Source organism: Accipiter gentilis, chromosome 3 (genome assembly GCF_929443795.1).
Source record: "Accipiter gentilis chromosome 3, bAccGen1.1, whole genome shotgun sequence".
Taxonomy (NCBI): Eukaryota; Metazoa; Chordata; class Aves; order Accipitriformes; family Accipitridae; genus Astur; species Astur gentilis.
In genome coordinates, this window is record NC_064882.1 from 39,585,163 (window position 1) to 39,657,044 (window position 71,882).

Sequence of the window (71,882 nt, forward strand, 5' to 3'; positions counted from 1 at the left end):
CCCTATAAGCCAAAATTTAATTTCCTCCAATTGCTGACTTAGACATTGCACACTATACCAGTACAGTGGGGTGTGAATAATTGGCCGAGATACATGTTTGTGCAGTTCTCTTCTTTAAAACAAATAAAAAAGTGTAAGATTTGTAAATTTAAGAGCTACTGGCCCATTAATTTGTTTGCTTTTCTCACAGAGAGCCTGCTGAAAGTGTCATTCCAGCTAGGAAAAAATGTGATTACTTCAGGAGCTCAAAAGTGGGGCTGAATATTGCACTTCCATGTCTGAAAGGTCCCCAGAGTGAAAGAAATAAACAGCTCATCATAAAGTCTGAATTGTGGCTCAGCGCATTTATAATTGTATCAAGTGTGCTAATGGCCCTGAAGCAGAGACTAAGTGCATGAGAAAGCACCCATGCCTTCTGCAGAAAAACATAAACAGATACTAAAAGCAAAGGAGATAATAGGTTTAAAAATAATGCCCTGCAAATCTCCACCAGCTGAGTGATTATTTATATAAAGATGCTTACCAGATCCAAAAGCACCCAGAGGAGTACTTACTGTCACCTCCTCCTATCCACCAGTTTGGTCTTGCTGGCTCTCTGAGGCTGAGCACAGAGGCAATCCAAAGCACCTGGCTTCTCAAAAGTCCACAGAGGTCACTGTTGACCAAAGGGATCCACTTTTTGCTCTTCCCACCCCCTTGTTCTGCCTTGAGAGGCTGAGCCTGATTGTTGGCTACCCCTGCCTCAGAGGAACTGACATACTGAGATCTGAACTGAGCCCTGCAGTTGTGCCTTATGGGTCTGTAAGGCCCCATATTTTTGGATTCTGTTGTCATAAAAGTAGTTCAATACTCAGACAGCAACAGATGGAGCAATTCTTAACTGATGTGCATTTTCTGCAATGGTAATAAACAGTAGGGAAGCATTATAACAACCCAGCCTACTAGCATGTAAGATGCTGTCCCTCCCCACCATCAACAGGGACAACTCCCTCTCCTAAAACTGTAGAAGCTGGTCCCTTCTCTTTCTCAGGTTGCTGCAAAGCAACAGCTCAGGGGTAGAGATGCTCTGGATTGCTGAGCTCCTCCTTTTCCTTTCTTCTGCTTTTGTAGGGATGGTGTTGGCCATGGAGGGGGCAGGATGGAGAGTCCAGAGTAGCACTGGCTGGCTGCTGTACACTGGTGGCAGCCCCATGGCTCCTGGAGTGGCCCTCTGTCTCCTCGACCTCCCAGTGCTGGGACCACTGGCAGCATGGGGACAGTGCACCGGTGATCTCTGTATCCTTTCTTTTCCACGCCCCTGCCCCTGGATTTTTATGTGTTCCAGGCTGGCACTGCCCCCCATGTGGTGAGTAACCTAGTTCAGCTGAAGCGTCTAAGATACCACAGTTACCTATGCAAACCATGTGGCTGATAAATCATGCCTGCTTAATGTCTTGAAGGACTAGACTTCACTAGCCCCATTGCTACTGTTGTGTTCCCCAGCAATAGCACATGTTCTTAGAAATTTCTAGCACTTTCACTGCCTCCGGGTATTTTGTCCCCTGAATGCTGGGTTGTCCCCATCTGTCCCAGGAACAGGTTGGCACTTGGGTTACCTGGATGCAATTGCTTGCAGCACATTCCTCCGCTGACATTTCTATTCCCCCTCAACTACATTGGATCATTAATGAGTCTGTTACTTGGATCATTAACTATTATTTATGCAAAAACTCAATAGAACATTGTCAACTTGAAAAATTACGTTCCTAGATGAAAACATAAATTGTTGCTAAAGCCGAAAACATTGACCAAGTTTTCTTTTTCAAGTTCTTGATGCACCTGCCAATAAGCTGAGCAGACCCATGCCGCTGCCTCGCTGCACTTCCATTTGTGCTCTCCAACTCAGTCCTTACCACCACTGTTAGACTCTTCTTAGGAAGAAATGTCAAAACCTGATAAAAGCTAATTATTACAATTGTGGAAAAGATTATTTAAGATAAGCTTCCCTTTCTAATGACTTAAACCTTCATTATCACATAGAGCTGTGCTTTCCTCAGGCATTTTCTAGCAGTGACTATCAGCCACAAAAGAATAAAGCTCCAAAGCACTGTGACTGAAAGTGTGCCAAGCTTTATTGACAAGGAAGCACCAAGGCTTTGGAGAACTATGAAACAGAAGCCTATGGAGAAAGAGATACATTATGTATAAGAACATATTCTAGAAAATAGCCAAAGGGAAAAACTAGCTAGCCTTGAACAACTGTGACAGAGGCTTCCAGCCTCAGTGCTTACATTTCTGTTGAAATCTGATGAGGACAAGTGATCAAGAAGCTGAAATCAATGAAAGACAACAATTCACAGGTTTCACACAGCAATGAGCCTCTGTAAATCAGTTACATGGATGGGAAAAGGAAAGACAGGTGAAAAATTTGGTTGCTTATTTTCTCCTAGACATTAGTAAGAATTAGGTTTTCAAACTCCCTAAGAGAGTGGCGAATTCTAACTTTATTGTTGGAAAAACTCAGAGGGAAATGTGGAACTGCATAAAGTTAACAGATGTATGGAAACAAAATAATTGTCAGCAAATGCGAAATTTCAGCCTGGTTGTCTACACATATGTGATAGGCAAAGAGCCAGCAGGTACTGGAAAGACTTGGAGGTCCAACTGTACTCAAGGCATTGACAAAACAAATCATTGCAAAACAAAAATAAACCAGTCTATGACTGACCATAATTTATACATTCACAGCCCCAAGACCTTCTCACATAGTTTAAATTCTTGAGTGACCTCACATGTGCTTTAGTTTGGAGCAATCACATATATCTATGCTTTGGCTAGAAGCTTCTAATGTTTCAGGTACCTAGTTCCACTAAGGAACTTACTCCCTTACAATTATCTTAAAAGCAAGGTGAGGGTATTGATTCACAGTACACTTTAATCCATCCCAGAAGACCACTCCCAGCATCCTAAAACAGTGCCTAAAATGGTGATAGCCTAGTCATGGTTTTCCAGACAATAAAGAAAATAAATGGTTTAAATTCTAGCAAAGCTACCTTTTAACTTGCAATAATATAAAAAGCACTTGTTTTCCAAGAAAATGGAACTCCACTGTGATCTGCTTGGACCCTTTTTTCCTCATCCACGATCTTTTCAGTGCCCTAGAAGCAGACTCTTTTAAGGACACCCTAAGGAGTGCCCCTTCCACCTATGAAATCTGCAGGCTCAGACAGCTGTTGGCTTGTTCAACTCCTCACCACAACTTTCCCAGCCTCAGTTTCCAGTACTGCATGCCAAGTCTGACGGGAGTCAGCCTGAAGCCTGCCCCTTCACACTTCCTCAGACAGTCCTGGTGGATAAATCTGGGCTGCTGAGTATAGTAGCATCTGCTTATCTCTTCACTTATTAAAATTCATCTTCAAATGCTTCAGCCCCAAATATCTCCAAGTTAAAGCTCCAACCCTGCTTTTCTAAATATTTTTTTTGAAAGAATTGTCCCCAAGGAATGGACTGGAGCCTTTCTGTTTCCTCTGAACTTTCCTAGCCAAAGCATTACCTTTTTCAGCAGGGCCCCAAAGATAGCTACAGGAGCCTATCAATACAAATCCCTCCGACTTACAAGCGGGGTTTCCTAAAACAGGCCTGCTGGGGTTCCAGCTCACTGCACAGAAGGGCTGAGCTACCATTTATGTTCTTCTGTCTCTTGTCCTGTGGGACACCCCATGAAAGAGGACTTACTGGAGCTGTTCTCTGGCTTTAGGTGTCCTAACTCTGCAGCCTCGTGACAGTGTAAAATGAAGTGTCCCATGACATTGTCTTTAAGTGGGAAAAAGCTGCTAGAAGCCACATTCAAATCACCTTTCCTGTTCTTGTTAGTGCCCATATTGTGAAGTCCCTGTTCTTGAAATGCTATTTGCAAAAATTGCATTTGGATAGTTTGCACACTACATTTCCATCTGGAGCAGATCTTTTTTTCAGCAGTTCCAAACACATGGATACATAATGGAAAAAACTGTCATGGCTTGAATAATGGCACCATCGAACAGAGAGCAAAACTCACTAAGCAATGAATCCCAAAGAGTACTGAGCCCTCGAGGTCCAATTTTGCAAAGCTGTTAAGCACGAATGTACGTTGTTTTAAGCAAGCCGCTATTGTAGTAGCACCTTGCAAGATTTATTGTTCGTACTCCGAAGGCACATATCGATTCCTGGGATGTGCAGAACTGAAACAGTTGTTATAGAAAGTGTATCTAGAGTATTAGATCTGGAGCACTGTATCTTGACTCACTGTTCCATCCAGTACATCTATCCAATCTCTCTACCTTTGTTCACCAGTATCCCGTTCACAGCTATCCTGTCCTGCTTTTCAAGTAAAACTTCTTAAAGCATCTCAAAATTGAATTGATTCTAATGTCACACCTAGGTCACTTGAGCCTCACAATCACTTTCTCAGGAAACATTTGAGAAACCATCTGTGTGTGCAAACCCAGTACCTGCTTTTGCTTTATGAGGCACAACAAAAGGCATCCAAGTCTACATCAAAATGTAATGAAAGACGTGATGTGGAACCAACCTGTGCCTGATTCACCAGACTAAATTCATCAGTAGCTGAACTCTAAGAAAGCTGATGGAGTTCTTTGACTACAGGCTACAAGGGTCTTTGCAGTAGCATAGGACTGTTCATGCTCTATCATCTACTATAACAACCAAAGGCAACACATTAAAAATCTCAACTCTCTGGAGTTTTCAGCTTTTCAGGTTTAATACAATTTCTGCACTATTTCCTGCTGCAATTTCCAGCCAACATGATTTAAAGTTTGAAAACTGGCACAAAATTAAGACAACCAAAATGGATGTATTAATTTCATCTTGTGCTTTTTATAGAAGTCCCATGATTTCTCCTGCGGTTCTTGAGATTCTGGACTCCTGGATTTGGCAGTGCAAATAAATAACCTGGCAGATTCTGTGACTGACAGTGAGGTTGTAATATGGTGGTTGCCATGTAATTTAATCACCATCATGCTATTGAGATAATATAGTAGAAAGCTGCATTTTAGGTCTGCTCCTTCCTTGCAAACAAACAACACACCAGTATTATGCTGGAATCATCCCAAATTCTGCACTATGGCTGTCTCAAGATGAAGGGGCAGCTTTGAGTTTTGACTGTCAGGTACTACAAGGCTGGGGTTTTATCAAAGGCTGCTGGAAGCCAGCTCAGGCCAGGAGAATGCCCTTCCTGAGGGGCCAAACCCACGTGCCTCAGGCAAAAAGCAGCTGAGGTCTCCATTCCCACAGAATATGGAGCCTGCGTATGCCTTCCTTCCATTAACACAGTGGTGTTGGCTCACAGAGCCAACAGACATAGGCAGGGTTGTTGGTTTCTTTCTGTATCTTAAGGTATGTATGAGACTCTGCCCTCCTGCTCAGTCTTTGCGTTTGCTTTGTGAAGGATGGGCCATAGACCCATTCTAGTCCCCAGGCAGAGACTGCTGAACACTTGAGGAGGCGAAATGTCCAGAAAAATGCCTGGCAACAAACATCCGCCATTTTGCCCCCTTGCTCCCAGATGTCCTTGATGGGTCAGTGCTCCCCCCGATGTCCCTCATGGGTCAGTGCTCCCAAGTGAGTGTTTTGATGCCCAGAGGAAGAAATATAGGCTCTCACCGGTGCCAGCAACCTCATTCTCTGAGGTAGGAGGCCAGGTCCTTGGTGTAGTGACAGCAGGGCTGTCCTCTGCCCTGAGACTCTGCTCACTGGCGGCCATTTTGTCCAGCCCTCTCACAGGTGCCATTCTAAGGGCGTACAGAATGGTGCTTGATCTAGGGAACACAAAATGGCACCATAAGTTCTGGACATTCAAATACAGCACCTTGGAAGGCTGGTTCTCTTCACTGGGTATCCCTTTTCATCTTGTGCTTTAGGAAACTTCTTGCCTTTGTGTGCAAGACCACTTTGTTAGTGGGGTTGTTTTCCACAGAGCCAGTCATTCAGGTGGAAGTGGCTGGATGCTTTCTCCAGGTTGACAGTGACTGGGAGGAGCATATGGGCGTCCAGACGGCCAACTGTTTGCCAGTCTCAGCCAGAAAAGCTCACACTTTGCTAATTCCAGACTATGAATTTGATGATAAAGTTCCTGGCCTGATGTACATGAGGTATCTAGTGGCCTTCCATTGAATAAAGTGCAGGTCTAAATGGCAACTCATCTTGAGGAGGCAGTACAAAAAACTTGCTCACGTCATGTACAATGAAAATTTTGAATGGACATGGTATAAATCAGACCTCACGTCAAATGGAAAGTGGCTAAATGCGTTTTTCCCAAGTTTACCATATTTGTCATCCCAGCCTTTAGCTACTAGTTTGATTTTTTTTCTCCAGTGCTGCATGTTTGCACTTGTTCTTAGAGAGCTGGCCAAGGTCCAATACTCATTAAATCCATTGAGGGCCTTCATGTACTTCCAGGTCCAGATCCTCTCAACAAATGTTTAAATGAGACTAACTTAAACTTCATCACAATAAAATTGTTTCTGTTATATAACTGAATGTATGGGAAACAGCTAATTATTTGCAATGAAGAAGGTTTTAAATTTTGCAACTTCTCCTTGTGGTTGTTTGGGGGGGGGGGGGGGTGGCTTGCACAATAATAAAGCATTCTGGAGTCCCTACAATCCATTCTTTAGAATATTTCACAAATTCAAAATCACAATTATTCAATGCATTATTGGGCATGGAGTACTTTTCTGTTGCAGGCAATGTACAGCAGTCTATTTAGATAGACTAAGGTCTATCAGAAGGTCATGTTAGGATGGATATTGCAAGTCACATATTAAATCTAGTCTTTGAACAGAAATTTATAACCTTCTCCTTAGTCCTACTTTGTGAATGTTCATAGAACAATCTTGGTATTTCCTTGCTGTTGCCCATCTTGGTATTGAAACTTACTCATGTGGTTGTTTGGGGAAAGGAAATATGAGAAGCATAGTTCAGGAAGATACATTAGAAATGTGGACCAGAATATGAAGTAGTTTTTTCATTCGTTTCCAAATAGTAAAATCAGTGATTCTATAAAATTACTTAAATGTGTAATGCTCACCTCTATTTCCTGTATAAATTATGCAAATGTTAGCTAAACAGGCAATAGTTAGACAGACACTAATTATTTGTATCTTTGACACTAGAAGCCATACAGAGCTATGATGTCTACAGATTTCACCTTAAAACAATTGTAACTGAAGGATTTTGCTATTTTCATATATAAATGCCATGTTTGCTTTTAATACATCCACAAGTGAGATACAGTGGTCTGCATTCTTCTTATGAAAAGAGTATTCCTCCATTGATTAATTTGGAGACCAGAGATGGCAAAGGAAACATGGCCTGTACCCCAAAGCACCTGAGTGGCAAAGCTGTATCCAGCTCAAGAATTCCTGCTTTCCAAATCCTTCAGGCTTATACTATACTTAACTGTTACTGATGAGCTTTACATGCTTTACTGTCTGCTATACATTCAGCTCCCACACACACCTGAGTTGTGAGATGCAGGCACAGTTTCTTAACCAATTAAAAAGAAAAGGAATTAAACATCAGAGAAAATAGACTTGTTATATATAATATCATTATTGTGTCTTTGCAAAAAAAAAAAAAAAAATTATAGATCCATAGTTTTAGCTCACCTTTTTCATTTATTTATATGGAATGAAATCTGATGTAAAGAGAATCATCCTCTTGAGAAGTGGCATTCTGTCCCCATCTATAATGTACAGACCAGTAAATGCAGCTTGGTGTATCAGCAGTTAGGAAAAACCAGATCTATCGGTAATCGGTGCTGCAGACACCATCTATCTTTAGTACCTTAATGCTTTTAGGATTATGAAATACCTTCTGTACCACTACAAAAAGGCTAGGCTTCTGTTTGTTATTTCATATGGGCAGTACTTAAACTACTGAAAACATTTAATTTTGAAGCCAACTCGTGATCAGCTTGAGAAACACAATTTATAGGATCAAATTTCTTTAGCCCTCAGTCCCCTGTTCTGTATTTCTAGGGATAGGGGCTTTGCTCTCACCAGGAAAACCTTTTGCAATACAGTAAGGGAACTGTAGGAAACCCAAAAGGCAGTTATTTTGGACACACACAGAGTAAACAGTAAATGAAGCTCTGTGTTAGTGCGAAGCAGGCCTGAGTCACCTCTTGTGGTTTCCAGTAAGTTCATGAAGGATCCCATGTGGGTATATAAGGGTAGAATTTGGGCCACAGTGTTGAGAAAACAGCTCTGGTCATGATTTCAGCATGAACGGAAACATATGGAGTTCAAAGAATGCATTCAAACAAGCCAGGCTGAACAAAAGGTCCATCATTTACTGGAGACTTTTCTTCAAAGAACTATTGCATGGAAAACGTAATGGTGGATGTAGTGAACTGAAGCTTTAATAACGGACATTAATGAACATCCTCAAGAATGATGAGAATGATGAAGTGGTTTTCTAACAGCCTCCTTGTGTTTCTCATTCTTCCCCTCTGGAGTTCAGGGAAGGAAGTTAATAACTTCAACATCTTTTCAACATAACATAAGCACATGACCTTGTCCACACTGGGTTAGACAAAAGGCCCTTCTAGTGTGGAATCCTTCTCCAGCAGTCAACAAATTATCATGAGCGTGTGGGGGGAAAATTCTTTCCTTCTTTTGCCCGTGTGGAGATGTGGAGATGCAAAGGCACTGAGTGCATGTTCTGAACAGAGCCCCAAGGCCTGTTCGAGGCAGGGCCAGAGTCAGAAACTGGAAAATCATGGTGTCTTTTCAGAAGTTTACCAGACAGACCCATCCTGCTTCATCCATCACTATCAGAAATTATTTATTCAAAATGATTACTAGAGCAAAAATGAGGCTAAATATTTTATACATATTATACACACATATATATATTTGCAATTGATGTTAGTTTTCCACTTCTCTTGAACTTCTGCTGCCAAGAACACCCTAAGTGAGTGCTGCCTTTCTCCTTGGCTGGTAAAAGCACCTGCAAATTAGTTTCCTCTTAATTTTCAAATCGCCAAGTACCAGTTTGCAAAAGATGCTTCAGCTCTTCCCTATTTTCTTTGGGAACAAGCACAGCACAAAGCATCCCTGAGACTTTCCATGTTCTGCACAGCTCCAGCTGAGGAGCACAGGGGTTATTCACAACCACCTCTTCCACCTGCATTGCATTGCATGGCTCTCAAAGCAGGTTCTGGAAAGCTTGGAAAATTCACATGTCATTCTTGATGAGAGTGGGGAAAATAATCCCTTCTTTTGCATCAGTGAGCACATCTCTGTGCTCCCTATTTCAAATCCTGTTCCTGATACCACTGTGCTGGCTTTGTCTGTAGCACTGCCCTCATTCAAAATAATTGCAGCTCCTGCTTACCATGCACAGCATATAAATCCCTAGGAGGCTGCAGCTCTGGTTTCTCAGTCAGGAGCACTGATTTGCCAGGAACTCAGCCAGGCTGCAGAAGGCAGGTATCTTTTCCCCTCCACACTTGCTCCCCTTTTCTCTCACTCCCTGAGTCCTGGCCAGGGAAGGACTAAGCAGTTCATTGTTTTGGGCAAGGGGGTCTCTTTCCTGTCTGCCAAGAGAGGCAAGGGCAAACTTTCTGCCGTGTGCCAGTTCCAAAGAAAAAACATCCTCTATGCTTCTCTGCCTTGGGAAAGGCACCACAAACAGCCTCAGAGCCTTTCTTCTTTCAAATTACCTTTGAACCAAACTGGAATTCCTGTTAGCCTCCTTCAGCACAGCAAGTGCTTTCTCTCAGCAGGATGAGATCTGTGTTCTGGTAGCAACAAATGGCCAGCATCAGCTCCCTCCACAAGTCCCACTGCTACGGGAGGAGGTCTTGTCTCCGGGTACCAACCAGCCTGGGACAGGTGAAGGAGGGGGCACAGAAACCACATGGCTACACTTAAGGGAACTGCCTACACACTTTATAACCGCTGCTTAGAAAATGGGCAATGTATACTGGATGCTCAGGTCACCCAGGAGTTACCTACAGCCTAGTTCTGGGTACAAAGAAATAACTGATTTCTAAATATGAGATGTCCATCTGGAGAGAGTATTCCATGGGGCTTTCAGAGTATTCCACACAAAAATGTGGGCAAGGAACACCAGCCTATACACTAGCCATATTCAGCTAGCAATAATACTACTTAGCTTTGATGCTACCTAGCAGGAATCTTCATTACAAGCAAGATAAATTCCCATTTTTCAGAGTGAAATCCAGAGACATGTCTTCAGAGAGTTGTCCTGAGACTCAGCTCAAAATTACTGACTTAGAATACACTCTGAATTACACCCAAAGGAGGCATTAGCTCAGGTATGAGAAGCTCTGGAGATGTGGAGCTCATTACCAGGATTTATCCATCACCTTGCCTACCCAGCAACAGCACCATGCTAACATGATTATACCATTTCTCTTATAGGAAGAATTTGGCTGTGCATCTTTACAGCCTACCACTTGTACTCCACCTTGTGTACAAATGCCATGTGCCCAGGGTTACCTGCAGCAGCACTGCACCAAAAGAAAAGGAGACACAGCTTGGTTTCAAAAGGTCATGAGAACTGCCTTGGCTCCGCAGCAAAACAGTGCTGGAAGTGTTGTGTGGGAAAACAGACTTTCTGCTTTAAGGCCTCCTGCAATTAAATTATTTTGTAAAATACACAGTTTCTTCTAGTAAGTGGAGACTCAAGGGGGTTCTGAATTTAAATTAACTTCCTGAGCAGTAATAAATTAAAACTATGTAGATGAATTTTCTTTCTTCATGCCATCCAGCAGTCATAAGGAGCTTTATCACAACAACTAAGTACAGAGTACAGGGTCCTTAAAAAAGCTCACAAAAATCATTGCAGTAGTTTTAATTTCAAAAAAGAGTGAGTTCAATTTTATACTTCAGCAGATAGGAATACATTCATAAACTTAGCCCAAATACAAGATTTCTTTATTTTTTTATTCAAAATAGCATTTTTTCTCTGTGGATTTTCCACCTAATTAAAGACCAGATATTTATTAATACATAAGGACTATCATTTTTCAAATCAGTAACAAAGCACACCGAATACTATAATACATCTTGCCCTTTTATTGTATTGTATTGTAGATAAAGAGGAATACATACAGAATAATCACTGCCCTCACAACCATAAAGATGCAGTGTCACTCTGATCCCTTTGGGAGTCACAGAACATCCACTTGTCATTCATTCCACCTTTTTATTGTAACAAGCTGCATATATCAAAACTCAGCTGTGAGCAACCATTTTTCTAAATAAAACCAAACACAGCCCAAAAAACAGTGCTTGCTGACAGGACTTTGCAAGATTCTTAAAGTACCAGCAGAATAAGCATGCACAATAGCAATTCAAAACCATAGACATGCCGCCCCTGAAAAGGTGAGCTGTGCTGGAAAATTCATATGTTCAGTGCTGGAACTCCATCTCCTGCAAAAAGCTAACTCAAAGTCTGTGCATTACTTTGGTTCAAATCTAAGTGGGAGTAAAGTAACCTAAGCTTGGCATTTTGCAAAGGGGTTGTGTTAAACCTATTGTTTTATCTGTAAAATAAAATATAGTCTATGATAAGAATCTCTATTGCTTCCCATCAGTCAGTTACCAGTGCTACAGTGGAGTGTAATGCTACTAGAAGCAATGTGTTGCTGTGTCATGCTGCTTCTCTTTTATACAAACTAGGTCCTAATGACCTATAAAGGGTTTTTCTAGAATACTACAAAGGACAAAGCAAACTTCCTACTTGAAATGCAGGTGCAAGGAAGCTTTTCCTTTCTGAGAACCACATGCCTTTCAAACAATTTTGGCAGAGCATATGGTAATACACTCCTTTGTGTTATTGAGTATGACTGCACACAAAATAGTAAGTTGGCAGTGGGTCACAGTTCCCTATTTCCCTGTGCCGAATGTGGTAGATAAAATGGGAGAGAAGCAGTTTAGAAACATACAGATAGCTACCATCATAACTTACTGAGCAGTCTGACAGCAAAATATGAGCCACTTATGGGAAGACAGACATATTAATAAGAATTGGTAAAATTAGTTTGAAAACCACTGCCGTTGGTACTGCTCCCATACTCTTGTTTGTATAAAAGTTTCTAGACTGTACATAGATGCCCTAGCTGATACACAAATCTATTAATTATACTTAGGGGATGATATTTTAAGCCCTATGAAAAATCTATTGTTATCTACGAGAACTTTCCACTGGGGATATTTTCTGCTCTCCTCCCCAAAACAAAGGAAAAAATGAAAACTATGAGAAAGGATTTGCTATTCTTTTTCAAAGAGTAACAAGGCGCAATCTTGTCTACTACTACTACTACTACTACACTGCCTAAATTGTTTTGTTCTCTCTTGCCTCACACTGACTGCAGCAGGAATATTAATAGTATCAGCACTGTAACCCACCGCTACGGAGTGTAAAGTCCATGCAAGAGCTATGGCCCGTTATGGAAGAACTTAAATATTTCTCAAAATACAGTTTGCAGGAGACTCCTGGGCATGTAGGCGTTTTGTAGGCTCTCTGCCAAAACTCTCTGTAGAGGCCAGTTTGAGTGGTTCAATCCAGTATGTGATTTGCTTAATGAAAGACACTTCTCCAGAAGATTTTGGCAGACGCAATCAGTTCAATTGCCAGACAGTATTCATGTGATTACAAATGATACTGATCACATTAGGTACTTAATAAATCTTTCCAAAAAGATCACAGCTACTGTGTGGCTCTGAAGAAATTTAAATTGTGATACAGATTACTGTGTTTGCTGTGTACTGGACTATTGATACAATTGGGAATAAATACCTTCCTTGGACTGCCAAGCAGTCAGTGACAACTACTAATTTCTACATAAAGCCATGACTGCTTGTTTGTAAATGTTTAGCTATGCATCATTGCAAAGCAGCTTCCTTTTCATGTTAGGGATACATCCTACCATAAATATATTAAAGAATTCAACTCCACTGACTTTCACAGATCTATGCCAATTCACATGTGCTGAGGGCTTGGCCTGAGAGTCCAAGGACAATTTTTGGCTTGAAATAGAAGAAAAGTGAGATGCTGTCCTTGCATAAAACCCATGAGCTAGACTTTGGCACTGTTTCTTCTGTTGACATTTCAGCAGATGCAATATCACATACAGTAATGATAAAACACATCAAAGCAAAAATGATCTGAGCTGTACCTGTTCAGAAAAAAATTCTTTTCCTTGCATCATGACACAACTTGCACTCCATATCTTCCTGTAATTTATTGAACAGCATTTTAAAAATGAATAAATGTCCATTGGCCGAATCCCAGTGCTCATTTCAGTGTATCGCATGAAAGCAATCACACAGGCCTCTCTTTTCTGCTCTCAGGAGGAGTGTTTCTGTCTGCAAAAAACCATGAAATCAAAGAACTGAATATATCAGTTTAAAAAAGTATATAATTGATTAGACCTAATCCCTCCACACAGCTGTAGCCAAGGTGCTTTGCTGAGTGAAAAATCATAGTTATTAGTGCTGGTTTTCATCCAGAAAAAGTGATGAAATAAGTATATTCAGAACAAAGATGCATGGAGAGTATTTTTATAGTTAAAATGTTTCATTTTCACAGTTAACTTCTAGGGAGTAGGCTGTCAAAATTATTAAAGTGTCCTTTATAAATGCTGAGAAAAATTCCACTTTCAACAGCACTGCTCTTAATTCCTTTGCAGTGATTGATGGCTTCCTGTTGACGATGTCTTCAGTACTGTATAATTTAATTGCACCAGATAGCATGTGCTGAGGAGCCAGTTGTGCTCTCAGTTACACTGCTGTTTCTCTAGAATAACTCTGTGTTTAATCCAGCTGTCAGTCTAACCTTGTTGTCTGAAACACATAATCTTTCACGGCAGACCTAGACCTGAGTTTGTGGCTCCTATTTTAACCTGAGTTGATTTACTGACAGTTGCCTTATTATCAACTCCTTTTGGAGCCATGCCCCCAGAACTCCAGCAAAAGCTTAAAAACCATCCTCTGTATACATCATTTAAAATTACTTGCTCTTGGTTTTTCGGAGTGCCTTAGTGGAAAAGCATTTCCAAGCTTTTTTTTTCTCTGTATCCAGGGGAAAAAAAAATTAACTTCAGATCCTCAAAGATATTTAAGTATCATCTATTTAGTTATGATCAAATCACTTAATTTGTGGGTCCTGGTCTCACTTTTTGAGAAACAAAGGCTGACTTTCTCAAATGGCACCATCATTTCAGAAGCGGAGACTCTTGCAAGATGCAAAATAAAACTGTTAGTGCAAGCAACTCACATTAGCAAGTACAACTGTGACTGAAGAAAAAATTCTTCCTGAGCATATCTTGTGGTTTTCACCCTGTGGTCTGTGGTCCCTTACAGAGTTTGTAGACTGACTGAAGAGTTTCTTGAGGGGAAATAAAAGTTACCAAGCTTAAATTCACCATGAATGGGTTTCCTGTCTGCACTGGAAAAAATCCATTAAAGGTTGAAACCCACTTGTTAACAAATTGTCTTAAAGCTCTGTGAAACAACAAGGTCTTCAGCCTGCTGGTGTTCCTCTGACATGATACCTCCCGACAAATTAGAAACAGCAGAGGGCTAATTAACAAAGACTCACAGTTTCCAAAGGAGTAGCTGGGCACTTCTACCTGGGGACCTGCTCTGGCTTGCTTGGCCAGCAGCACCTCTGTCCCCCAGCAGTTCCCACTCTCTACTACTCATTTCTTGTTCTCAGACTGCAAGATTTTGCAGGGAGAGGCTGTTTCAGAACTGCTTTTCCCTCCCTTCCACAGCACTCTATCCTTTTCACCTCAGACAAAGAATCCACCTTTGCATTAAAGAGGACTTGTTCACTTCCCTTCTCTGCTTTCACTTATCGGCTTAGTGCAATGGCAGGCATTATTAAACACTGCTCCTCGCTTGTACAATGAAATCTTGGATGAGTGAATGCTCTCATTGTTGAGAGCCCAGTAGAAATCATAGAATCATCTTAACATCAAACAGCCTTACTGGATTTCACTGTAATGCCAACAAGCTGTCTCTGTACCAAAAACCCTGCCTAGGCGTCACTCATGACTATTTACAGGCAGGAAGAGTAGCTCTGGAAGCATTCGACTGTAAACTGAAAGACTATGAAAGAGAAGCATCAATTACAAAAATTAATTGCGGCCCTGTTGGCACTGGCTTAGAAAGTCCCTGATAGGAACAGTCTAGCATGGGGCTTGCCCTTGTAACAACAACTTTCAAGACTCGGGAGTTGTTGAACGAAGTTACCTGTGTATAAAATTTGAGAAACTATAGTTAGCATGAGCCAAGCACCAGCGGTTGAGTAGGGATACAGAGGCTGTACCTTTCAGAGAACAGAAGGCCACAGTGTGTCATTTGTAGGGCCCTGGCCACTGCATTTCACTTTAGTATCTCTGCATCATTCAATAATTTGTATTTAACTAAAGCATCTCTTCCAGAAAGGCCTTTGGAGTCTCAATCCAATGGCTGGAAAAGATGGACAGTAACATACCCTTTCTTTACCAGTAGTACTAAACTCTAAGAGTTGTCAAAGGGTGAGCGATGTTCCAGATAACTGGTTACGTTTGTTTTGGTGATGCGCTGTTCCTATACCGCTTGTTCTGTAATACCGAGAGCTGTCTGAATCGCTGCCTTGGCATCACAGGCCTGTCCAGGTCCTCACTTAAACAGGAGCCTATCTTGCAGCGCTCTGGGACCGGCTTCTCCCTTTATATTCTGCCTCACCTCTTACAAGACAGCATTGCTCTCTGATGGGTTGTATTCTCACTCCACTCTCCAAATAGAATAGCCAACACAGATACATCTGAATATCTCTGTAAGTGGGATTAAGGAATTGTACTGCCTCTATTGCATTAAAAAAAAATCTTCCCAGTGCAGCTTAGCCAGAAATTTAGGACCTCCTTTAACTTCCCATGTAAAGTCTGGTGACGGTATAAGAACCAACACAGCTGCAATTGCGCATGGTCTTCCAGTGTCATGTGTAGGTACAAAACACTTCAGCTGAACCTAATCCAAACAGGTGAAACCCCACTATGCACCAGAACAGCCCAGCACAGCTGCTGGAGGTAAAGCCCATCTATTCACAGTCTGACAATTAACAGTCATTTAGTATTGCGCTAATGCATGGGAAACTTTTGCAATGTAACCCTTTTGCAATGCACTGCACTCAGAGCTCTGCCCTAATCAGTTCGCTATTGATAGCTCAAGAAAGCTAAAGTCACTCCAGCCTTATTGTGTGGGGTCCTACATGATTGCCCAAGGTCACAAGAAACCAAAGGCAAAGCAATGTAATTGCCCTTCTGTCTTATAGTTTGAGACACATAATTGATTTACATCTCTCTGGCTGACTCTACTGTGAATGACAATTTGAGCAGAGCGTGACTTTAGAGGAACAAGGAGCCCTTCTCACCTGCCAACAGAGACAGCACTGGCCACAGGCACTGAGCGGGCACCTAAAGGAACTGGGTGATGTGGCTGTGAACTGGTTGCACTCACCACAAGTTGCTTTTCTGTCATGTTTCCAGTGAGAATGGAGCTGTTAGGGAAGGAGAGGTAGGACAAGACATACATGGGGGGACCTTTATTAGAGGTGAGAGACCTCCTGCCCCTTGCAAACTTCAGGCAGCATGGGAACTGCTGTGGTAAGTCCTACCCCAGTTAGTGCTTGTGCGTATTTAGGAACCTACATACGTATGCATTGTTAAAATCAGGGCATTTAACACACCCTCATTTTTTGTTCATTAGCACCTCTGCAGCACAAGACCAGCATGTGAAGTTGCAAAATGCCCTGTTTGCTGTGATAACTACTGGAGAAATTTCCTTCCCCCTTTTTCATGGAGTATCTATCTGGGAGCAAGGAATATATGTGCTTCCCCTTCCCCTGCCTGCCACCTTCTTGCTCTCCAGTTCACTTTCTGCTCCTGCTCACTGAACAGTCAGCCCATAGCTCAGAAGCAGTGTTGTGAGATAAAGAGTAAATAATTTTTCTTGTTCTTCTCTCCCTTCATACATCTTCTTTCCTTCTCTATTTGATGCAGGGACTGTCTGGGGTAATTCTTCAGCCTGTTATGCAAGAAGTCTGACTAGATGATCTTTAATGAACCTCTCCAGCCTGTGAAAAATAATCTGTACTTGGTAAAATCCTATTTGCTGAAATGGAATTGAGTCAGCAGAGATGTCATGTCTGCTGTACACAGACAGGCAGACCTGGCCACTTGGAGATAAAGGCTAAGTAAAAGCATTTCTATAGAAACACATACCCGCGTGTCTAGATTATACGCTGTCTTCTTTAAATCCTGCAACGCCCTCTGCATGAACTCAAAAGCATGGCAGTCAACACAGGGACGACCTGGAAAAAGGTACAGAAGAAGACATCACTGTCACAGCATGAAATTTGGAGTGTGGCAGTACAGAGAGGGACCTTGCAACGCCAGGGAAAAAAAAACCCGAAACATCTTACCAGGCACGCACACTTGCATATGTACAAAGTTAGGGCTGCCTGTGGACGGGGCTGTATCTATCCTTGTGCAAACATGTAAGGACCAGCAAAAACAAGAGCATTTTGCTGTGTATGCTCTTCTGAACATAGCCCAGGCTTGATTCTGCCTGGTGCTGTGTGCCTTCAGCCCCCAGCCCCTCCCCTTAAAATGGAAAACCTGAAAACTTCTCAGACGTGGGTTAATTCTCAAATGATACACTGAAAATAGCAGTTTGCAGTGGTTCAGGAATCAGACAGGCAGGTCTGTTTTTACAGGAGCTCTTACAGAGCAGCTTGGCAAGGGACAGTGCCAGATCTGTATTTGCTTCCTTTCACCTGCTGCTGTATTTTTTCTCTGCCAGGAATGCAAAGCATCCCACTGGCTCTGCAGCTGGTGCCAGTGTGTGCACAGAGAGGGGCAGGGCAAGGAAAAGGCAGAGAAGAGGAGGAGGAAGGGACTTGATAACTAAAATGGCTCACTTGTGGACCTGGGCATTTCTGCTCTGCCAGGATTCACCTTGCACTAATCTCAGGCCCTTTCGTTCTGTTACAGAGTCAACGAAGTGTGGATTTTCAGAAGAAATTGCAGATACTGGAGGAGATGCAGGGGGAACGGGGAGAGAGGGCGTTTTACATTGATCACAGAGCCCCCGTGTTGCGGGGGGTGCTGAAGTCCTTGTCCACAGGCAGCCACTTGTGCTGCTCTGACAAAGCAAAGAGGGTGCAAAGCTGCTGCTGAGATAGATAGCTGGGGAGATGCCTGGAGCCAGGGACCTGCTGTGCGGCACTGCAGCACCCTGTGCTTGGCACCCTGCTGCCAACGTGGACTTTTGAGTTGGGCCTGATGGAAGGGAGCAGCCAGAGTGCTTCTCGGTCCCCAGCAAGCCTCTTCGGGACTTTGACCTGTTCAGGGGGTGTTTCTCTCTGACCCATCCTCCTCCATCTCCTCTCCATGCAGCTGACTTCTCAGGGAAACCCCGGGATCAAGCCAGGGAATTAATTCCAGGGATGTGGGGAGATGCAAAGTCCCCACCTCTATAAGAACAGCATAACTCATGAAGACTCTCTCTCCAGGCCTGAGAGGAGTAGCGTCAGGATGGTTTTGAGCACATCTTAAAGATACTCAACCCCCTCCTGTTTTCAGTATTTCAGTAATTTGTTTCCACTTCAGATCATGGAGCAGAGCCCTTAGAAAGAAGCTGCACCCTCAGCCTGCTGTCAGCAAATCCATCATCCACTTGGTGCTGTGTCCCGCTCCCTCTCCTTGCTGTGGTCTTCTCGGAAAGCACCTGCCCTGGTTCCACCTCAGTGAAGTGCTGCATACCCTGAAGTACTTGCCACTAAAGTGTTCTCAAAATCAGAACTGGATAGAGAGAAAACAAACTTCAGGTTATAAATGAATGTGCTCTGGCATAAATGAATCTCCTGCTCTGGCAGTGTGGAGAAAGCGTCTTTGAGGACAGCCATGAATTCCATAGTCAGTCACTGTCTGCCACCCAGGAAGCCTTCCCAGGCCTTCATGAAGGCCATGGCTGTGTGGGATCATTCACTGGTATTTATGGCAGCCAAGGCCTCCTATGTGGACGGGAAGGTACTAGGGCTACGGCACAACTGTGCCAAGTGGTTATTTCACTTCTGCCACCTCCATGAAAGCAGGTGCCCTGGCATCAAAGCAGCTTCTGCAGGGAAGTGGCGGTGGCACTGAGGACACCTGCCTGTGCAGCTCCGCGTTGTCCTGGATCAGCACGTGCGAAGCTCCTAACTTCTCTGGCACAGAGCTGGCAATACTCTTCAAAGCCACAGTGCAGAAGCAGCCAGTTTCGCCACATAATGGGGTATTCACTCTCTAATCTAGTTTCCTGGGCTGTCCTCCTTGGTGGAGGGTCCTTCTCCAGGCACAGCTGTCTCTGGGTCACGTTTAGCACCCCTGCCTGCCCTGCAGCACGGGCAGTGGGAGAGCTCGTGGGATTCCTCCAACCAGCTATATCCCAGGATAGGATGCATCATTTTGACTTACAGTGGCACAGAGAGGACTCACTGAAGCAGCACCACTGGCAGATGAGAGGACAGCTGTATCTGGGAGGAGGTGACAAATGGCTGGGGAGGTGACCGGCTATAAACTTTTCCACCCATGCAGCCCTGCAGAGCACACATCTGTTCAGCGCTTTGGGGACTGAACTAGAGCAGTGCTGATCTCTCCGTCAAGCATCTTGCACTAGCACAGAGCAACTTGAATGCAAATAAAATAGGGGCAATACCCCACTACCTGGAAAGCCTATAGCCACAGCTGGACTTTTACCAGCAGAGCTGCCCAAGTCCTGACTTTAACCGGGTTTTTAAACTATTATACCAGCCACACTCTCACAGTAGCCAAGAGCAGGTACTTAAGGAAGATACAAGAATAAGCCTCTAGCAATGTTCTTCTAGCCTGCCAAGAGGCGGGAGCATAGCCTGAGTCTGGCTGGTGTCTCTACATCTGATAAGCCCTCCATGAATTTTTCTCACGTTAAATTGCCCTGTTGCTTCCTGAATCCATGTAACCTTTTGGCATCTAGAGCAACCTGTGGCAATGAGTTCCACAGCTCAGCTCTTCAGTGAGTGAACAGAATACCATTCTTGTCTCCTCTGAAGGTAACACCTGCTGCTTTCATGTCCTACCTCTAATTTTTGCAGTGGAAGAGAGAGTTATGAAATATTCACCATCTTTGTCCCACTTACGACTTTGCTGCTTTCCATCACTCCCTGGCTCAGTGTCTCCTTTCCAGACTGAAGAACTGGGCTGGTAAGCTGGCCTATCTAGCTGGACTTAATCTCTCTTCATGCTCACAATATTTTCAGTAGGATGCCCATGGACATTTCCCCAACATAATGATGTCTAAGGGTCTGTTTTCACAAAGGCTTTAAACAAATCTAAATACGTGCTGTTGCCAATAGGAGCAATCCCACCCTGCTTTCTGTCCTTGGCTAGGTGTTCCCACACCTTCCCTTGCTCACACCAGGAGTGACCATGCAGTTGCTCGGTCAGGTGGATCACTGATTTCTTTTTCTCCAGATCAGATCCTGAATGCCCAAGTTCTGGGGCCAGAAATAGGGCAAGGACTGGAGGCCAGGTTATGGGGAGGAGAAGGGCAGGGGCAGCATAAACTTACATCAGCTTAAAGCAATCATGAAACCAAACCTTAAGTCACATCATAGCAAAGTACAGCAGAGTGCTATTAATTCCTTGCTGACAGCTGGGAACAGACTATCATTCATAGGGAGACTTAACAGGTTTGTGGATTAACATAATGAGAATTATCAAGAGTCAGCTATAATTCTTTAAATGGGTCCTGTCAGCATGAAGACTGTATGTGTCTTTGTGTGTTTGGTGAGGAATGGGGGAGGAGAGCTTAAAATATGTTTCTTGGCTTCTTCTTGGTGAAAAACTGGAACTGAAAGCACTGTGGAAGTCTAATTTACTTTCTCTCACACGCACATGGCGTTTAGTCTTTGTATTTCATGTACCTTGGCTAATGAAAACAGACTGACCAGCTTCTGTTCTTCAAATTCCACATTTCAGCTTTCACAGTGGGTGATCCGTGCTATGAATGCAATGGGAAGTTGGGGAAATCACTTAATTTTTTTTTTAGTGGATTGCACTGAACTTTAAAGAAAATAATCCGCAAACATTAGTAATGCCACTCCATACTTGAACAGTCTTTTGCATATGCAAAGTGCTGTGTATAAAGTATAAGGACATGATTAATCACTGCTAATTAGCATTATTCATAAAAAGCTGGGCCTGGCTCTCTGACTGGCAGAAAGTATGCCAAGTGGAGAGCAGGTGATGGTACCCCAGCCAGATATCGGTGCCACACACAGGGCAGGATGTCTCTGTAAAGCTAAGAACTCCGACTCGCTCTCCTACTTCTCTCCTGTGACTCCTGCACCTCCCACACTTGCACTAGAGCATTGCTGCCCCTCTCGTGCTGCAGAAGGGACACATCTCCCACCACGTGGGAGAGAGGCTGCAGAGCTGTGTGGTCTGTGAGGGATTGTTCCTGCTAAAGGCATGTTCCCAGTCCCATGTCACACACCTGGGAACAGAGAAAAGCATCAAGCACCACGCTGGTCTGCCCTGCAGAAGGACCCTTAGTATGGTCCATGTACATCATATATCCCTGTCAAGAACGTGTGCTAGACCCCCCCTTCTTCTCGCTGGGCCGCTCAGGATCCTACAACCACCAGTTTACCTGGGCTGCCAGTATGGACTTAAGTGCCAGCAACAGGGAAGGTGTGCGCACATGCTGCAGTAGCACTGCCCCCAAAATGGGTCAGTGCCCAGGAAGATGAACTCCTTCATGAGAAATAGTCAGTGGAGCTGACATCAAGCAGGGAAAGATCCAGGAATGTCTGTACTAGATCACATCAAAGGTCTGCCTGACCTAGTGTCCTGTCTCCCATGAGCTACGTCTCTTGTAGTACATTAAAAGTGTCTAGAAGCATTCCCAAGCTTTGAGAGTAGCTGGCATGAGACAGCTTATCTCTGGAACAGTAAACTCTGTCTTCCAGATAGGCAATTGGCCTCCTGTCATGGACAAAAGTGTTCCAGGGACCATCCTAGCAGGTTACTAGTACAGTCACGTTCCCATGCCAGGAACATCCATGGGCACCGGTTATAGTCGTGACCTTCATGGCCAGCAAAGGATGCCTGTGAAAGAGCATAAGAACAGGGCAGGTATGAAGGGATGTGTCCCCAAAGACCCTCTCAGGCCTCAGGAATATGCTGAGGCAGCTCCTGAGCCAGAAGAACTGCTGCTGTATCTAACAGCCCTTTCTAAGACTTTTTTCCTTGAGTTTACCCAATCAGTTCTGCAATCCCATGCAAACTTTCAGCATCCACAGTGTCCTAAGGGAGGAGCTCCACAGGTTAACTATCAGGAAGAGCCCTGATGGGCAAAGGAAAGTACCTGGAGCACTTAGCAGCTATGCAGCACTCTCTCGACAAGAGGCCGATTAGGAGCATCCCGAGTTCCTTGTTGCTTTAAAACTCTGTCCCTGCAGCAGTGTGAAACAATTTACCATTCACGATCAGCTGAGAGTTTTCCTCCTGGCTTGGCCTCAGACATAAATACCATTATGCATTCGTAGCAATGCTACCAGCCTCCATTACTCCGGACAGAGCAGCATGTCTCTGCAGAAACACTGGCCACAGAAACACTCTGACCTGCCCTTCATTCCTCACTCTCACGTGGAGGAGTAAGACAAGACAAGACATGGAATCTTCCTCAAGGGCTCTTCAGGGGACTTCAGTAGCCTGGCCAGAAGATATCAGAAAGATAACTCCTTGAAACTGGGGTCAGAGACCCTGGCCAATGGTTTTGTTCTACAGATAAAATGGGAGTTTCCACTACACAAGTGGAACAAAGAACCACTATATACTTCTTCCTCAAAATATGTTTACTTGCCTCTGCTAACATAGACACACAAAGGGCACATATAATTTATTTTTCAAGCATGATTTTCTCCTTGAGGAGACAAAATGGACTACTTGTCACAAAACTTATTAAAATTAATTAATGCCTAGAAAACAAACATACAAAAATAGAGATGAGGTCTGTTTTAGAACAGACCAAAACTTAGCATTAATTAAAAAAGAAGAGAATGGAAAAAGAAGGGAATTCAAGAAGTAAGTCCTGTAGAGACAAAAACACATAGGTGTATTTGAAAACTAGTAATGGAATTATAGGAGAATAAAATGCAGTGACAAATCAGGTCTTGTATTAAATATTTTAGCAGTTATATAAAAAGATACCTGTGATACAAAGTAAGCATGACTAAGAAGTAGAGATTGGTTTGTATGCAATTCCCTTCTTTTTTTTTTTTTTTCTCCCAGAGGATATTTTAAGTTTCTAATGAGTGGCTACTTCCCACCTGCTGTCACCAAAATGCCCCGAGAACATTGACTCCATCCCCTAATATCTGAACTATTGCCTCATTTTGGAGCTGAGAAAGTTCAACTAGAGACTTGCTCAGAATGACAGAGGAGCTGTGATCCAAATTCAAGAGCTCCCAGCTCCATGGTGTGCTCAAGCCAGTCTGTCATATTTATTTATTTTTTAGCTTTGCAGAATAGCAGCAGGATTTCACAAATCTATATATGCTTTACAAATACACTGTTTGGGTCAACTTCCCCTGTGTCAATCTGTAGTAGTTACAAGAAAGTTGAACCTGAACTGTTGTTCCAACTAAATACTAAAATAAGCAAAATGTAATGCCCTAGCAGAAATAAACAGAAATTTCCTTCTAACAATATCCAGACTAGCAAGGACATCGTATGTATTGGTGCAAATCTGGAAACGAAACTCTCGAGAAGCAGATCTGAAAGACCTACAGTCAAAGAGCTTTAAAACCGGCTTCAGTGAAAATTACAATATGCAGTTAGTATTTTTTCCTAAATAGCTACTAATCCTTTGCTTGCCCGCTGTTTTTATAAGCGTTGTTTTCATGTGCTTTGCTGACATGTTACAAAATCATCATTACTCCCTCGCTAATAAGGCAATGCAGCGTTCCCCTGGAGCTTAAGGTCTGTGTGGCTGCGGTGGGTTAAGCGGAGGAAAGCAAGCGGGACGCGGTGCAGCAGGAGGGCACGAGTGCGCACGGCAGGTACGTACTTTCTGCAGGAATGACACTCCCAGAGTCCTGGCTGGCCCCCACAAGCCTCACGCTTAGCAGGCCAACCACCGAGATGAACGGGATGGCCACACGCATCACCCTCCAGACAGATGGCAACGCCATTACTCTCATCAATAATTCAAGCTATCTTCCCTGCCTGAAACGAGGAGAAATAAAGAAAATCAGCGGTTTGTTCCCAGCACGCTGCCCACAAAGAAGTGGACGGGGCGTGATAAGCACAGACCCGCATGCACACGCAAACCCACATGCACACATCACTGCAGCGACACGCCACGGGCTTGCGATGCACCCCAAGGACCAGTTTGCCAAGTACCTGATCTTTCTCTTCGCCTGTGTGCCAGACCCTTGGAGCAGCTGTAGCGAGCAGGCGAGGCTCCAGCAGCTACTCTGAGCATGCGTCCCCTCTGCATCCCCCCTTCCCTGATTAGGGTCATTGCCATGGAGATTTGCTATAGCAACACTGAAAAATTGGAGCTGCCAAGTGGAGAAGAAGATTTAAAGGGACCACAATGTGGTGGATGGTCAGTGCTGTCCTCCTCCCCTGTCTCTGCTCCTCGAAGGCCACGTCCTCTCCTTGGGGAACACTGGCTGCTGCCACCCACGTAAGAGGGTCTTTGGCAATTTTTGTGTTTGTTGCTTTTATTCCCCAAGGGGCTGTGCTGAAATATGCAGCTCCCGTCCCTTGCTTTATGTGTAACTCACTTAAAGTGAGATTTTGTTCCAGGAGGTTTCAAATGAGATGAAAACTCGGAAGTTTGCTTGGAAAAATAAAGATGCAGGGCCTGTTGATAGCACCCTGCACTCTGGGGAAGACTCCATTATGGGCTTACTTCAACTCCACTGAAAACAAAGCCTTGTGGACAACAGCAACATTGGCATATGAACCGACCAGGAATATGAATCCTGCCCGGCATCACACTAGGTAACCATGATAACAGCCCAGACAAAACCTATGCACTGCAGAAGTTTAAGGATGCTTGCTTCAAGCTCAACTCTTGATCTGGGATTTTGCTAATACGCTGTGTCCTGACAAAGCTCAAGCATGAGCCCTCCTGGATAGGGGATCTCCATAAGTACCTGGGTGAAATCAAGCATTCAGAAAGTGGAGGTAATACCTTTTGGAAAAGAGAGAGAGATGCTTTCAACACCTGGTTGCTGTAGGCCATGGTTAAAGACTCATCTTGCAACATACCTGTTCAATTCATGGCTTTTTCCTTCTCTCGCAGGACGGCACTACCTCCTCTCACCAGGGAGCAGGCTCCAGCCTTCCTGGTCTGTACAGAATAACTAACCTGCCAGGCTGTGGAGGTATCAGCCTTCCTGGGCTGAGACACGATTAATCCCTGGCTTTCTTCAGCCCTAGGGACTGTCACCAGCAATGTACTCTGCTTCTATTTTACTTGTTCCTGTAGCTTCCTCAGAATTACCTCCTATATCCCTCATTTCAATGCTTATGCTTTTGGTCGAGGTTAGTTTAAAAGTCATCTCGAAGGCCTCAAGGCTCTTGACCACTTTCTGGCAAAGTAGAATTGCCTTGTGCATGCAAGAGAGCACGTTGCAGAGGAGCAGCCCAGAGTAGTGGAAGCAATTCCTACCAGAACGACACATTAGGCAAATTTTTAGCCCAACGTGCAACTGAAACTCAACTTCCCTTGCACGGAAGGCCCAGCTGAATGTCTCAGGTGAGTCAGGGCACACGTGTGCACCAAAACAGCTCCACTGACTCTGTGAGAAGCTGAGACTCCTAATCCGAGCTCTGAAGTTGGATGCCTGAAGTGAGGTTGTGTGAGATGGCCCAGTTTAACATTGTTTGTCTCTTCACAGGCTCAGATGCCTGTTAAAGGAGCAGCTCCGTAAGAGCCAGGATGTAATGGAAAAACATTGTACAGTTTGATTATACACTCATCTAGGGCTGGTCACATAGTCTAGCCCTGATCTGCAGTTTTAAATAACACCAAATGGAAATTCTGGCACAAAATCCAAACCTTACACTTCCATTCACCCTGGCATATGTGTTTCTTGTGCACACCCTCATTATGGTCCCATGGCCATATCATAGATGAGCTTCAAGAAAAGGACAGAAACGAATTGCCTACAGATGCAATAAACTTCTATAAGATGTAAAGCACTGTTTGTTCTAATATTTTTTCAAAGTATCTAAATAGAGTCTTTTCTAAAATTGTAACTATTTTGTAATCTTTTTCATAATTGGTCTTTTCAGTAGGTAAGTAGAACAAGCAGTACAACTCACAGTGAGGTAAGGAAAGGAATTTGACATCTCAGGGAGGAAGGGCAACCACAGAAGTAAGCAGAGGTGTTAGCCATCTTAAACAACTGTGGAAATTATAAAAGGGGATCAAAGCAGAGAACTTGGGAAAACTTGGAATACAGAGAAGCTGAAGGTCCTGAAATATGTCATTCCCAGGATGCCAAGACTCCATGGATGCCTGCACATGGGTTTGTGATATCTTGTTATTAGGGTCTATATATCACAGCAAAGCTTTGCATAGTTTATGTGCATCCAATAAAGCTTCTCTGTGAGAGGATGGACTGTCTTTGTCTTGGTTTCTGACTGCTCAACCACCCACTATCCAGACTTAACACTGTGATAGCGCCACAGAAGGAGTTTTTGCTGTATTGGACTACTGCCACTACAACACCACTGAACTTGCTCCCACTTGTGGCAGCGGAGGGGATCTGCAGTAAAGCACTCTCCACTGTCTAATGGAGTGGAAGGTGTTATTCCTGTTACAGCACACTACTAAGCTTAAAATAATGTCCTTTTTTTTCATTGCTTGGTGCCACCATAAAACAATCAGACATTGCACTTGCAGACTCAGGCCGGTTTTTGTGCCAGCCATGGTCTTTAAGAAGCATGAAGAAAGTTCCCAACTCCTCTTGCTAACAGAATGATGTGGTCCAAGATGCAGTCCTCAGTTCACAGGGAACAGAAGCCAGTCCGCATGGAAAAGTTCCAGAAATCTGTGTTGTTCTATACCTCCAGCAAAGCTGAGGAAGAGAGAGGCATGAAAGCACTTGCACGACTTGCTTTCCTATTACATTCATTATTGCCTACCGCTATGACTAAGGGATTCCAAGAGATTCATAGGAGCCCATTTGCCTTCTGAAGAATGTTGTAGTGAATCCCAGAGGGCTGTTGGAAATATTTATACTTCGTTATCTTTTTCTGCAGAGAATCCATACCTAATTACCATTTGCTAACAAAAGAAGACTTTCCTCCAAAATAATCAGAAACATCCAGACGTTTATTGGGAAGATGATTAGTGAGGATAGACATCTGGTAGCTCCCTCAGAAAATCTCTTCTTGATGCCTAAGTGTTACAGGTATTGAAAGTTACATCTTTGCAGTGGAGGAAGAAAATGAATATACCTAGTTAAAATCACTGACGTTAAAGGCCCGAGTTAAATATGTGTGCATAAAAGGAAGGTGCTGGCAAAGGTTCTAATTTTAGAACTCCATTATTGTAGTCATGGGTACACATGACAAATACAGTGGTTAATCCCAGTCTAATATGAAGTGCTAAATCATTGCCTGTTAACATGGCCATAAGCCTTTTGTTGAACTCAAACAGAAGAAGAAAGCACAGAGACAGAAGAATCTGTGTCTGGTTACTATTACTTGAATAATAGAGTGGCAAGAGAATACAGGAACAACCCCAGAAAGGCCAAGAAGCAAAACCAGATGGAAATAGTGAGAAACATGAATAATAGCAAGAAAGCATTCTTTAAACACATGGAAAGTAAGGAACACAAAAACCAAATGAGGAGTTTGTTCTCTATTCAGCAGAAGGGGGAAGTTAATCAGGTTGATGCCTAGAAAGGGATACGGGGCTTAGCATCTATTTTATCTGCCAACCAAAATAAGGTGAACTAGTGAGCAGGAGGCTAACATGACTAATACCAGTGAACATGTTTTAGGTAAGAACATTGAGCAGAAATTTGCTTTGCTTATGTATGCTTGTAGGTTTGTGCCAGGTCACTTTTCAGCGTTTCAGTCTGCCTAGAACTCTCTTTTTAATCACGGCTATCACTAGACCTACCTCAGGACATTTAAAGAAGAAATTAAAGCAACCACCATCAGCAATTATTGCTGAGAGCTCAGGGAAGATGTGAGTTATACCAGCCACGGAAAAGGGTAAATGCAGTGACTATCTTTAAAAGCAGGAAAAGAAACTGGAAAATGACACACAAACCAGTTTACCATCAATCCCTGAGAATGTTTTAGAAGTAATAAACCCACCGACAGTTTGTAAGCATTTGGAAAACAAGAACTCGAATTGCAAATAAGAAGTATTTGTCAAGAATCAAGTCAAACTAGTGTAGTTTCCTTCTGTGACATGGTAACAGGTCTTGCAGGTAGGAAAAGCCAAATTTAATCAAATTCAGGAAGATTTTTGATGCTGTGTCACACAGCGTTGTCAGAAGAAAAATAAGGAAACTGGTCTAAGGCCAGCAAAACTGTCTGGGTCACTGCTGAGAGTTAGCAATGGGTCACTGTCACCATGGAAAGATATCACATTGGGTCTGCAGAGACTCACTTAGTTCAGGGGTTATTCAGCATTTCATTAGTCAGCTGGATAATGAATAAGCAAAGTGGCTACTTAAGATGTAACACCAGCCTGGATGTTATAAGCAATGCTGGGGGAGAGGACTGGAATTGTAAATCATACAGACAAGCTGAAAAAAGGGTCTAAAAACAGAATAAAATTTTATAAGAATGAGAACAAGGTGCTACACTTCATCAGGAATAATCAATGGCTTATATTTAGAATAAGGAACAGCAAGTTAAGTGGCACTTCTACAGTGGAGCTAGGGAGTCAAGCTGAAATCAGTCTACAATATTCTGTCAATGCCAAAAAAAATGTAATTATACTGGGATGCAAAAAACAGTACAAGAGCTTAGACTGCCTTCAGCAGAAGGTCTGAGCTGTAGTACTGTGTCTGGTTTGGTCACTGCAATATTAGGAACTAGCAGAGACGCCAACAGCAGCAGAAAAAACAGAGGTTTAAATCGCATCAAGGATGCACCACCAAAGCCCCTGGAAAAATTCTTAATAACAGGGATGGCGCTGGGATGCATTTGGGAATGGCATTGGGATAGTTGGCCCTGCATAAAGACAAGGGATGGACGGGGTGATTTACTATGGTTACATTTCCCTTCCTGGTTTTTGTGATTCTATGATTACAAAAATCATTTTGCTTCCCAGGCAGTGACTTCCCAGCTCTCTGTGTTGTAATTCTGGCAGAAACACAGTCACCACTGGGAGAAATGCATTGCCCTTCTGCAGCATCTGAAAGTCAGACTATTTCTCCTTCCTCAGTTATCAGGGCAAAGGCAATGTTTTTCTGGTCTAAGCAAGTATGATGTCTAGAGAACATTCCCATTTTGGGATGGGTCACTGTCGTGGTTTAACCCCAGACAGCAACTAAGCACCACGCAGCCGCTCACTCACTGCCCCACCACCCAGTGGGCCCAATGTGGGGATTGAGCTCACGATCCTGGGATTAAGAATCCCATGCTCTGCCAAAATCAGGACAGTCACTGATGAAGGGATTTTAGATATTTGGCTGGGTGCAGGGCAGCTACCAGGGCCCACAGCTTCTTAATCCTCCTTTAAATAATTATTTCACAGTCTTGCAGATGAATTGAGAGGTGAGGGGCTGGTGCACTGTAGATGTTTCAGCCTATAAACAGAAAAAATTGTATTGTCTTTTTTTCTGGCAGCCATCTCAGGCCCTGAGAAGGACTGAAAATTAAAGCACCCTATACTTATCTTGTCCCTCATGCCATGAGATAATGATTCACCTTTGCTCAATGGCTCAGTATCTTCTTTAAACACTAAGCCAGAGGTTTGTTGAGGAAAAAAATCTCCCTCATGAAATGACAATTTTGTTCTTGGCATCATTGCTTGACAAGTTCCCCATCTTGGAGCTTCCTGGAAAACCCTTCAAGAATCCAACCACAAGCTGAACCTTGGTCAGACTATGAGGCTTCGAGACACTGCAGCTGTCCCAACAAAGTCCACACAACACTGCAAAACAGGGATGTGGCTGCAAATAGGGAGTATGATAGAAACTTAGCACCAAGATCCTTTAATACAGGAACTAGTCAACTCCAAGAGGCCTCTTTCACCACAGTGTAAGATGTGGGAAAGCACCCAGGCTTGATCAGTTCTCCAAAAATCAACTGAAGCCAAGTGTGGCAAGCATCTTTAAACACCTTCTAAAGCCTAGAATACTTTCTGCTACACAGGAGGGGCTGCTGTCAAGCTATTGTGAAATGGCTTTTGGTTCCAAGAAAAAGTAAGAACCACTAGCAAAATACCAGTTTCCCTAGTTTATATCTGAGGTTTGCATTGGACTGCTGGAAATCCAGCAACCGATTACTGTGCTGGACATGGGGAAAATTTACAGGATAGGCGAGGGTTGTGTGCTGTTTGGGTACTCTCAACCTGAATTCCACTGACAGTGCTGCTGCCAGTCTTATCCCTGTCTAGGAGGACAGAAGCATGTAATTTTTTACTTGCAAGAGTATACTGTGTAAAAGTTCTGTTTTGGGGTTGTGTGGTGGGTTTTGGTAGTGGGGGAGAGGCTGCAGGGGTGGCTCCTGTGAGAAGCTGCTAGAAGCTTCCCCGGCTCCAAGTCAGACCCGCCGCTGGCCAAGGCCAAGCCCATCAGCAACGGTGGTAGCACCTCTGGGATAATGTATTTAAGAAGGGGAAACCTGCAGCGGAGTCAGGAGCGGGATGTGAGAGAAACCCCTATGCGGACAGCAAAGTCAGTGAAGAAGGAGGGGAGAAGGAGCGGGGGAGGAGGAGATGCCCCCGCAGCCCGTGGTGAGATGGCAGGCTGTCCCCCCCAGCCCACGGAGGGGAGCGGGGGAGCAGATCTCCACCTGCAGCCCAGAAAGGAGGACCCCATGCCAGAGCAGAGGGATGCCCGAAGGAGGCTGTGACCCTGTGGGAAGCCCGTGCTGGAGCAGGCTCCTGGCAGGACCTGCAGATCTGTGGAGAGGGGAGCCCACGATGGAGCGGGTTTGCTGGCAGGACTTGTGATCCTGTGGGAAAGCCCACGCTGGAGCAGTCTGTGCCTGAAGGACTGCAGCCCGGGGAAGGGACCCGCGCTGGAGCAGTTCGTGAAGAACTGCAGCCCGTGGGAAGGACCCACGTTGGAGAAGTACGTGGAGAACTGTCTCCCATGGGAGGGACCCCACGCTGGAGCAGGGGAAGGGTGAGGAGTCCTGCCCCTGAGGAGGATGAAGTGGCAGAGACAACGTGTGATGAACTGACCCCAACCCACATTCCCTGTCCCCCTGCGCTGCTGGGGGAGGAGGTAGAGAAAATCAGGAGTGGGGTTTAGCCAGGAAGGAGGGAGGGGTGAGAGGAAGGTGTTTTAAGATTTCATTTTACTTCCCATTGTCCTTGTTTTTATTTGATTGGTAGTAAATTAAATTGATTTTGTTTTTTCCCCAAGTTGAGTCTTTTTTGTGCCCGTGACCATAACTGGTAAGTGATCCCTCCCTGTCCTTGTCTCAACCCACCAGCTTTTCATTATATTTTCTCCTCCTCTTCCCACCGGGGAGGGGCGAGGAGTGAGTGAGCAGCCTTGTGGTGCTTTGTGGCTAGCTGGGCTTAAACCATGACAAATCTCTTCTGAATTCATGTGTTCTGAGAGCTGTTGATGCTCAGGAAGAACCTGTTGGTTGTTTTTTTTTAATTGCTGGGATCTGGGCACGTTATTCTGTGGCTACCAAAACCAGAGTAACAAAAGGCACAGGCAGTTCTTCTCTGCACAGCCTGTATGTGCATACAGAAAGTGGAGGCAGGGAGATCTCGTTTTATTTTAGAAAAGCTATTGACTTCTAGGACATGGTTCAACCTTACACAGGTAAAATACAGTTTAATTTTACATTGTTATGTAAAACAAACCATACTTTAAATGTGCAATATACCAGCTGTCAAAATGCATTTAAACACTGTTCAGTTTCCACTTCAATGCAAGACTGAATTGTGCATTAGTTATATTCAGTGCTGTTGGCTGAAACCAGATACTTTTCACAAGCTGGATGCTTTATTACAGTGTATATATAGTCCAGGATGAATGCAAGAGCTGCTTAGGCAAGAAATCATGTGTATCAAACTTACTGCATGGATGAAGTTCTGCTCTTTAACTGGGGAAGAGAAATAACCCACAATGCCCAGAGCTTTGAAAGCCAACTTAGAGCACTAAAGATGGCCTCCAGTGAAAGCCTTGACTATAAGCATTCACAAATGCCGGTAACTTTGATTTTGGTCCCAAAGTCTGTGTCTCTCCCCAGCCCCTATATTAAACTGAAAGGTTTCAGAATGAAACCATGGTCATCTCTTTAGGTTGTGGTTGAGAGCTGAATAGATACAACCTCACCAAAGTTCCCTCACCGGGAACTTAAAGGTCTGTTGGGATTTATGCAAAGGAAAATGCTAAGTTTCATGAGGATCAGTGCAGAAGCCACACAAAACGACAGATTTTGTCAGTATTGTTTGCCTAAATGAACACTGGTTTGCTCAAAAGTTAGTCCAGATTTGACATTAAAATGTACTTTATGTTAGCAGATCTTTCCATTAATTTGGACTAGACATAATTCTGTTATACAGAAAAGCTCCTACACTTTCTATTTTGTAGAAAAGCCCCTTAGATAAATATCTTTATGCACATCAAAATGCCATGCAATAAATGTTCTTTGCACTTAAACTAAACAGAAGCTGTGTTTTATCCCTACTTTCTCTAACAATTAACACAAGACCCTAACTGCTGTAATACAACAACTGACACTTCACAGAGCAAAAAAGTCCCAGTGATGCGATTCCTTCATTTCTCTGTCAGTGGTACCTACTGGCTTTTGCATAGACAAATATTTTATGAAGTTCAGGAATAAAATAAAGGAATAGGGTAAAAATAAAGTTCTAATCTTTAAAAAAAAAAAAAAAAAAAAGAAAATAGCATCTATGCTTAGAAAACATCTAACAATTATATGTAGCTCAGGGCTGAGGCTGCCATTCTGTTTGCCTGAGCATGAACATTAAGTGTTAAGTGCAGCTGTTAATGCAAACACACAGAATATTCAGATCCCCCAACCCCAAAACAAGAACTTGAACACTGGCCTCCCTTGAAACCTGCATCCTGCTTGCCCTATGGAATGGTCTAACTTGCATCATCAGTCAGCAGTCTTTCCAGCTGATTTGGACTCTCAAAGAAGAGGGAAGCTATGTAAAGAATAATGAGAGAGTTGCCAGTCCTGTTCTATTTTCAGACTCTATTGACAAAGAGAACAAGCTATAGTTTTGTCACTTAAATGACCAGAAAAGTGCAGTATTACTTAATCTGATTTAAACTGCAAAAGGCGCTCGCAGCTAATGAAGACAAGCTGATATGTTAGCAGGTTTTCAGCAGGTGCGTGTTTCAGAGCAGAAATCAAATGATGACAGCCTTGACTATCAGGAAAGAAAAGCGTAGGCAGACCAATGTAAGAAATAGAATAGATGTAGATATTTGCATTTCCTTTCTCACGGCATCCATGCCTGGAACTCTTTTTCTTATGTTTTAAGCCACTTTTTAAAATTTGGGAGCTTAGAGGCCTTGCAAATACCACCTCTGCCACTCCCCATCTCTACAAAGTTTCAGACAGAACAGCAAGCCAGAGTTAGAAGGTTAAGGAGTATCTACATGGAGATTAAACCGCAAAACAATGCATAAAAACAAATACTATGCTTGAAATTAGAGCAACAGGTCAGGATATTTTACATTGTTATTTTTATTTAATAAGTTCACAAAACCTGAAGGTGTGATGACCACCTACCAGTGCCATTGACAACTTCTTTGCCCCAGACAGCTTTCAGTGCAGTCACAAAGCAAGAGACAACCACATAATGTAGTACAGGGAATAAAACAGGACAAGGTGTATAGTGAGAAGGATGTGTGCACGTTCTGATGGCCCTATTAAATACACATGAAACAACAGTTTGGATTTAACAGGGACCTTTGGATTTTGAGGAGAAAAAATGCACTTCTTGTAGGAGGCACAGTGGCAGTTTTCAGTACGATGGGAAGAGAAAGACTGTTTGTACTAACACTTCCCATTTTTCATGTTAAAAGTGTCAGGCTTTCAGAGGGCAGAGAAAATACTGTATGTGTAGATGAAGAGGGACAAGAGGCAAAACGGTGCCAGAGCCATCAAAGACATAGGACCATGTAAGTCTGGAAGAGATTTCCCAGCTCAGCAGCATGACCATAGCAACATACAATCACTTTAAGACATTTTTCACGTGCTCAAGTGTTTGTTACTCACGTGTGCATTGCTGCAAGATTTCTTTATGGCACAGGAGAGGTGATCTGCATATCCAATGGTCAGCACGAAAGGGTAACTAGGACAGTGGCTTGAGCAAAAAGCCAAGACAGGAGCAGAGGGAAGGCCACAGGGCAAGGAGTGAAAGCTAGACAGGATTGGGCTTGTACACTATGTAGGCGACCCTAATATCTGTTATATAGCTCCTTCCTGGCAGTAGGCAAATGTTTTGCAGTACCATTTCTTTCCCTTCAAAAAGGAGCCTTTACTCCTCCCTTTGGTGTGGTCTCTGCAATGTACTGGGCCACAGAAGCAGGACCACTGGCCTGCTTAATGGTGCCCTGTCCTGGGCTATGGGGAAACCAAGAACTTCAAGACTTTCTAAAAGTGTGTGTTTCTAAGGGATAAAAAGGAGTGGCTCTCTGGAGTACAAGGAGGTTTGCTTTATGAATTTGGGAAGAGGCTCATTTCTACACATAAGAACAACTGCACCAGATGACACCAAAGGTCCTTCTGAGGCCAGTATCTCGTCATTGGCACTGACCAATAAGAAATGTATAGGGGAAAATATAAAAACATGTCAACTACAATGTCTTCCTACAACAGTGTTAACTTGCAACAACTTGTGGTTCAGGGTGTCTTTATATTTAACAGTTTGCAATAGGATTTTCAGGCATGAGTCTGAACAGCTGTTTTTTAAACCCATGTAAATTTTTGGCATCAGCAACATCCTGCGATGAGGACTTCCACAACTGAAACACACAGTAGGTCAAGAGCATCATCTTCTTATTCGCTCTGATCCTGCCTCCAGCTGGTTTTGTTCAGTGCACCCCACTTCTTGTTTGGGAAGGGACAGCAAACGCTCATTTTCTGGTCACTCATAGTTTTATAAACTTCTATCATGTCCTTCAGTCATCTCTTGTCTAGACCAAAGACCCCTAGTCTGTACGTTAATTCGGATTATCCTAGCTGCTTTTGTCAGCACTTTATCTGGTTCTGCTATATTCTTTTGCTTTATAAAAATGGTCTTGACTCTTGTCACTGTGTCATAGTAAACCTGAGTTTACATATTCAAATCCTTCAAAAAAAAAAAGTTTCTGTTCACTTGCCCAGAACAGATATTCTGGTTGCTTGGTGCAATTCCGAGACCTCCCTGCCAATCCTTTTTTAGAACTGGTAGCATATTAGCCGTCTTCTGCTCTCCTGCTATTTTGGTGGTTTTGAACAAGAGGTAATACAAGAACAGTCATTCAACTAAAGGAAAATAGGTAAGGTGGGCTTTAAAGGACGATACAGCAATTTCCGCTAGGAAATTCCTGATTCTAATGGATCTTCTGCAGACTGAAAGGAATCTTTAATTTTTCAGATTCTGAGGAAGAGAATGAGAAAGTTATTCCCCTTTCCCCATCTATCCCCCTCCTGGCTGCTTTCTCGTGGGGCAACAGCTGTTACATCCTGTGTTTCACTACCCCAGTTCTGGCGATGCGAATCAGATGGTAGAGGTGTAGCAAAATCACTGAAGGAAAATACTTCCACATGCTCAGATTTTCTTTTGTTCAAGCCAGCGTCTGTGCAGACACCAAGGGAAAAATTCATTAAGAACTACATGTGTTTCCAGTTGTGCCAGAACATCTTATTACTCAACACCTGGCTAAAACAGCAGCTGACTATGGCCGGGTTCCTGTCCACACCTACAACAAACTGATGAGATTACAGCATCCTGGTGGACAGTCCACAGATTAACTCATCTTTGGGAGCAGTTTTCACCACCTGAACTGTTCTGGGACCTCCTCCAAGTTCTGCAATGGGAATGTTGGCTTCCCAGGTAAAAAGAAGCCCTTCTCCACAATGTCTCCCCTGGACAGGGAATGAGATACCAGTGTTGCTCAGCACCATGTTCACTCACTCCATGGTAAACTGAATTGCCACTCATTGCTCCTGCAGTGCTGCCAGTTGGATCTAAAGGGACTGCTGACTTGAGGAGTATCAGCCCCACCGCCCACGCTTGCAGTGACTACATAGAGACCCATCAGGATGGGGGGGCCAGGGGTTCACCGAGAAATCCCTGGGCCTAGAGAGAGGGCAATGCCAGAGTGGAAGGGGGAATGGAGGTTGCACTGGAGAGGAAAGCCAAGGCAGGTCCAGAGCAAAGCAGAGGAATAAAGCCAAGCTAGAACAAGATGGGACGACCCAAGTGCAGCAAAAGCCAAGAAGCTCTGAGAAGCCATTCTACTACAGCCAGGATCAGCTGAAGCCCTCCAAAGGAGGCTTTGCTTCGAGAAGTCCAGAAAATGCTCTGCCATGCATGAGTAAAGACTGCTGCCCCTTCCCACTCTCTGGGAGTGGAGCTGCAGGTGAGGCTTGCAGTCACTCTTATTTTGCCAAGCAGCCAGATATGAGCAGTGCCAGCATCAGAATCCCCTCTCCAGTTCACACTGAGCTTCTGTGCTGGCATGTGTCCTGGTCCCACACAGAAGTGTATGTTGCATTTCTCAGTGTGCAGGAATTGGTTTTCCAAGCCCTGGACAGGTTTGGCAAGCCACTGAGGCTGCCTATCATATTCCGCTACTCCCTCAGCTGTTTGTTACCATACCTGCAGCTGCACTGGCAGAGCAGTAATTGTGTGTCCTCTCTCATCCACTTCCAGCAAAGTACCACCAGTTTAGTTAGAGAAGTAAGGCCGCAGGCAGGCACTTTCTTCCAAATTCAGCTGAGGAGATTTTGGCCTTCAGATATCCAGCTCCCATCCACTCCCCAAGCCGGGTTAGCACTCCACAGTCCCACTGTTGGAGTGGTTTGAGATGGCTCTAAATCACAGCAAACAAACAGAGCATCTACTCAAACTGCTCAGCCTAATTCAGACTTGTGAGTGAACACAGTATCTTAGAATAAAGCAGCAGAGTTGAGGATAAAAATCATCTTATTTTTCAGGTACACAACCCTTTCTTCATGCCTAAAACAAAAAGAGCAACTTTCAAAGGCAACTACAAGGAAAGACCAAAACGTTCAGGGTTCAGTCCATCACAGAATGGACCAAATATGTGTGACCTAGCCACTGTGTTTCACCTGAAGTAAAATAAGGAGCACTCTCATCAAGAAACTTCTTGGCACTGCACAGAGCTTTGCTTCAATGTGATGTTGGGCAGTTGCTGGTGGTAGCACTTGGTACAGCTGGATCCGGCAAGGCTGCCTAGTCATACCCTTATTCTCATTTTTCTACTCTATCCATTTGACCTGCTAAGATAAAGCTATTTAGAGATACAGTGAGTTAAGAATGGAGTGTCCAGGGAAGGAGGGGAAGAAACTAAAGGTTTTAATTAAGGAAGACAATACTCTTACGCAGGATACCAGAAAACTCAGCACTAAGTTATAAACTGTTTTGGTCCAATACAGAACACATATAACTCCTTATGACACATACCTCATTGCAGCTGACTGAACTACAACATGCCTGAATGTGGTCACAGTGCAGACAACAAATAGAAAAGACTTCCGTCATTTTTAATAGACAGGCAAAGCCTGGAGAGACCACAATTCCCTGTCTCAATATAATTGGGTACGTTGCCACAGAGATATGTTCATATTAGAGACAAAAAACAGCTGCAAGTGTCTCTAGAGCACTGCTGGCCATATTTATCTTGTGGTTTACACTTGGCCAACTCTGATTTAAAAATCAAAGCAGGTAAATTTTTCCCCCACTCTAGTACCAAGTAACAGATTTACTGAATTGAGCCCTTACTGGCAACCCAATGGATGTGAAAAGAAGGTACTCTTTTAAAAAAAAACAGAACAGACAAATACATAAGACACAGCCCCCCAGGTTCCTCAGTACATTGGGGCATACATGCTTGCAACATGAACTTCATAAAGCTGTATTTTATACAGCTGCATTTTAAAAACCGCTGAACAGGTGATACTCCTAGCTGGCCTCCAGGATTCAGTTCAGCAGATTTGCAGTTACACAGTCGCACAGATTTCTCTTTTCCACCTGAAGAAGCAGAGTTTCTGTCTGTAAGAGTGGGGAACAAAAGCAACATCAAAAAAACAAGTGTCAGCACTGTAAAACTAATTAGCTCCAAAAGAAAAGTCCATTTTACTTTTGTCTAAGATTTAGAATTGGTTGTGTGAAATGAGGCTTGAGGGGAAAATCAGAGCTATTGCTTACTGCTCTGCAAAATAATTTAGCTACTGCATGATTAACTGGCATACCAACATGGCAATACTTCCTGTGACATGGAGAAATTCAGTCCAATAGACATTCATGTTTTTCACATTAGTACAGTCAGTATGCGTCTGGGTCCTGTTATTTTTGTTTAAAGTTATTTGTCTGTCTTACAATCTTACTTCAACTGCACAAACTAGAGCATAAGGTCTCAAGTTCATGAGAGGCTTAAACACCCCCCCCCCCCCAAATGTGTCAGAAATTTTCTTTTTACTTAAAAACAGAGTAAAAAAAAAATAAATTAAATTTAGAGAGTTACAGCATGGACTCACTGTTGAAAGTTATACAGAGAAAGTAAGGCATAATTTAATCATAGAATCACAGAATATCTCAAGTTGGAAGGGACCTATAAAGATCATCAAGTCCAATTCCCTGCTCCTTGCAGGACTACCTAAAACTGAACTATATGACTAAAAGCATCATCCAGATGCTCCTTGAACTCTGACAGGCTTGGTGCTGTGACTGCTTCCCTGGGGAGCCTCTTCCCGTGACCAACCACCCTTCTCAGTGAAGAAATTTACTTCTGTTTTAACTTCTCCTGCTTCACTGTTGTTATTGTTAATATGCTATTGGAGCCTAAAATAGACAAGAGGTGCTGAGCTGGCATACGGCCATCACAGTTCAAACATGTGATGAGATTGCTGGCTTCTTTAAGGAAAGGGGTCCCAAACTGGTGAAAGCAGAGGTCCCCCAGTTGAACTGGGGTTCATCGATATCAGGAGATCATTGCTGCCCACAGGGATTTTCTGGGGCAACGAGGGCGAATTGGGAACTTCTCAGAACTGGAGCCGGGCATGATCAGAAAGGCCTGCACCCTCTCAGCCTACCTGTGTGAGAAGAGGCTGAGGACCAGGGAAGGGACAGCAGGGCTGCATAAGGGAAATTTGGGAATCCTTCCTCTCTAGCACACACACTTTTGTTTTCCCAGCTGTTTGCAGCACTTGTGGCTTCAGTAGATGCATGATGGAGCACAGAGCTGTTTGACATCAACATCATATCTTCATCTCAGTTTGCCTACTATGAGCTGAAGCTGTATCTGAGAATCAGTCTGATCCAAAAGAGGACTTTCTCCTCACTGTCGTGGGACACACAACCTGTGGGAAGTCCACTCACCACATTAATCCCCATTGGTGTAACCAGCTACACAAAAAAAGGGCATTATGAAGACCACCGGCTCTACATGCCAGTGAAATCCACCCTTAATCTGCCTGTCTTGTGATTTTCATATGAGATGGAATTGCCATGTGATTAAAGGCTGTGTTTTAAAAGCGGTGTTATCCATTGACCCACATCAGCTAAAGGCACTTAGAGCAGAGCTGGGCTGAAGCATCCTGCTTACTGCCTGCCTTCTTAGTACACGAAAAGCTATCTATTATTGGTCAGGTTTTTTTCCCAGATGATAAATCACTAGACCCAGCCCCGTGGTTCTATATTAAATCAGGTATCACTTTTGATTGTTTCAGCTACCCTGCAAAACTGGAAAGATCTGATCAGACTTTGCTAATAACCTAAAAGACACTCAATCACCACCACCTAACCATCTCCTTGACATAATTTGCAATGGTTTGAATAAGGGAGGTTGACAGCATGGCAATAGCTTTGCAGCTAAGCCCCAGGGCTGCTTACCATCTTATATATCTTTAATAACATTTTCAAGCCTTTGTTTTTACTTTCATGGGCACATCTAATTTAATGTGCTTTGAACATTCCAAATAACCATTGACAGCTTAGAAAGGAATAAAGAACAAAATGAATGGCACTAAATACAGCTTTGCTAACTATTTTGTGAGCTTGATCACAAAACCATTTGCACAGAGATTTGTTATTATCCCCTGGTGGGTTAAAGCATGTTAAAAAAAAAAAACAAACCAGAAAACCAAGAAACCAAAAAACCGAAGCAAGGCAGGGTCCAGATTCTGAACCTACAAAAAAAGCTGGTAAGTTCCAACTAAAAATGCGGTTCCTGAGCTCTTTAAAGTTGTAATGCAATGTCCACTGGTTAACTCTGAAAAATGAGCTGGAATTTTGAAAATAAGTGTCTGTAGTGCAGACTTAGAGTGAACTGTTTAGCCCATGGACTGGATTTGTTTTACAGGATTTGTTTTATGGCCTGCTCCCTGCTGGCCTCTGTCTTGAGCAGCTTTTAGATGCAGTAGGGAGCTGGCTGTAAACTGGCTGAATGGTTTTGATGGTAGCAGCTCCTTCCCAGCAGTACAAGAACTCTCTCCCTAGTTCATGATCAGAGCTGCACCTGCCACATACTGCACTTTGGCTGAGTGGTGAATCACAGATATCCCCAGAAAAGATTGCCCGGAATTGGTTACTGCTGTTAAAAAAACTAATCCACCCTGCAGCCTGCTCCAAGGGGCCAGCAGCAATGAAAGGGTGGAAAACAGTGTGCAGGGGGGCAAACAGATCTGGTACATGCATGGGTAGTAGCCAGCCTCTTGGAAATAGTCTGTGACCCTTCTCTTACAGTGTGAGTAAAATGCAGCCAGCTTGTCAATCAGTAAGTGATCATCACATCAGTGTAGGTTACTAACATGTCTAGCCTTGTAAAAGGAAGGAAATACAGCCTATGGCCCCCATAAAAGGTTATGTGACCTATGCTAGAGTCAGTTCGCTCTGTGAGACACCATGCAGATCAAAACAGCGCCAAATTAAGTGTGAAAACTCTTTGAGTTGTGCAATAAAAACGATATGGTTTCCCCTGTACAGAACTGCAGGGTGAGATTTGCAGGAGGAATTAAATGGGAATTTCCTCTCTAAGCTTTTGGGAATCCCTCCCCCTCCAACACAGTTAGGAGCTGCTTAGTCATCTTCTAAAAATCTTGCCTGCAAACAAAAGAGAGTTTTTCAAGGAAATGAGTGTCTCCAGTGGGAATATTAACAAAGGGAATTGTATTTTTGGAGACAGAAACATTTGCCCCGCTAAGCAGCAAAACAGACTAAAATAGTCAAATGTAAAATATATATGTAGCTGAAAGCAATCGTCTTAAAATTCCCAGTTTCCATCAAATTGGGCCACAGCTGAATAATAAAACTAGGAATTGAAACACCATAGAAGGCAGTTCCAAGAAGTCCCCAACTATTAAATATTTCCATGTCTTTTGAAGATGTAGGCAGAATTCCTAGCTTAATGACTGAAATAGGCCTGTCCTAGTCCAGAGGCACTGAAGGATCTCAATATGGATTCAATTATTTAGATTTTATAGTGATAAGGAAGTGATAGGTTTGTTTTGGTAAGAGTATATGATGGAGCCCTATTTTCAGGCTTGCTGTCAAATCTACAACTCTGAAAGTCAATAACAGGACATTCCTCTCAACCTGTGGCGGTGCAGCTCCCCGGGACCACTCTGAGATCTCAGGATAAGCTATGCATACTTTGGGAAAACCTCCCATTGTGCTGTTATCTTAATTACAAGTGCAGAGGCTTATGGGCACCAGGCACCCCCTGGCCACACCTGGACCATCCGCTGCCTGAATTGTGTATCACAATGACTGGACATGAATTGTGGCCAGAATGTAAAATAATGACCAAAGACAATCATCTCGAGACCCTATAAATAGCGATCCAAGGATAGGTCTTTTGGGCTCTCCAGGACCACAGCAGGCTGTGTGACCCGGTATCTCCCCCTGAGCTGGGATGCCTCTCAGGGTAGATTTCGTGAGGATTAAAAGATTGTCCAGCAATGATTTCACGAGGACATAAAGGCCTGATTTCATGAGGTTTACTGACTGTCCGTTGATGAATGCTGGCACATGAAAGTGAGTAATTCATGAAACTCATGAAAGGCGAATTTTAATCATAGGTTAACCTCTGTGTGTGTCGGGGGGGGGGGGGCGTAAAATTTGGTTCAGAACTGTTGTATCTGTGCATGTGTGCATTTGCAGTTTGGTTCGGAACTATTTGCCTGTCTCTGTGATTTTGTTCGGAACTATTTTGTCTGTATGTGTGGTTCAGAACCATTTTATCTGTCTGTGTGTATGTGTGATTTGATTTAACCGCCATCTGTGTGTGCAACCCTGCTGTAAGTTTTTTGGTGATCCTTGCCATTTTTGAATCTTTAACTAAGTCAGTCACAAATTTGATTGTAACAAATTCCATCGAATCACTCTGTTAAATTGGCTGATGATTAAGTACTGTTAAAATTATACAACCTAATCTTGTGATCTATCTAAAAAATATTAATAAATCCTAAATTGCTGCTAAACCAAAGCTGTGAAACAAAATCTCATTTGTGACACAACCAAACCTTTTTTGTATGCTCATTTCCTCTCCTTGGTTGTCTGTTATTCTTATTTTTGAAAAAGTATTCAAATACAGTTGCTATCTTTGAGGCTCTTAGTGCTACTCCTGCTTTGGATATCTGCATTTTATAAAGCTCCTCTCTTGGTCTGCAAGCTGTAGGAGTCATAAAGGTCACTGCCATAGCCAGACAACCCAAGAAGATTTTAGTAGTTGAGATATTTTTGAATAAAGATTTAGAAATTCTGGCAAAAAGTTCAAAGGTCTGTAAAAGAAGAAAAAGGTGTGCTAGAACCACTCTACAGCACAATCTGACCATTTTGTTTGGGCTGTATACAGTGCTCAGGAGATGTATTCATTAACGAGATTTCTTCATGAAGAAGCCCAAAATACATTTGACCTGTAATTATTGAACAGATTTTGTTTAATTGTAAATGTGCTACATAGCAATCTGGTTCTGCTGGAATGTTTGTTTTTTGTAGTATGTCACAATTCAAGGCACCTTCATTCCTGCACCTGCATTTTCACCTAAACATCATGGACCCTGCTCAGCGTTACTTCAAAACATTCTTCAAAGATGCCAGTTCGCAGGCTTTGAACTGCGAACAACCTTGACCACAGATCAGAAAAGCAAAAAAGTTTGAGTGCCTTCTGTTCAAAAATCTGTGCAAGAATGTAGATATAGCACTTCAGCTAAAGGGTACGCAGGAGGTGGGGAAAAAGCTACCCTCCTGAGACACCGCTCTCTGACAGCAGCTGGGATACAGCTAGTCACAGATTGCAGGTTGCAGTAGCAAGAGACAGATTCAACTTCCCTCACAGAAGGAAGATACCAACCTTGGCAAATTCTCCACACTGACTGCAAGCCAAACAAGTTTTGTTCCCTATGCTGCTCTACTTTGTGGCATTTTTTTATCATTATGGAATCAGAGCAATGTAAAAAGTATCTACAGGACGATGTTTCCTCCCTTAGCCCCTCACCAGGGGTAAAAGCATGTGCAGGGGAGTATTTTATTTTGGCAGCTTTTTGTTGTTTTTTTTTTATTTTGAGCTGGCTCTCTCCTTTTGGGGGAATAAATATAAATGATGCTCTCACCTTTACTCCCCCTAACATAAAAAGAAAGGTGTGTCCTTAGTATTTGGAATAAGATGAGAATAGCAGTGCTAATGGCTGTAACTCCGCAAGAGGATAGAGGGCTGAGGATTGTCAGTTCACTCTTTCCTAAACTTCCTAGTGTCCCTGATACCCCAAGGCAGAAGAATTCCACAGATTATTGCATAGAGAGGTGGAATGTAATTACCCAGCCTCACCTTAGAAGATAGGACAGTACAGTTGACTGACTGTCTTGTGCAAAATCCATCCACCTTATTTACTTTTATCCACAGCATTTTCTTCCACATTAAAAAAAAAAAAAAAAGGAAATTGAATGTTTCCTTACCCGTGTGTCTAGATTATACGCTGTCTTCTTTAAATCCTGCAGAGCCCTCTGCATGAACTCAAATGCATGGCAATCAACACAGGGACGACCTAGGGGAGCATTTAGTAGAGAATCATGACTATATGGCATGTAGTATTAAGCAGAAGGAATAAACAGTGATTTTGAGTATGAGGAAGAGCTACAGAAAAGAGTCCACAGAGTGAGTACTGATGTTATGTACTCTCGAACAATCCAGGTTATTGTAAATGGTCCATCATGATGGTCCACCCGGTCTCTCAATGCCAAAAGAATTACTTCAACAAATTTCATTAACATTTTTTTCCTCCCTTATTGCTGTTCCCCTCGTCCTTCTCTTGTCACAGTTCATAGTGTGGAAACATTGAACCCATAACGTGAGTCTTTCATTTTCCTCCACCAATCCTGAGCACTTTTCCAACCTCATCTTCAGATTTTTCAGGCTTTTCAGAAATTACCTCTGAAACCATGAACCTGTTCCCTGGAAAATCTTGCCTCCTAATCTCACAAATTTGAGCTCTAAATAGAAAGCTAATGGAATAAAATTGACTACAATATCACAAAGACAGATCACTTACTTAGCCTCTAACTTTGAATATGATACAGCTTTGTCCAAAGCTAGTGAAGCAAGTAGCAGATAAACACAATGCCCTGTTATTAGTGGGCATTGCTGATAAGCAGAACTGCTGCATTCTGGACTAATTGCAGTGTTTAAGATTAGTATTCCCATATCTAGATATCCAGACTGAAGGTCACAAGGCTTGCTTTGCCTTGATTATCATGTAACACAAAGCTGTGCCCTAACAGATAGCAGTACTGAGACAGAACAAATATAGACATGGTGAAATGTCTTTGAATCATCAGGCTCTACATATGCTCTTATTTGCTTCTCAGTGCCTGTGCCTCTCTGACAACTTCATAGGAAATACTGCACAAGTGAGAAATTCTGAGCGCAGGTTTAGTTTGCTCTTTGAGGTCTGGTAAGGAAGAAAGGATGAAACCTAGAGCGATGTTGGAAAATCCTGCAGTGTCTGTCAGCCTATTTTGCAAACACTTGATATTTGACTGATTACTACCTCCCTCTGATAAGCTGGAGTATGAGCTTCCAGCTCATGATCTGTGTGCTAACCAGCAAACAGGAATCCTGCCTGCTGGAGAAAAGGAGTCTGCCAAATTCTTTAACTGGCTAAGAAGAAAATAAAAAAGAGATAAAAAATAAACATTGAGCAGTATTAAAGGCTTCCTCTCTCATTGTTGTACCACCACCCAACCTTAGTGTTATTATATTTGCACCAGACAAAAGGAGAGGACAGCATTTTCCACATCAACAACTTCATGCAAGGACAGATCTGCCATTATGTTTATGAAGTAAAATAAACTCAACACAGAGCAGCAAGGGAGAATTAGGTGGTTGAAGGCTGCAAGACTACGTGTTGACAAAGTGTGCTTTCTTGGCATCTTCATTGAGAGCTTTTTTTATAAAAACTACTGACTCTAATACAGTAGACATTACCAAGAATAAAAGATGTAACAAACAGTCAATGTCAGTTGAATAAAGCAAGTCTCAATAATGTCTCTGAAAAGCAGACAGGGTGATTCCTGGCATAGAAAGGGCTAACACAATGAAAAGGCTGTACAAAAGAAAAGGTGCAGAACAGTGCTGGATTTCAGGTACAAACAAGACAGCAACAGGCAGCAGACAAGGGGAAGAGAATGGAGAGCCTTGGATGCAGGAGAAAAACAGCACTGGTATGCTATCAAGATGTGGTTTTAAAACAACATAAGCAAGATATGTCCAAAATAGTTTGAATTATTTGGACAAGCTTCAGTGATGTGAAACCCTGCAACATTAAAACTACAGTACAATCTGTATGGGTGGTACGTACTTTCAGCTGGTATGGCTGTTCCCGCTTCTTGGTCAGATCTAACAGGCTCTGCAAGAAGCAGTGCAACCACAAAAACTAAAGGAACTGTAAGGACCGCTCTTCTCAGAAGGCGGGGTGCCAGCATCTTGGGAACGGGTGCTTCTCTGTTTACCAAGAGACATAAACAAGTTAGTGAGGAACATTACAGGTACAAGGGGTTTGTTACAAAGATCTTAAACGTTCCCGATGGCTAAAGCAGGAAAACGTTCTGTCCCTTCCTGATTTTTAAGTTGGTGCATGCTAAGCAAAAGATGTTGCGTAAGAACATCAAATCTGCATGTACTGAGTGCAAGAGTACAGCACTCCTCAAAACAGCTTGTATTTTACATTTGGAAGGGCAAGAGAGGGAGGCAGGAAATGTTTTTCCCTATCTTCCACAAACACAGAACAGAACAAGCTTGCTCTTTGATATATGCAATCCACCGTTTCAGACACAGCTAATCTGAAGCTGCAAATTCTGCATGAACACTTGCAGCACGTGCAAACCAGCAATTCATCCAGGAAAGGAGCAGTGTTATACACATCCCCTTCCTGTGCACCTCAACCTAAACATTAGAGTAGGGGATGGTTCAGAAGCAAGACATACACACATACATGTAGAGTCACAGATATATTTGGGCCCACACCAAAAAAAGATCTTGTCATGTAATTCCTATAACCTCAGAACTGGACTTCCTATCCCTCCCACTATTTAGAAGTGACCTGATGTGATCCTTTTTCTTATTTCTACAATCCTTACAATAAAGGGATTAAAATCATAACAGGAGGCTTGGGTTTTCTCTTTTAATTAATGGTGATCTGCAATCAGAGCAAGTACAATCAAAGACACCAGGCTTTGCAACAGGATGCAGCAGAATGTCTGCAAGGAACAGTAAATTAGGATAATACCAGCCTCCTTTGAAAGTGCCTAGCGCAGGGGCCTCCTGGTCAGCAAGAGCAGAGGCTATCCTCATAGTTGACTACAAGTGCTACAAAGGTTCAACAAAATAAAGCAGATACGCTGTTAAACTTTTTCAGGGTACCTTACACATCACCCACCCCAGCGTCAGCTCAGCTTCGTATGTGAGCCTCGCTGCAAAACAACTGCTCCCAGAGTGCAGCAATCACCTTAGATCACATCTAACTACTGCCTCTTAGTTATTCCGTGGGAATTTGCTATCTGCGAGAAATAATCATGACAGGCTTCAAGGGTGGTCTCTCTCTGCAGTGCAACTGGGAACGGAGACAGATCTGTGCACGGACTTCTGTGAAAGAGAAAAGTCACCCCCTCTAACAAAGGAAAAAAATATCAGTACCTGATCTCTCTCTTGTCTTTGTGATGGTCTCTTTGAAATGGCCGCTGCAAACTGCTAACAGAACAAGTGCAGCATTTCTGAGCATGTGCACTGTCTCTTTTTAACCTTCTCTGAAAGAGGTTATTACTATGGGGAGATTTCTGCCATGGCAACAATGCAGAGCACTGCAGCACACAGCACAGATTTAAAGAGGAACAGGCTGTGTCTCCTGGGTCTGGGGAAGGATGTTTCTGCTTTGACATGCGAGTTCCAGCAGTGACTTACCTGCTCTGTGCAAGGTTTTTAAAGCCAGGCCATTTGATTCATCTCTCTTGAAGTCTGCTGAATGGTTTTCCTGAAGTCTGCTCAGGTGGATGTGGTGTCCGATTCAAGCAACTTGCTTCCCTAGCGCCTGAAAACAACCATGACAAATCACACCTGCTTTATGAGAAACCAGGAAAAAACATGGGATCACACTCAGGAACCGCAGGACGCATCACAGGTGAGACTTTGGTGAAGGCCAGGAATGGTTCAGCCCCCAGTCTGGCATTTGAACGGTTCTGAGTTACAGGGTTCATAACCACTCGTGCCTGCTTTCCTACGCGTTTCTGTGATCCCAGTCTCAGGGCTGCCAGGAACACCTGCAGGAGCGCAGGCACTTAAACTCCGAGTGGGAACTTCAGTCCGAACTGAGAGTAAACTTCACGCCCTTTCCCAGCCTGTACCTCTGTTCCCCTTTCGACGTCCCACAAGCTACACTCCAGAACAACACTGATGGCACTTGTGCTGAATGCAATACAATAATGGAGCACAGATGATAAAAGTGCTTTTGTCAAAGCAAAGCTAAGTTCAGGGGTCGCATTTCCCCCGCAAAACACATTTCCCATCACAAATTAGACACTAGCAGTTCTTGTTCCAGAGAGAGTGAGCATAGCTGAGGGCAGGCACAGGGCTGAGAAGCATGTACAGAACTTTACAGGGACGGTGCTCTGTGTTTGCCTTAGCTGGTTCAATAGGGACTCAACCTTAAATGCTTTCATGGTGAAAGTTGGGGCACTCAGTGTCCAGGAAGGTCAGGCACACAACCATTTATTTTTTGCATGAGCAGAAACTCCTTCTCAGAATTATGACTAAATTGCTGGCTAACATTTTTCTTTTCAACATGCTCTACAACCTGTGTCTACTGTACAGCCCTAGGGGAATGGTTTGCTCACATTAGTTCATCTTTTTAAGTAAGATGCTAAGATTTCAAGGTTGTTCAGTGTGTAACTATGATGCTATATGAAGTTACAGCATCCGCGAGCAGAGTCAAGAGGGGATTAATTATAGTACTGCCATCCTTATGCATCACAAAAACAGAAAGAAGGGAAAAATAATTTTTAGAGACTGTTCTTTTGGGCACAAAAGATTTAGCATTTCTTGCAGAGATAAACATACAGGATTTCATCTGATTAAGTATCTGCCTATACACAAATTACAAATGCAGAACTTTATTCATGATCATTCTCAGCCATCTAATCTCATACCTTGGCCTCTCTTCATGATAAATAACATAGATATTCACATATGTATATGCACACGCACACACACATATATCTAATATATGCGTTTTCTTAACCTGTGCTCTTGATCATTCCCAGTAAATCTTACCCTGTTCTCCCGAACCCTGTCCTTTTTCTGTCAAAGCAGGGACACCAAGCAGCCAGCGCTGGTAGCTTGGGTGTTATCACTGATTCATTCTTCTAGACCTCTACAATGGGTTTCTGACTCCACAAAATACAATTTTAAGAATCTGTTTCTGCCATTCTCAGCTGGCAAATTCCTTGCTCTAACCACCTCATACCAGCTACTGTGACCTCCCTTGTTTAGCCTTGCCCTGAATCTACTTGTCCTGCAAGAAACAACTTCCTTTTTAGCGTTTTAGCCACATTTTCTCTTTATTCACTTCTCCTCACTCTGTACTTTGTTAAGCACCGGCTTTTCTCTTCACTGGAGCTAATATTTTCTCAGCTGGAAAATATCGGTTCACCAAGGAGGATACTTTCCACAGAGGAGGTAGACACCCCATTTTAGGATATTTTTTATTTGAAAAATGTTTTGAAAAAAATTATTTTGACAGTTTTCAAATTGATAATTCCTGGCTTTCTGCTTCAAAATTATTTCCTTTTTAAACCTAAGCTTAACCGAGTAAAAATACACTTCATACTCAGTTCATGGAATTGCAGAGTGGGAGCAGCTCTTATCTTAAGGGTATTGGGGTGCATCCCCACCAGAATATTACAACCTCAATAAAATCTTTCTCTTATTTCCCTTATGTATGAAGTGTGGGTGGTATAGATGCTAGCCCTAGGGCACCCCAAAACTGGAAGTAGAGAACAGAACTGGGACTACACAGCACGTGTACAACAGCCCTCAGCGGCGATTTCACTGGTGTGCCTGAAGTTGCAGTGGTGGTCATGCAGCACCTCGGGCTGAGCGTGAATAGTGACATTTGGGTGAAAGCTGGAATGTCCTGACTCCCCAGCTGCCTGGTGGGATCATTCATGAGATAAGCACAAAGAATTTATAGTTTATTTTTATAATGGAGTCGAACACAATGGATTTTTTTTCAAGATCCCCACCAGCTAAAAAACATCAAAGCACTGTTTCTGAGATTTCAATTTTTCATCTTGATAGCACATGTTTTGATACTATAAATATTTCTGTGGGATTGGGAGAAAAGCTCAAGCCTTTACCTCTAAGCCTCTTCACTGCTTGGTCTCTCCTTGGCTCTTAAATCTAATACTCTGTCACAGCAGAAAACTTTCTTTCCTCACTAAAGATAACAGATTCTGTCACATCTCCTGCAGACACTTTTATGCTTTCTCACAGCCTGCCCTCTAAATCATGGTAAAAATCTCCCCACAAGGTACCATCTTGTCTTCCATCAAATCCTCTTTTAAGATTTACCTCTGCCACGAATCCTACAAAGCACTGCTGCCTGGCAGAAGCTGGAGAGGAAGCTGGCTGTGACTGCTGATGGTATGCAAATGTGCTCGTTATACCAATATCTCACTGCCTCACACTTCTCGCTGAGTCCCCCCCCTTGTCATCCTGCTGTAATCCTGAGCTGCGATAGCTTCAGGGCAGGGGCTGTGTTTGCACTTGTTGGCGCAGCACCACAAGGCTGGAGTGTTGATTGAGGCCTTCAGGCATATGTGATGAATAATAATGTCAAACTACCTAAAGCTGATCACATTATCCCACACTCTGATATATGAGCTATTCATAGAGCAAGCCTCTTATTCTTTTTCTTCCAATTTAAAGCTCTTGGGAAGTGTCAGAGTGACCAGATTAAGAAAAGAAGCCTTTCTTTGTTCCCTGAACAGCTCTTGTGTATTTTGGTAGCAGCGAATAATTGAAATTGTTCCTCCTTCCATTTTGTCCGCCAGTAATTTTAGGAATAATTTCCTTGTCGGTAACTCTGATTCCTGCAGTCCCTATCTGTCAGAGTATGGCTCATCTGAAATCATTCTAGGCCCCAAAAGTCTTGAGTTTCAGTGCAACGCTAAGGCTGGGCTCATGTCCAAGTCTGAAGTTTCCACGCAGCTCTTGGGTACACCTGCATTGTCAGAACTACTTACTGCTTTTTGGAGGAGATGCTAAACCGAGGTCAACTCTTTCAGCATCTCTCTTGATTTTGAGTTGAGAAGCATTTAAAAATCCCATGGCAATATTCAGGAAGGGCTAGCACTAGCTGAGCTATCCTTGGCTTGCACTGTCCCTATCCACCCTCCTGGACACACATCTTTGGGGAAAAAAGCTGTGTTCCAAGCTGTGCTTGAGCTATTTCTAGGTACATAATAGTTGCAACTTTAACTAGTTTGCTAAGTCCACAGGGATGTCTTACCTACTTTGCAGCAACTATATAAATATGCACGCATATGAATGGGCGTTGAGCTGGAGGGGAACAAACTGCTATCTTTACAAGCTTCCCATTCTAGAACCAGACTTCAGAGTCCAGGGACCTCTTCTAACATGGGTGGCCTAGAAAAGAGAACTCTCAGCTGAGCAGCAGTGCACCATTAGCCAGTTTCCTTGCAAAGACTGCCTTGAAAACTAGCAACTGAGGAAAATAAAGGAAACAAGCTAAAATTAGAAGCTTATCAATGACCCTTCTACCCCCAGCAGATGTTTATTATCCAAAGTCTGCATAAAGACTCTCAAACTTCAGAATCCAGAAGAGCCGTTGTCAGGGGGCTCCAGATCCATTCCTTACTCTAGGAATCAACTGCTTTGCGGTCAGTTACCTGAAACTGATCCAGGGTGACTTTTATGACAGCAATACTTGGATCTCATTGATGATCAATAATTCTGACATTAATATCTCTACGATTTAATGAATTAAAGATGGATGTACCTTCAAACATCTATGTTTGAAAACAGTGTCTTTCACTTGAGTTTGTGTTTACAAGATATTTGCAAACTGACAGATGCGGCTTCTCCTTTTTACAATTTTCTTCTCCCTTCTGCAATGACAGTGCTACAGAATGTAAGCTGGTTGGTGCAGTACTATCCTGATGTTGCACTAACTGTGACTGCATGGTTTCCAGCTAGGAGTTTACTTTTGTCTGCCTTAAAAATACCCTGTGAATGAATTCCTCATTTGTGACCCAGGTATGTTTTTAGACACTAGCCAGTGACAAATGAGCAATTAGTGTTCCTTAAGTATCATTAGAGTGGTCACGATCTTGGCTGAGATGCTAGAAAACAGACCAGAACCACCCCTGCTAAAAGCATGGCTAGTTACTGCATAAATGACTGAGTCAAGTATCAGTGATAAGAGCCGGGACAGACTCCCATAGTCAGGAGGTCTAGAACTCAATCTAGGCAGGGATCAAGTTCTAACACACACTCATTAACAGATTACACTCCCTGAGTCCTCAAGCTCACCTGGTTATCATTCTAGAAGGGAGACACAGTGACCACAAGGGCAGAATGGGTTATTTGCTCCTTGGAGAACTTCTTCTAACTGTTGGCAAAAAAAAAAAAAAAAAAAAAAAAAAGTGGGTCTACAACCCTCAAAACAACAGACTGCTGAAAGAAAAATCATGACGAATCCTATGTCAGTCTTCTCATTTACTAAGTTACAGTTAGTAGTATCAACTACTGTCAACCTCTGTTAGCACCCCCAATGCCAAACGTGCTGCCCAAATGCAGTGCAGGGCACTTCCCACGCTGGAGGTGATTGCCTTCCTATGTTCTGACATCCAGGCTTGGTTTCTAAGCAATGCATTCTTTCATTTCTAGCATCCTGGGAAGTATCTTTGTTTTCTTCTGCACTTGTCCTCCTGGCTATGTTACTGGCTTTCACCGCACACTGCTGTAAATCACGTGAATGTATGCAGAAAGACAGCATCTAGGCTCTAGCTAGTATAAGATCCCCATCCAGTTTTAGGCAACCAAATCCATGGCAGCTCTGCTTTAATACTGTTCACTCACTGTTCACTTCCAACACCTGTTAGAATACACAAGGCAGTATCTCATGCCCCAGCAATATCAAACTCATCTTATGAAACACAGAGGTAGTTCTGCAGCTCTGAGACTATGCAGAATACACTTTAAGAGAGCTGAGAACAAATCAGTCTTGTTGAGGGCATTTGTCTGCACAAGTAGCTTCAGAAGAAATATGGTGAATCCAGAGTCTGATCAGAATTAGAAAATGCTGCAAAATCTTCCACTCAATAAAAGCCTTTCAATATCCAGCAATTTCCCAGAAGGTTGAAATGCTGAAATGCTCCACTGAAATGCTGCTTTTTCTCCTGAACTCTTTCTAATCTCCACATCTACTTTCTCAAAAAGCAACAAAAATCCCTACCATGGGCAAAAAAATGTATTCTAAGGCAACGAGGATGTAGAAGGGAAACAAATATGCCATGATAATAGGTATATTAAAAAACTCTAAACCAGACAGATATATATTATTTTAAGGTCATGCTGGATCTGACTTTGAGCAACCTGATCTACAGAGAGATGTCCCTGCCCATGGTAGGGGGGCTGGACTAGATCTTTAAAGGTCCTTTCCAACCCAAACCATCCTATTGTTCTATGATTAATAGATGGCAGAAAATCTTAGAAAACTGAAAAGCCAGGAAAAGGAATATTTTCCTCTTATGGACAAAAAATAATAAGCTGCCCATCCATTCAAGAAAACTCTTTGTACTCCCATCCCTCTCCATGAAAGGGCAAAGATTCATCTATAACTCATTTACTGATATGAGAAGGAGATAACGATAAATCTAATTTTGTCAAGTAGGCTGAAGGACATGTAGGGAGCAGCCCTACATACAGGTCAGATTGAAGGGAGATTTCCTTTTGTGGAGAAAAGAGCAAGGACGGTCATGCAGGATACAGACAAAAGTGAGGAGCTGAAGTTAACATAGCCACAAAGCAAAAGTGGAATGAGATAAGAAAGTAGGTTGGGTAGGGGAGAGAAGAAGAAGAGCTAGTTTAGCTGGAAAAGTGAAGGAAAGATCCATTTTCTTAAACCTTTCAAGTCCTCAGACAAGATTGGTGTAATTGTGATGAACAAGAATGCTTTATATTTGGAGGTGGACAACAAATAATTTTTTTCTAGATCCTCTAAAAAATGTCAATTGTGATGTACGGCACTGAGGAAGAAATGGATATCCTGACTTTGAAGGTGTAGAACTGATGCATGAACTACAAAGTGTTGCTCAAGGGATGTAGACATCAGGGTAACAGATCATAAGGAATGGGATGTCATCATGCAATTTTGTTGTAGGGGGTACATATCTCTAGATATGTCCCATTACCATGACTTCTGTGGATTACTGTTTTTAGAAATTTAAACCTCAGCAAATCAAGAAAAAACAGGATTTTGACTGTTATGCTGGAACCCAGAACTGTCAGAAAGCCATAAGCATGTCTGTCTGATAGGTGAATTTGCCTGCCAAAACAGCTGAATGCTTCTTCCAAAACTCAGCACTGCCTGAGTGGGAGTTGGACAGGTGCTTATACAATTTTAATAGCTTGAAATAGTGCTCATGTTTAAAAGCAGGAGCAGGTTATTTACAGTGCAGCCAAATCTTCAAGGTGAGGAGGAAGAGAAATCATGGAAGATATTTACTGAGTGCTCAGAGATGTGCACAGGACAATGTGGCAGCTGAGAGAAAAGGAAAGAGGTGTCTGTCAGCTAAGCTCTTCCCTTTCTTACTTTGCCTCTGCTCCTTTCATGTATTCCTCTTCTCTCTTCTGTAATTATGCATTCTCTCTACCTCTGACTCGGTTCTTTGTCCCCCATTTGACATTCTTTGTTCTCTCAGCCCCTGATACTCTTCCGCAATCCGATGCTCAGCTACAGTGAGTGAATGGTGACCCCCGGTTTGGGCCCTCAGCTGTCTGAGTGCAGTTTAGTGACCCTCCAAAGAAATAGTTGCTTGTGCACCTCTCCACTGCCTTATCCCTCTGCCAAAATGCTGTTCTCTAGAAAGATGGCTGGAGCCAATACATTGGCTTCTCATCCCCTCGTAGTTGATAGTCTGGCATACTATGCCAGAACGGATCACAGAGAGCTTTGTAAAGGGCAACGTGGAGTGTCACTGAATGACTACACGCTTGTCCCATCTGCCAGAATTAGCATCAGCTCAGATGCTTTCTGCTCCTAACACAGCAAGCTCCAAGCAGTGCAGACTGTAAACAAAGACGTAATTGAATGTAAAACAAAGAGAGACTCCTGGTTTTAAAAGTCATGTAACTACCCTGAGAACTTCAAACATGCGTGGAAGTCTCTCAAAATACTGCGGAGACAGTCACTGGCATAGTTTCCCCAAGATCAGTCAATAAGGCAATGTGGGTGCTGGGACTGTGCTGAAACAGTGTATATCAGCTACAGTAAGACACAAACACACACTTTTTAAAAAAAGAAGTATATATAGTATTATAGGCAAGGAAGGGCTGGGAGAAAAATCTATCCAATCCATCCCCCCAAAAATAACAACTGGCTCCGAGTCGAACCCTCAGCCATTAGCAGGAGGCCCTAAAGTGCTGAAAAGGCCCTCGCTAGAGGTTCTCCACCTTTTCCACACCAAGGCCCATTTTGTGTTTTCTAAGACTTTCTACTTATTTTTAGGGATATAGGAGAGACAAGGCAGTAACCACCCAGTTATTCCTTTTCGTTCCTTCTGGATAAGGAGTCTGCAACAGGGAGGAGCACCCTGTCCCCAGGAACGTGGGCAGCCCACAGCACCATCCTGCATTATTTTAAGTGCTATGTTTGAATCTGTGATAATGCACAAACTACTTCTCATCTCCACATTTCAAAGAAGGAAAGAAAAGAACAAGGCAGAGCTCTTAGTTGCATAAATACTTTTCTCTTGCCAAGGAAATCTTCTCTGGGCAAGCATCCTGCATTTTTATCCCAGAGAACAGCATCCTCTCCTCAGAAAGCAGGTGTCTTTAACTTAGTTTCCTACTACATTCTGGAAATTGCATCAAGAGGGAGAAAAAAGAGATTATGTGAGGGTTAAAAGATCCAGTTTTTCAAAGCATAAAATCCTGCAATGTCTATTCTAATAGTGCACTTGTGATACACTAATTTTGCTAATACAAGCAGCCACCTCTCAAGAGTCACTGTGTAATCTAATACGACCCTGAATCACTATGGGGCAATAGGTTCATATCTAGGGCATGTGGTTGTCATATGGGGAGATTTTTTAATAAGCAATTTGAAATAAATATTTTTCAAGATTTTTAAAAAAACACATTCTAGTGGATTTATGTCAACTTTACAATATAGTTGAGGCAAAGAAAGGTTTTCAAGTAACATTAGATGAAGTATCTTTTTTGACAAAGAGGTACCAGGGCTCCCTGCAGTGTTTGAAAATGCATGCACTATGCATGGCAGATAAACGTGGCTACAGCGTACTGGATTGTTAAGGCTGAATTACAACTTTTATCGTGATCCTCACTTAACCTCTCCAATTGCTAATTTTTTCATACACTGTCCTCGAACAGAAGGTAATTTAGGGAAAGCACTTTAAACAGAATTGATGCACCGGTGTGAGAACAAAACAAGCCTACCATTCCTTGTTGGTTCCAGTGGATTTTTTTGAGACTGAAACACTCCCACTTGGCTCAGCTGTTTTTGTATTTAAACTTGAATGGTTTTGAGTCAAAAACAAAGAACATCTGTTAGGCAATTTTAAAGCTAGAAGTATTTAACATTTTTCCCTTGATGTGCAGGATTTGATTCACTGCCCGGTTGTATTGCTATTACTGGAGGGGCTTCACACACCATTTAGAAGACAGATCAGCAATGCAGGCCACCCAAGATGGCAAGCGGGCAGACAGAATGCTGTTGGGCTGGTGCAGGGCCAGGAGCCACAGCTTCTTTAGAGAGGCATTTGTGAGAGGCAGTAGCTGTCAGCTCCAGGTTCAAACTGAGTTCTGAGCTCAGCAAGAGCTGCTGCCTTCCAGAGAGGAAAAGTACCTCCTATTAACCAACCAGTTGCAGGACCTTGTTTCCTTGAGAGGCAGGAGGACTTGGTTCCAGCCAGGTTTCTGCAGGAATACATACCCTCTTTTTGAGGAGAGAAAAATGAAGCACTTACAGACCAGCAGAATGTAGCTCTCCTTATCCTGAACCTCAGGAGTGTCTCTCCTCATTATTATCACTTAGACCTGCAAAGCGGTTTTTCTGCTCCAGGCTTGCTGAGGAAAAAAAAAAAAAAAAAAAGCATACACATATTGTGAAATTTAAAAACTCTGAAAGAGAGGAAAATATTTGCTGTTTTACTATCACTTATTTTATTGGTTGGACTGTTTCTGCTTAGTCAACTATTTTGTTTATTGGAGAAAGTGTCAGATATATTTTTTTTAAAGGCTGTAATTAAGCACAGTCAGGAGTCATTAGATTATTCAAAAAGCCTGCTGCTTCCCATTAACTAACAGCAACTACCAAAACAAGAGGGGGTTTTATGGACTAGGCCTAGCTCTAAGTGTAAAAGTATCTTGGAGGGCAAAGGCACATACTATACTTGGAGATCCCATCTTCATGCTATAGAATGCTGTACTTGGCAATTAGTTCCTTCCAAGCTGGAGCTGAAAATTGCCTCTTTCCACACACCGAAATTAACAGAGGATTAAACTCACCTTTTGCATAAAAATGGGCTTTGAAGATTGATTATGCCATGAGTCACCTTTTATCTTGAGATCAGCTGCTTAAATCTGATGCAGGTTGGGCTTTTTTGCTAGCACTTTTTATCTAGGCGGAAAAGAGACTGGATATTGCGGTGTGGGATGTTTCTGAATCAGTGAATTCTGGCTTTTCTATCTTCTAACCAGTGTTAAATTGCAAATGTCATTGGAGAAAAAAAGGAGGATATAAAGGTAGCAGAAATGGTAACTCTCCAGAATAAACAAAATACAGTCTTAAGACCCCATCTTCATCTAAGACAGACAAATGTTAAAAAATACCTTTGTTGCACCAGCAAAAAAAAAGCCATAGGAAAATGTTTGGGCGCTGTTCATGTCACACCATACTATGTTGGCATTTCCATTTGACACGCAGACTTGTCAGTTTTGAGCGTAGCTGTGAACTACAGATGCTTTTAAAATAAGAGATAGAGGAAAATAGATTCCCATTCAAAATAGAACCTGTGCTGAATGTCTATTCCAGGTCTAAAAAGGTCTGAGATTTACTAGTCATACAGACAATTTTCCAGCTGCACTAACACTGAGGGAGGGAGAGAACATACTGAGGTGCTCAGTCCTTTATCTTTTCAAGCTGGTTTTGAAATGTCTGAACAGAAATATTTCTTCTGTTTCTAGAGACCAGCTGTTCAACAAGAGATGGGAAATGGAGGGAGCAACAGACAAGCAGCTTTGAAATCTGCTCATATTGGCATGGCTGAATTGTATTAACTCATCCCTTGGCTGACAGCATGTAAAATGTAAGACAATTTACAGAGGATTTTCCCACCTGTGCATTTGTAAGTACGTAGAAGAAAATTAGTTACAGTCCCTTTTTGCTGTCTCTCCAATGCTAGACATTAAACCAAGTGTGACTGGCGAGGGGCATCCTTCATTCTGGGTAATAGACTTGCAGTGGACAGGGCTCACCATGTGTGCCACCTTTTGCTGGTTATCATCTTCAGGAGCCAATGCTGACATTGTGGAAAGGTGACTGAACTGAGGCCAGATTAAATAGGAAGGCAAGTTGCAGGCACTGACGGGCCAGGAGCAGCCACACACACAATAGACAGCAGCAGAAATACTGCACAGCAAACCACCCACCCGCTGCTGTGCTGCTGAAGAGCATCTTGATACAAGTACCACATCAAAATTCTCCAGCCTCCCTCAAAGGCATCTCTACTTATGACAGAGCCAGACTAAAGCCTGGAAATTCTCCTCCATATGTGCTTTTACATGGCCTCCTTGCTATGTATATTTTTCATTTTGCATTCATGTGCTGGGCTAACATCACATAAAATTCTCAAATAACTATTGTTGTTCCTCTTCTACTCTTAAGAAGGAGAATGTGAGCTTTGAGGAGCTTTTTTAGTTAAGTGTATGATGCTTGTGTGTCAGAGACAGCAGGCCAAAAACTTGCTCTTCCATTTGGAGGGATGAGTAATAATTAAAGATGATCCTTAATATCTAGAAGAGTTGTGTCTTCAGTCTGGGAGCTACTCACCAAAAATGCATCTTCGCTGGCAGTTATGACTGAGATGAAGGATCGCATGCTCTCAGCCACCTAAGCAACCTTCCCTCCATCTGTATCTTGCTTGTCAGCACCAGCTTCCACATCATTCTCCTTATCATCCATCCAGCCCTATCTATAAATTGTCTTTCTCCATTAAGTCTGATCTCTAGTTATAGACAGCACAGACAGGAGGTACGGTGCCAGGTGGGATGCTGCTCACCACTACCCATACTTGCAAGCTGGAGCACCCAGATGAACTAAGTACTTCACAAAAGCTTCTGGACTCAGACGGGGTGGCTGCTGAGGCTTGTACTTAGGGCATTTCTTCATAGGCATCTACTGAGTTGGGGCTTGAAAGTGACCCCGAAGTTTTCTGTAATTATCAGACATATTCTTATCCTTTCTGTGCATCTATTCTCCAGCTGGCAAATGGGGCTAACTGAAGTTCTCAACTCTCTCTCATTGAAAGGCTTTATTTACCCTTGTGGTAAAAATCTTCATAGTGCCTCAGGAACTCCAGCCAACATCCCGGAGCAGTGTCATTTACTGTTGCTTGGCCAAGCCATGGGGCAGCAGGGAAATCATGACTGAGACCCTGAGTTTGAGCATGAGAAGTCAGTGTAAAGAGCAGGAATCAGTTTGATATGCATGGGGGTGTTTTGAGTTGTTAAGGACACGCACTGCAGTGTTCTGTAGCAGTCATGTTTCCTGAGGACTTGTGGCATCGTGCCAAGTATACAGGACCCCTGCAGATCTGAGAGCAGGTTATGTTTCAGAAGCTTTCCTCTGCCTCCAGATCTCTTCACCTGCCAAAATGGGAAATGGGTGTACCTGGGCATCTTTCCAGAAGCCTCTGAACTAATGCACTCATGCAGCAAAACTCAACTGGTACATTCATGTCCTTTTCACCTTGGTATTTCACTGCATAAAGTATTTGCCCTACCTTTGCTGCTCCTTTGGATGCCCACTGGCCTCTTGTCCGTTTACCAAAGCAGGAAGTACCCAAGTATGAAGCAAGTATGAACAAAACTGATTTTAAGTCTGACAGATCATTAGTATCTGCCAGATACTATTGGCTCTGGCTTCTTAACAATCATTACTGTTAATAAAAGTGTTAAGCTCTATAGACAGGTGTCCCTTCTGAAGTTACATCACTGAGCTGAAATTTAACCCTTCTTCACATTTCCAAAAATCAATCAGGCTGTCATTGAAACAATGGAATAAAATCGCCAGTCCTTGATCTATTCCTGTTTCTATTTAAAGGTGACAAACAGTTGATTTCACATAAGATCTCATCAGCATTCCTTAGTCAGCATGATTGTTCTGAACTTTCTGGCATTCTGACAAACTGAGCAAGTAAGGTTATTTAGGAGCTTAGAGCTAGGATGCATGGAAAGGGAAAGTAGACAATATGCTGCCACCTTTTGGTTATAGAAATGAGAACAGGTATTATCTGGACAGATCTATCTAGTGGAAATTAAAAGACATCTATGCTTGCTTTCTGTAATAAAACAAATTGAAAGTACATATAGTGCGAGATGCATCCCTTCATGTTCTAAACTGTTGCTATGAGCTTAGCTCACATATTTCACATTTGTTCAGTCTTGTATGGGCTAATTAATAATTATCAATCAATAATTAATGATTTATCTCATTTAAAACATATAGGGTTGAGTTCACTCACCTAAAACTAATGCTTCGCATCACTAAACTGATTTGAGGAACATAGCTGCAGAAATAAAAGGTACAAGATCTCATGCATTCGTAGCTTGTAAAAGTAAGTTACTGCATGTCCTAACTCCCATGTGACTATTTATATGGACACACATAGTTAAGGCAGCCTGACACTTTCATTAATAAATAGGTTCGTTATCAGTACAATCAGTACATTACAACTTTTAACCTTAACTGTTCAAGTGAGATTTTCTGTGCTGGCTGACTGCTGAGGACCTGAAGGGTATTTTGTTTGCTTGTTTATTAAAACATTGGTTCAGCTGTCTGTGAGAATAAAAGATGGAAGAATGCCCATCTTAATAAAAGAAATGCAAGATTGTTCTGTTAAAAAGTTTGTGCACCTTCTAGTTTGATGCAGAGCCTTGAAATTTAACAGAGGAGCTATCTGTATCAGGGATATGTTTCTCACTGCTCCTATGAGTCACTGCACAAATTTGTGCCAGGCAATAAGCCTTTGAAAATCTCAGTTCAAGTATGTTCTGTAAAGACCTATGGGAGCTTGTGAGCTCAAGTCCATGAATGTTACTCTCAAGCTCCCAGGTGCCAGAGGCTCTTTACATTTACTGCATTTACAGATTCATTGAGTATGCCTCATCCTGGGGCACAAAAACGCATCAAACACTCAATCTTCTGTTTCTCAGTGCTGGCACTGAGTTCTCAATCTTTTCTCCTGGCATATCAGTAATGCCACGGAGGATCCTGTCTGCTTGTACTGCAGAAGGGACAGGCATTCTCCAAGGACCATCGAAGCAGTGTTGGTAGGCCTGTAATGCCCTATAGCAGCGACACATTGGTCCTTGAGACCTGAAGCCCTTGATAGTGTGCAAGATCTAGCTCTGGGGGTACTTGATGGGGTGCTGAAGGTCCCTCAGGTGGAACACCAGGACAATATACCCTAAGGGTGTCTGGCCATGAGATCACCTTACAGGGCACTGCTCATGCAACCTGTGCAGAGTGCACTTTGGTGCACCTTCCACCTGGAGCAGCCCCAGTCACTCAACCATGAGCAAAACTGTGCAGCAGACCTGAAATAGGCCCTTGTGCCACATCATGCCGTTGTTACACTTCACACATGGGTGCTTATGCAAAATGTCCCTGTCTCAGGAAAGACTTGCAGACCTTTAATATACTAATGGTGCCACCCTCCACTGTCTGCTGCACTGTACTCCAAAAGCTGGGAGTTAGAGAGCACCCTTGCACCTTGAGGAGTTCTAGGCTCTCCTGCCATTTGGAAGAGTATCCAGAGGACCACAGACATGAGCAAACCACTAGGAATTATCCTGTTTATGCACTGATCACTCACTGACAGTCCCAGCAGAGGCACTCAACAGCTTCACAGACACTTTCATATAAAGATCATGAAGCTGAAGGAGACCTACAAGAAGGAATTCTGAGGCAAAACAACCCCCACCTATGTTATCACTTCTTCAGGGGGTGTAGCTCCATCACCCATCAGGAAAAGGAAGAGAGGAACTCATTTTATCTTGCTCTTTTTAAGGAGGGAAGTGGTGCATTGATTTATGGTGCAGGGCTGTGCTTAACCTCTCAGGGTAGAGGGCATCCTGTTATCTTTCCCAGGTCAGGATCACGCCATTAGCAATCTGGGTCAGTGGTGGGAAACAGCATGACACATCCTTCCAGAGGTAAATGAGGCCTCCTTTTCCTACCAGTAAATTCCCCTAAGCCTCTTAGCAACCAGAATTCCTTCTCCTCATCTCAGCACTCATCTTCCACGCACCTCATGAACTGTTTTTTACCCATCTTCCAAGGGTAGGGTTTTTATCCATTTACCCTACACGCTCAGCACCAGCACAGACACTCAGTTGCCCAAAGCAGTCATTGAAGCCACATTGGGTTAGAGAGGCAGGGAAATACCTAGACCGTCAGGCCTGCTAGAAATACACACAGGGATGGGCTTTTTTTTCCTTTTCTCTCCCTCTGCAACTTTTCCATCATTTTAGGGACACATATCCAGCTTATTGGTAGAGAGCTGTATAAAGCTACTCAGTGCACAGAATGGACCATGGTATGGCGGTGAGTCAGGACTGTGTAATGAATCAGATCTTGTCCAGAGGATCCTGGCTCTTTTGTTGCAGAAAATGAACAAAATGACTGCAGGGAAAAAAAAAAACGGGGGGGGGGGGGGGGGGGGGGGAAGGGTGTTGCTGGCTAAGGCATTCGTATGCTGCTCAGAAGGACTGGATTCTATTTTTGTATTACACACAGACTACTAAATTAGCCACTTAAAAACCCATTTTTCATGGGTGGCCATGAACTGGGTGCAGGGCTTTGCTGAAAGCCTAAATTCTAGCCTTGTGCTTTTATGGCTTAAAATGTAGCTGCAATGTAATGTGATTAGTTGTAATGCTATCTTCTCCTTACTTTATGAGGTTGTTATCAAAATACATTGAATTCTGCTTGTGAAACTCACTTAATGCTGTTGTATACCACTGAAAAGTCCATAACAAAGTTACTAACTCTGTCTTTGGAGCAGGATTTGAACAGTAAGTAGTAAGGCATGGAGTCCCACATCAAGCATCCAAAAGTGAAAAAAAATATTGAATAGTTGCTCATGAAGTGACTACCAGCCTTTCTGTGCACTGAATGGGCTCATGTCATTAATGACTACCTTGCAATCGAACACAAGGGAAGTCAAATCAAAGTTCTGCAAACAACATGAATTCTGGCATTTTCTAACTTTAGAATGCTTGATTTTGCAGCCTTAAAAGCTTTTATATGATTTTTGTGTGGAATATAAAGATACATGACGTAAAACAAAGCATTAAGAACCATAAAAGGAATCCCTGTAGATTTGGAATATAAAGATACATCACGTAAAACAAAGCATTAAGAACCATAAAAGGAATCCCTGTAGATTAAAAGTGCATTAAGACTGACATTTTTGAGACTTTAACCCTGATTATTGTGGATTATTTTAAACCTATACATTTATCAGAGCAAGCTTTATAATATTTGAATTGTAAAAAGGTCCACAGAGTTTTAACTAGTTGAACTAAGCTACTGTCAAACAGTAATGAGGCAGTGCAAGTCTGTGTATAAACAGACTTAAGATAATAATATGAGAGACATTTAAAGAGGTAAGGAAAGTGTAAATTAATATAGACTGTTTTGCTCTTTTAGCTAATTATCCCCTTTGGAACACTACACTGATGAAATTATGCCTGTAGCTAACATATTTGAGCATCTGTGTCCCATGCTTCGGTGGATACAGTTGACACACTTGGCCCTGGGTCTGTGGCACTGCAGTAGGTTGGTCTTACAGCTCATTCTCTGTATTCATCAGGGTATGGGTTGTTTGAGCTGTCAGTAACAGAACCTGCCTCTTAAATTCAAGCTGTAGGAGGTAAAACACAGTCACAATACATCAGCCAAGAGGATAGGATCACACTTGTAAATCAGCTATTATAACACTGAGGATTTTCATGTTTATGGTTTTACACAGAAGACTTCTCTCTATACCCATGTTCATCTGTCCTCGTACCTCACATAGCTGCCAGAAATATGTTTTCCAAAGACCTTTAACTGAATTTACTCAAAGATGCAACAATCCTGTCATCTCTGCACATGTGACTGAATCGCCCTTCTCTGAGCTTCCTCCCTGGATTCCTGCAGGCTCTTCTGGAATCAATTTCGTAAAGGTTTGCGTGTGAACCATCAGGACCTTTAGCATTTCATCTGTGAACATTTTAAAAGTGAAAAAGCAAATAGCGAATGACAGTAAACCAAAAAAAACCTTAAATCCGCCACTGTTTTTTCATGTTCATCACCACCCATGCTTGGCTTGGATCAGCTTTCCCTTTGCTTGCTCATTCCCTGTTCTGCATTTTCCTGCCATGTTGTCAAACATGCAAAGAACTGGTTTATCCCTGCCCCACCAGCATCAGCATTTTACCGCGTTATTCCCCCAATTACTGCGGAAAGATTCTGTGTAGCCTGCAGGTTAGGACTGTGATATTTCTATTTCAGTTTCAAGGCTTGCATTTTAAGTGCTAGTATTAAATGGAGATCTTTGCAAGGTATCTGGCAGCTTTGCATTTGGCAGTTTGCAAAGAAGCTGGGTACCTAGTTCAATAGTGGAGTGACTTCCCTTGTTCTGTATCACCTGATATGTAATTAAGATACAATTGCACTACCGGGCTTTCTGCATGTCAGTGTACAATCTATTCCATTTAGTCACAGTAAATTACACACTCATCATTATCTTATGAAACAGCATAGTACCAGTGAGTCAATTATACCTGATGGTCAGATTGCTCTGTGTCCAGTGTCTTCCTATTATGCCTGATCTTCTTGCCATTAAACTCAATGATGGTCTCCTATTGATTTAAAAGAAGCAGGATTTCAAGAGATTTTAAGAAATAATGTGAAAATTGCTATCATTAACTTTTTTCCAAAGCATTTACTGAAATAAAATATATTTTTTGTAATTACTGTTTTTTTAAATTTTCCTTCTTGTTTTTCTCTTCCCTCTTTTGCTCTTCTCACTCCCCTCCTCCATCAGTTTGAAAACGTCAGTCCACAATGTCGCCTTTGAAAAGGGTTTTGAGAGCTGCAGATCAAAACCTCTTCTATTTAAGTGTCAATCCCTTTCAAAACATCTCCCTTCAAGCTAATTCACATCACCCAACAGTAAAAAAAGGGATTAACAGATTAAGATGGATTTAAATATCCCCCTCATTAATACAACTGAAAATTGGGAAGAGTACAACATTATTTTTAACTCCAGCTTTCTCCTCCACGGTTTAGCCCAGTTAAGTTTCAGAAGAGGAAAAATGTAAAGTAAAAATCACTGATCAGATGCTGGAGAATTGAGTTAAAGACCTACCTCATCTAGTTTTCTTATGTGGCCGTAAGCGCATAATTTTATCTATCCTAGTCCTTAGCTGCCTCTTTTTTAAACAGGGTAACACGTGTACGAATCTCATAAAATTGTGAGAATCCTTTTTATCAGGGATTGCTTTAGTAAAATCCAATGGCAATTAGAACTATACCAGCAGATACAAATAGTACATGCAAACCAAATTTATGCCTTCTGAAGCTCCCCGTAAATGTGTCCATCAGGACATCACCTCAGTTACTAGAATACAACAAAGTCGTGCTAAAGTTATAATAATAATTTTTTAAAAAGCAAGAAAATTCTCAGCACATCAGAGTGAAACAAGTAATACTAATCCCAAATCCACAGAGAAGTAAAATTGTTTAAAAAGTTAATTTACTGCGTCTACAATGAACATGCAATATCAGTTTGTACTGAGAGTAGCAATGTCTCAATAATTCATAAACAATCACATACTAAATACTGTAAGTTTGCCTGCAAAAACAGCAACCTTCTAAGTTATTATTATGGTTCTGGAGGAAATCCAGCCATACTGAGAAAATCTGTGCTGAAAAAGAAAGTTTGTAAGGAGAGGTAATATGTTTTATTAGATGAAATCAGACCAAATACAAGAACTGTAAGCCTGAAAGCTTGGTTATTTTTCCAATTATATCTGATAAAATATCATGATGTCTTCCTACAAGCCTAATCTTTCTTACAGATTACAGAAGTATTACTTTAAAAGTAAAGCATTTACAAGGAACGCTTTATTATGGTTGATAAATATTAGCAAGCAAATGGACATATAAAATTATATAATAAAACATGTCCATTTGGAACCCTTCCTTTGCCAATAAAGCCTAAGATAACTTATAACTGAAAAAGATTAGAAGATTTATAATAATTTTCACTGTCCTCTACATAGCTCTAAAACTGTGTAAAACTAGTAATTTCCCCCTGCTTATTTGGATTTTTCTCATAGCAATGAAAAGAACAAAAATAAAAAACTTTAAAGAGTCATTGTTAAAACAAAAATGGGTGGAGAAAATTCACCGGCATGAAAAAACTTGAACAGCTTTTAGTTCATTTTATCTTGAAGTGACTATAGTTCAAGTTCACAGTATCCCTTAAACTATGAGAGATGTTTTGATTTCAACCAGGCTTTTCAGTTATGCATATCTTGTCATGCTCTTTGGAGGTCTCAGTATTTTTTTCCACTATAGTCTGTGTTTTTCAAAAAGATTCCAGTTCTCAAAGCAGTATCTGAACTAACGCTAGAGATCTTAATTGCCAGGCCCTAACTGACATTTACTGTTTTTTCAGTCAAGCTGGAAAGTGTGTATGCATTTGAAATTTATTGTGGGTGAATTTGTATAATTTTATGATTAATGATTTGCATCATATCATTTTGTGTGTGTGTGCATGTGAATTCTCCGGCTTTATATGCATTACTATTAGAACTTCTTTGTAAAAAGTACTACTCAAACAACGTCCAATAGCCCAAGCACATCTTACTGAAACACTATCCTGAAGCCATCATTCTGCAATTGCTAAGTGATTCCAATGATAAAAAACCATTATTTTGCTGGCTACCCGGATTGTCCTTTCTACCATACTTACCAATTGCCTTTATGGCCTGAACTACTGGCGTTCCAGCTTCTGACACATTCCCGTACCAGCAGACCTGTGTCTGTTCAGCCAAGCCTCAAGCGTCAGTGTAGTCTGGTACTCAGCTCCTGATTTCATTGTCCCTCGGAAAAGGAGTACATGCCGTCCCACTGGAATTCTGCCCAGCAAGCTGCACAAATACAGAAGCAAATATCAACAAATGAAGGAAACAATTGGAACATAAGAAAATATTGCCATAAGGAATCTTTCTTTTAATTATGAAAGTAAGAAATACATCAGCAGTATGTATGAGCTCTGAAAAGCTCACTGGGCCAGAAGCTACCATTAAAACCAGGAAATCTTGTTTGTGGGAGTTATCAACTTCTAAATTCAAGTACTTCTATCTTGTGTCACTACCAACATTGATACTGACCAGGATTCAGAGCAAGCACAGCCAGACTGTGAAATCCAGGTTCTCCATTGACTCATAAATATGGGAAGACTTTCAGGCCCAGATTCCTACATCTCCTAAATCACACCTAGAACATCCAGCTGTATCACACATGGAGTCTCTCAAACAGTGGAATAAGGTACGTACAATACAATAGGACTTTATGGTAAGCTTAGATACTATAATTCCTGTCTGGGTATTTTAGTGTGTCCTTTCTATGCCTCCTGGGCTTTTAAATCTTCTCCAAGTGTTCTGTGTGGGATCTATGCCAAAAAGTTTACAAAGTTTCAGTTCTCTTCAATTTATACAGTGACACAAAAACGATCTTTTTTGAAAAAGCATGGGTTGGGCCACCAGTCTGTCAGATGGTTTGAAAATTGGCTGGACCGCCAGGCTCAACTCTTAAAATTAATGGTTGACATATAGTTAGTGAAGAACACAGTGTTCAGCCTCTTGATCAGAGGCCCAGATGATGACACAGAATGCACCCTGAGCAAATTTATGGGCACCAAATTAAAGAGTGGCTGACATGAGGACTGGCAGAATTTAATCCAAAGAGATCTCAATAAATTTGAGCATTAGGCCAACAGATACCTCAAGCTCAATAGAGAATAACCCCAGGCATCAGGACAGGTGGGAAACCAGCTGAGCATCAGCCCATGAAAAGGACCAGGGGATCATGGTGATGTCCGGCTGAGCATGAGCCCGTTTGAGCCAACAGTGCACTGCAAATAAGGCAAACTGCACCCTGGACTCCATCGAGAGACGTGTGGCAGGGAAGGTATTATCCATCCCACAGTCATTAAAACAGAGAAATTAGGAGCAAAAATTTTCACAGAGGCTGAGAAATTCTACTTAAACTAAATGTTCATCCAGTATGCATAGAAAGAAAAAGAGCACCTTTTCATAAAAATGGGCATAATCTAGCTGGGAAATTAGAAGGTAGCAATCCTCGCCAGAGCAGTGAGTTTCTGGAATACTTTTCTGCCTTTGGTAGCAGGGTAAAACAATCAGGCTAGTTGCAAAATGGAGTTTAATAGTTTATAAAAAGACCAAAGTAATAATGTTGCACATGACAGCAAGTGGTGATGTAGGAGATCTCATCCAGTCCTACATTCCTGAATTCTGCATGCATAGAGAGTCATAAAAATGAAAGAAGATAAACAATAGTTTCTGAAACATACTAAAGAGGGAGAGAAAAGAGGAGAGAGACATATGGCTGTCGGCAAACAAAGTCCCTGGAGGTAATGAAGAGGCTAGCAATATTCCTTGAAAACTTGGTGACTTTCTTGTCAGAGATCACAACGTTGTCTCAATGTGGCCTGATGCCACTGCCTTTAATGCCCCTCATTTTGCAGCACAATTTCATTGTGATGGCTGCTGGAAGCATTACTGCTTCTAGCAAAACAGCAATACCACATTTTATACAGCACAGGCCATGGGATGTCAAGTAACAGATGATCCTGAATGATCCCCTTGAATCCCTTATCTACAGAGCAAGGCCTTTCTACCATTTGGTCATATCATCATAAGCAGAGACAATTTGAGGCACCACACTTGCACAAATATATGACTTTGAAAGAACAAGTTTATTTGTGTGCAGTACTTTGTGTTTTAGGTCCTAGTGGGTTTTTAAACCCCCTAATGGTTTTTAATTTTGCACATTGTTATGCCTGATTAATGATACTTTTACTGCTCACAGTGATTGTGTTCTTGTTTATTAAAAAGTAATTGAGAAGGTAATTGAGCTCTGCATTCATAGTTTTAAGTTCTAAATAACTATTTAAATGCCTCCTTTTGTTACAATAATACATTAAAATCTTACTAAATTCAGGAGTGAAAGAAAGGCAGTGTGTAAGAGGTGGCAAAGGCAAATGCTGCTATGTCAGTGGAAGCAGCAGCAATGGCTGGGGGCAGAGATGTCCAGAAAAAGCTAAAGGAATACTCTTCAGCCAGGCCCACCAGCCCCAAGAACAAACAAACAGCCTTTTGATGACCTCTGAGGTCAAACATGGGAAGCAAATAAGACTAGTGAAATCTGGAAGTCCCATTAATCACCCCACATACCCTTGTCATGGTTTAACCCCAGCCAGCAACTAAGCACCACTCAGTTGCTCACTCACCCCTCCCCCACCCAGTGGGATGGGGGAGAAAATCAGGAAAAGAAGTAAAACTCATGGGTTGAGATAAGAACAGTTTAATAGAACAGAAAAGAAGAAACTAATAACGATAATGATAACACTAATAAAATGTCAACAGTAATAATAAAAGGACTGGAATATGCAAATGATGCACAGTGCCATTGCTCACCACCCACTGATCGATGCCCAGTTAGTCCCCAAGCAGCGATTCCCCCACCCCCACTCCCCCCAGTTTATAAACTGGGCATGACATCACATGGTATGGAATACCCCTTTGGCCAGTTGGGGTCAGCTGTCCTGGCTGTGTCCCCTCCCAACTTCTTGTGCCCCTCCAGCCTTCTTGCTGGCTGGGCATCAGAAGCTGAAAACTCCTTGACTTTAGACTAAACACTACTGAGCAACAACTGAAAACATCAGTGTTATCAACATTCTTCTCATACCTAGCTCAGAAACATAGCACTGTACCAGCTACTAGGGACACAATTAACTCTATCCCAGCTGGAACTAGGACAACCCTGCTAGCTAGAAGGGCAGCACCTTCTTCAAAGCAGCGCATACTAATGAAGTCAGGGCAACCCTAAGGATAATGCACTACCACCGTACTGATTAGCTGCTGCTGAGTGACACGTGGAGATGGGGGAATGTAGAAGGGGAGATTCCAGATGGTTGTTTCCTCAAGGATGGGACCTGTCACATAGGTATGCCGCTCTGCTGAGACTTCAAGGAAATTGTTTTATCACTGCTGATAACCTTCAATTTTCAGGCCCCATTAGCCACTACTAGATGTCAGAGTCCAACAGTGGCAGTGTATCAAATGAAACTGCTCTAGAGCAAGATAGAAAGGAAATTACTGTTTTGAGTTCTACCTCTCACTATTCATGGACTTTTATCACCTTAGGTCTCAAGTCACTACGCCATTTTGAAGTTTATTTTGGGGAAAAAAAAATATCACAGAATCATGTGGTTGAAGTCATAAGAGGGTATGACAGCAACGTAAGTGTAATCCTGGACACAGGTAGCCAGATGGAGCACCATTGCAATAATTACTGCCCATCACGCCATGCCAATTCACAAGGTGTATCCAGAACACTTTTCATAGCTTTTATTTTAATTTATCTTTATTTCTGCTAGAATCGAGTTATATCAGTTTCAAGAGACTTTGCCTGCCAAAGAACATAGCTGGCTGTGTCACAGCTGACACAAGAGGTTACCAGACACAAACTTCCCATTTGACTTGAGGAAGTCAGATAATCCAGTTTTGTTTGCATAAATTCCCAGACAGTGTTTCCTTTCAGATCCCTTTGCTAGAGCAAAGTTTTCAGATGGGTCAAGTAAACTCTCCCACAAAATGATACACCCATACAAAATGAAAATGCATATACTCATAATAAGCAGCCTTTTATGAACAGAATCAGTATAAAAATGTATTGACAGGTACTAAAACTGACAGTAAATACCATTTTATAAAATCAACTACTGCTTAATGATAATTTAATTGTGTATGTAAAGATAAGTGTTAGACCCAATGACAATCCTCTGTTGCCCGTTACCATAAAGGATATTAGCCTATTACTACTACCAGTTAGTCCATTAGTGCCCCTGACTGCTCTAAAGTTTTGGCTATGCAGACAACTTATGTGCCAACCCGATACCACAGGATAAAATTTGTCCTCTTATTATGCTTCGAAAACCTAGAAAACTGCACTTTAAAAGCATACTGAAATATTGAATGTACTAAAAAGTTGCAGTGCTTAGAATTCCAGT

General features: G+C 42.5%; 2 protein-coding genes across 3 annotated transcripts; both read right to left on the reverse strand.

Moving 5' to 3' along the window:
• Positions 1-10,946: 10,946 nt before the first annotated feature.
• Positions 10,947-24,590, reverse strand: C3H4orf48 (chromosome 3 C4orf48 homolog). The gene is made up of 4 exons (XM_049797504.1): positions 24,491-24,590; positions 24,156-24,313; positions 17,285-17,373; positions 10,947-13,382 (listed from the first exon to the last, which is right to left on the reverse strand). Exons 2-4 carry the CDS (start codon positions 24,286-24,288, stop codon positions 13,317-13,319), a joined length of 288 nt encoding a protein of 95 aa, XP_049653461.1. The 5' UTR covers positions 24,289-24,313; positions 24,491-24,590; the 3' UTR covers positions 10,947-13,316.
• Positions 24,591-33,611: 9,021 nt separating this feature from the next.
• Positions 33,612-47,961, reverse strand: LOC126037242 (neuropeptide-like protein C4orf48 homolog). 2 transcript variants are annotated; one of them, XM_049797512.1, is made up of 4 exons: positions 47,929-47,961; positions 46,331-46,473; positions 44,430-44,518; positions 33,612-38,528 (listed from the first exon to the last, which is right to left on the reverse strand). In XM_049797512.1, exons 2-4 carry the CDS (start codon positions 46,452-46,454, stop codon positions 38,457-38,459), a joined length of 285 nt encoding a protein of 94 aa, XP_049653469.1. In that variant the 5' UTR covers positions 46,455-46,473; positions 47,929-47,961; the 3' UTR covers positions 33,612-38,456. The 2 variants fall into 2 exon arrangements, with proteins under 2 accessions (XP_049653469.1, XP_049653479.1); XM_049797522.1 differs by lacking the exon at positions 47,929-47,961 and adding an exon at positions 47,665-47,748.
• Positions 47,962-71,882: the final 23,921 nt, after the last annotated feature.

Excerpts from the sequence above, each read along its gene's own strand:
- C3H4orf48 (XM_049797504.1), bottom strand. The coding sequence starts at position 24,288 with ATGAGAGTAATGGCGTTGCCATCTGTCTGGAGGGTGATGCGTGTGGCC. Across the intron at positions 17,374-24,155 it reads GAGTGTCATTCCTGCAGAAA|GTCGTCCCTGTGTTGACTGC; the intron begins GTACGTACCTGC and ends ACCTTTTTCCAG. Across the intron at positions 13,383-17,284 it reads CGTATAATCTAGACACGCGG|ACAGAAACACTCCTCCTGAG; the intron begins GTATGTGTTTCT and ends GGTTTTTTGCAG.
- LOC126037242 (XM_049797512.1), bottom strand. The coding sequence starts at position 46,454 with ATGCTGGCACCCCGCCTTCTGAGAAGAGCGGTCCTTACAGTTCCTTTA. Across the intron at positions 44,519-46,330 it reads AACAGCCATACCAGCTGAAA|GTCGTCCCTGTGTTGATTGC; the intron begins GTACGTACCACC and ends ATGCTCCCCTAG. Across the intron at positions 38,529-44,429 it reads CGTATAATCTAGACACACGG|ACAGAAACTCTGCTTCTTCA; the intron begins GTAAGGAAACAT and ends CCACTCTTACAG.